Source organism: Macaca mulatta, chromosome 6, assembly GCF_049350105.2.
Source record: "Macaca mulatta isolate MMU2019108-1 chromosome 6, T2T-MMU8v2.0, whole genome shotgun sequence".
NCBI classification, from domain to species: Eukaryota; Metazoa; Chordata; class Mammalia; order Primates; family Cercopithecidae; genus Macaca; species Macaca mulatta.
In genome coordinates, this window is record NC_133411.1 from 7,959,733 (window position 1) to 8,020,680 (window position 60,948).

General features: G+C 42.7%; 1 long non-coding RNA gene across 1 annotated transcript; it reads left to right on the forward strand.

Annotated features, from left to right (window-relative positions):
• Positions 1-21,863: 21,863 nt before the first annotated feature.
• On the forward strand, positions 21,864-53,758 carry LOC144341216 (uncharacterized). The gene is made up of 3 exons (XR_013418092.1): positions 21,864-21,950; positions 25,430-25,544; positions 52,083-53,758. It is a non-coding gene; the product is annotated as an uncharacterized LOC144341216 (long non-coding RNA).
• Positions 53,759-60,948: the final 7,190 nt, after the last annotated feature.

A 60,948-nucleotide genomic window follows, 5' to 3' on the forward strand; every position in this document is an offset into this window, starting at 1 on the left:
GTCTAATGTGTGTTTCAAAGTACAATGAGACATAGATCCAGTAATGCAGACATGAACATATTTGTCTTGCTTAAGAATGTGTCTCAGGACATGGGGATCTTCTCTTTGAGGAGCTGTTCTGCTGATTCTGGGCCCCCTCATACTGGCTGGGAGGGAAGGAAGGGCCCTGTGCCCACTGATGAACTGCACTTCTGTCTTCTTCTCTTGCCAAGACTTGCTCAGCAAAAGCATGCAGTGGGGGAAGAGCAGGAGTCCAGGCGCGCAGGCACAGCCAAGGGTCTCCCGGATCAAGGGCGGGCTGGGTTCCTACAGTGTGATCTGTGCAGTCACTTAGGGCTCCTCCTCAGAGCGCCCAAGCCACAGTTAGTCTCTGCTAGCTTGAAATTCTTCATACTTTTTGAATAAGAGGCTCCACATTTTCATCTTGCATGGAGACCGGAAAGTTATGTGGCTGGTCCTGGCTTCGAGAATAATGAGGAGAAAAGCCAAGTGGAGGGAGAATAAGGGGCAAACAGGAGTGGAGTTGAAAAAACGGAATGTTTAAGACAGAAGATCATATTTTTAGGGTACTTTGCAGACAACAAGAGAGAGGAGGAGAGTGAGAGAGAAATGACGATGGTTCTTCATCATAAAGAAAAAATAAAAGACTAAGCATGTCATGTGGCCTCCAAGATACTTGGAATAAAAGATGGGTTAGTTCCAGGTAAATCTTAGCTCCAGGTGCTGCAAGGACAGCTTCAGTGTTTGCATTGTCTGGAGTTTAAATAAACATGAGTTTGCCTGCATGGTCATCTCCATTTTCAACAAAAGTCAATTAGGAAATGATTTTCTTCAAACCATATTGGCATTTTTTTTTTTCCAGAAAGATTTGGTTCCTAAATGACAGGGTGACTAAAGGTCAAATCATTTTCCATTACATTTAATGTAATGAGCTTTCCATTTTTTAGGCCTCCCTGCAGAAGAGTTTCAATTGCATTTCCCTTTGTTCTCCAAAGGGAGTTTTACAGTTCTCTGATTTACGCTAAGGTCAAGAGAAGGTTTGCAAGCTGCCACAGAACATAAATTACAGAACTTCCTGACAAAATGGTGGGTCAGAAAAGTAATGTGGAATACATTAGTGAAGGGTAGATGAACACACCTTTAAGTGCTAATTTATTTCTCAAATGTGCAGCTTGAAGTCTTTCTCTCTTATCATTAGACTCAAGGCTGAGTCTCTTCCATATTGATCAGGAGCCTCTGCAGCAGGCACACGCAGGATGCTGTGCTGTGCATGGTGAGAAGTGTGACTCACTACTGGTGAGAATTATTCAGCAGACAAAATGAACTGGGAGGAAGTGAGTGATCTTTACCTCTTAGGCGAGAGGAGGCGATTATCAAGCAAACCGATGCACAGAACACAAAGCACCAAGCGTGTATTTGGCTCTCCTCGGTGTGTTTTCTGGTGCATGGTGAGGGGTGCACAGACCTCCAGGGTTTGCAGTCCTGCTGGGAAAGGAGAGTAACAGACAGAAGTCATTCAGTGGCAACCCATGGCTGATGGCTTGCAGGAGGAAGCCAAGCCACTGCTTGAGGGAGAAAGGCATTGTGTGTGAGATTTTTCTAGAAGGTGGGTCTTCAGTAGACCTTGAGGGAAGAGGCTCAGGGGGGTATTTGGCAAGGATGGGGGAGGCCTGTGGGGGAGGGGCGCCTAGAGCAAAGGACAGAGGATGGTGTGAGTCACTCTGGGGAGTGACGTAAGTAAGGCGAGTAACCCAGAGAACTGTGTTTCCTAGGAAGGCAGTGGGCACAGGGGTGGGGGGGGGGCAGGGAGTGGTCAGAGCGGGGACAGACTGTGGGTGGGGTCAGCGTCTCCCTCTTTCTACACTGCTCAAAGTGATCCCCTGCCAGGATGGGGGTGGCGAAGCTGAATCTCCACAGCCATTGCTGACCATGATCTCAGGAACAAAGAAGCAATGAATGTGCATCACCCTTAGCAGCTCTCATCTGAGCTTCCTGGGTCCAAGACATGAAGCCCAGGATTAGATATGGAGAGAGGACTCAAACGCCACTGAATTCATGAAACTGATGATCTGGTTAGAAAGAGAATCACACGCAGAGTGTTAAGGCTAAATATCAAAACCCTGCAGAGGAAGGAGGCGTCACTGTGACCTGGAGTTAAGTCAGAACAGATGTGGTGGAAGGGTCAAGGTCCAGAGGAGTCTCAAGCAGGCACACGCCTCGGCTCCTTCATTCATTTACTCAGCAAAAAATGCGGCCACCACGGACCCTCCTGGGTCCTGGGTGGACAGCAATGATGGACAAAGACATGGAGCCAAGACAGACCACAAATATATAAAGAACAAATCATGAAAATAATTTCAGATGCCAATAAAGAAAATAGACCAGTATGGCAGGATAAGATGGATGAGGTGTGGGGAGGAGAGTCTGATTGGATCATCCCGGGAGGTATCTCTGAGGAGCAGCATTTTCAAGGATACCTAGATGATGGAGATGGGGTCAGGGTGGGAAGGGAATTCTCCCAGGGGAGAAGGGTGTGTGGACAGAAACACACGTGGCATGTGTAGGAGGTGAGGAGGTTTGCTGAGCTCCCGGCACTGTTCTAAGAGTTTCACCTGCATCGATTCATAATCACCCTAAGAGAGAGCAGGGATGTGTTTCAGATTAGGAATGCGAGGCTGGGAGAGACTTCACCGCTGCTCCAAGGTCACAGTTGGAAGGGAACAGGGCTGGACCTGGAACAGCAGTCCCTCTGACTCCAGGGTTGACTTGCTGTGTGTTTTCTCAACAGAATCCTCCAAACAACCTCCATAATCAGCCAAGTGGGGCTGGGGAAGTGGAGCTCTGCGCCCAAGCTGAGCTCCAAGTGCCAAGAGCAAATAGAAGAGCTGGGAAAAGAAGCAACTTGTCAGCTGTATTTCTGCGGTAAGCCATTCAGTTGTGGGGCTTTGCGAAGCAGCCTCCTGCACGCATACTGGACGAGGAAGACCAGGAAAGATGATGCACCCTAGGCTGAAAAATGCCAAGCCCTTTAGGGAATAACACAGCAAACACTCTTAGTGTATTTTTTCTAAGTGGTTTAATGGAAATACCAGCTTTAGGAAACTAAAGTGATAAATAAAGAAGATCTGAATTTTACTTATGATGAAAATGCAAGGCAAGAGTATCTTTTAATGAGAATCTTGCTTATTTGGGATTTCCCACTGAAGAACACCAAGACAGGATATTTCTAATTTTTTCAATTATGCAAACTTTAGAAATTAAAATCCAGAAGCCATGAAACAGGTCTCTGGATATTTGTTAAAAAATTTCTGAGCTTTGTTTGAAGTAGTCCTTGAGACCCATGAGATCCATATTTTTAATTCTGGTTCAATGTCGTATGTCCATTTTGGGTCTGTACATAATTGATTCTCCAGGTTGTGCATATCTTTGTACCATCCTTGATGCTACAGCCTTCAGGGAGCACTGCAAAATTTCAGTGTGATTTCTCATACACGGGGGCTTCCTTTCTCCTCTCTGTATTCTTTCCTCTTGCCTCTAGTAAAGACAAGGGTAGAAGAAGGGCAGAGGTCTCTTTAGAAGCTCGGCTGCTATCTATGGCCTGGGGCCTCAGCAGGAAAAGCAGAGAAATCAAGAAGGGACTGTCTATTCTACTCTAAGTGATGTCCATAGTGCATTTAGAATTTTAGGAGCATAATTTCTTATTCCTGCATGCTCTTTCTTAGTAGTGGGGGCCTATTTTAAAGTCAAGAGAGTGAGGAACACAGAGGGCTGCTCCTCATTTGTCGTCATCTGAACTCACACTGAGAACATACAGAGGGGCAGGGAAGTGTTTCTTCTGTTGTTCATTTGCCTTAAATTAAGAGATAGCCCCAAATGAGCAGGCCATACCTTCTGCAGACCTGTGGAAGGCCTCGTGTCCATCCCTCCATGCCCAAGTGTTCTTATCCTGGGTTGTTATTTCTTTTCTTGTGTAGAAGTAAAATATCGATTTGCACAGTGCGTAGGTTTGAGGGGCACAGAGGTGGAAGTGGGTACAGAGTCAGGCCCAGGTAAGTGTAGGTGGAAGTCCTGGGGGCTTTGCTTCTTTGCCAAGGTTGCTCCTCTGCAATCAATTCTCATTGACCCACTCATTAATTCAGCAGATCATTAGTCCAAAGTCAGTGCCATCCAATTATAACCAGCTCCTCAGGTGAGCAAAGTTCTTCTGCTCGCCAAAGCTTGAGAATGGCTGGCTGCTGTTTGTCCCAATCTTAAAATGTCTTCTGTTGGCCACTTTGAGCTGGTTGTGGACACAGGTGTGCAGAAGGTGCTGGGGATGCTCCGGCTAACTGCTCCCCAGCCCTCTTTTAGTGCGAAGTGGGAATGCTAAACCTATGTTTCCCTAAACACCTTGCATTTAGGGTCTGGATATAACTTAGGTTTCGCCCTGGGAATCCTTGAGCTTAGACTCAGTCCTGATGGGGAGGGGTGGGCATCCTCTCTGTTTTCTCATTGCAGAGGTGGTGTGGGGCTGGCAACTGCCATGGAAGCTTCTGGAGTCAGTGGGTGGCTGCCGCACCCTGCAGCTCCCTCACCATTGCAGGATGGAGCTCTCTTGGTGACCTGGTTTCCCTATGGCTTTGAGAGTTTTTCTTGTTTGTTCATCCTGGAATTTGTTTTTTACTGACATGGTTTGGCTGTGTCCCCACCAAAATCTCATCTTGAATTTCCATGTGTTGTGGGAGGGACCCAGTGGGAGGTAACTGAATCATGTGGGCAGGTCTTTCTCATGCTGTTCTTGTGGTAGTGAATAAGTTTCACAAGATCTGATGGTTTTATTTTATTATTTTTTTTTCGAGATGGAGTCTCACTCTGTCGCCCAGGCTGGAGTACAGTGGTGTGATCTCGGCTCACTGAGATTCTCCTGCCTCAGCTGGGACTATAGGTGTGCACCATCATGCTTAGCTAATTTTTGTATTTTTAATAGAGATGGGGTTTCACCATGTTGGCCAGGATGGTCTTCATCTCTTGACCTCGTGATTTGGCATCCTCAGCCTCCCAAGGTGCTGGGATTAAAGTGTGAGCCACTGTGCCCGGCCGATCTGATGGTTTTATAAGGGACAGTTTCCCTGCACAGTTCTTTCTGCCTGCTGCCATCCATGTAATATGTGACTTGCTTCTTCCTGCCTTCCGCCATGATTGTGAGGCCTCCCCAGCCACATGGAACTGTAAGTCCGTTAAACCTCTTTCTTTTATAAATTGTCCAATCTCGGGTATGTCTTTCTCAGCAGCATGAAACCAGACAAATACATTTATCCTTCCCAAGTAATTCGGTGAACACTGGATAATTTATAAAAATTTCCTTTTGCTTAACAAGGTTATAGTGGGTTGAATGCTACTCTCCCTCCCCATCCCCGCCACCAAAAAAAGATGTGTCCACGTGGAACCTGTGAATGTGACTTTGTTTAGAAAAGGAATCTTTGAAGTTGTAATTAAGAACCTAGAGAAGAGGGGATCAGCCTGGATTATCTGGGTGGGCCCTAAATTCAGTGACAATGCCCTTATAAGAAGAGGAGAAGGCTGGGTGCAGTGGCTCACGCTTGTAATCCCAGCACTTTGGGAGGCCGAGGCGGGTGGATCACAAGGTCAGGAGATGGAGACCATCCTGGCCAACATGATGAAACCTCGTCTCTACTAAAAATACAAAAATTAGCCTGGCATGGTGGTGGGCGCCTGTAATCCCAGTTACTTGGAAGACTGAGGCAGGAGAATTGCTTGAACCCAGGAGGTGGAGGTTGTAGCGAGCTGAGATCATGCCACTGCACTCCAGCCTGGTGACAGAGCTAGACTCCATCACAAAAAAAAAAAAAAAAAAAAAAAAAAGAGAAGACCACATGAATGAAGGCAGAGATTAGAGTGATGTGGCCACAAGCCAAGGAGCTTGTGAAGGCCAGGAGCCACTAGAAGCTGGGAGAGCCAGGAAGCATCCTCCCCTAGAGCCTTTGGAGGGAGGGTGGCCCTGTGAATACCTTGCCTTTAGACTTCTGGGCTATAGAGCTGTGAGATAACAGTTTCTGTTGTTTTAGACACACAGTGTGTGGTTATTTGTAGAGCAGCCTCAGGAAGCAAACGTATCTAGCTAGAGAGGATTCTGTTCTCTGCAATGGAGACTTGACTTACTCAAGTTTTCTCTCACAGTTGCAACTAGCACAAGGCTGGAGCATTCATAAACTCAACTGAAGGCTTGGAGAGGGCATAAAACTATAACACTGTGAAATCTTAGCTCTGGCTTCTCAATATCAGTGGCCCTGGGAGCCACTGGCCAAACCCATTGCAGGGTCATCACCAATAATCCATCTCTTCATCTGCTTCCACCATCGGCTATTGTGGAAACCAACTAACTTCAGATGGAAGTGCCAGGAGACAGCACCCTTCCTCTTACAGAGAGCATGCTTTCTTCCTCTCCTAGCCAAAGGTAGTAGACAGAACTCAAATATTTAACATCAAACAATGTCCACAGAAATGTCCTATTCCATTTTTATATAGGGTGATTATTGACTATGCCTCTTCCTTCCAGAGCAAGCTCTGGGATTGGCCACTACGATGTTATTCCGTTCTGGCTGCTATAACAGAATTCCATAAACTGGGTGGCTTAAGAACAAATCCACAATTATTTCCCATAATTCTGAAGGCTAGGAACACCAAAATCAAGGCATGGGAGACCTAATGTTTAATGGAGGCCCCATTCCTTGTTTGCACGTGAGCATCTCATTGCGTCTTCACATGGCAGAGAGCAAGGAGGGAGAAAGCAAGCTCTCTCATGTCTTTTTATAAGGGCACTAATCCCATTAATGAGGGCTCCAACACTCATGGTGTAATCACCTTCCAAATGCTGGACCTCCTACCATCCCCTTGGGGACTGGGCTTCAACATATACATTTTTTTTGGTGGGAGGTGAGTGGGACACAAACATTTAGCTCATAGAAATGACTTAAGCAAAAAGACCCACTGAGGTTTTCCTGGACAAAGAAATAAACAACCTCCCCCACCCCCACCCTACACCCAAACAGCTCAGTATTTCCTCCCAAGATAAATACTGTTGCTTCCCTGGAAGGATAGGCAGTTAAAAAGAATGTTTTCCACACTCCAAGTGCATCATTTTTGCTTGGGTTCTTCAGGGTTGCAGGAAGATAAGACCCTGGCCAGGCACGGTGGCTCATGCCTATAATCCCAGCACTTCGGGAGGCTGAGGCGGGCGGATCACCTAAGGTCAGGAGCTTGAGACCAGCCTGACCAACATGGTGAAACCCCATCTCTACTAAAAACACAAAAAAGATTTAGCTGGGCAGGTGGTGGCAGGTGCCTGTAATCCCAGCCACTTGAGAGACTGGGGTAGGAGAATTGCTTGAACCCGGAAGGTGGAGGTTGGAGTGAGCCGAGATTGCACCACTGCACAGCAGCCTGGGCGACAAGAGTGAGACTCTGTCTCAAAAAAAAAAAAAAAAGAAAGAAAAAAAAAAAGAAAAAGAAAAGAAAAAAAAAGGTAAGACCCAATGATGTTTCTTCTTCTGTTCCCCGACCCAGTCTCTAGCCCACACCCCAGTTTGAGCTCTCGGCAGATCCTCCCAGACTCTCTGCTTCCATTTCTTTGTCCATGTTCTTCAAGTCTTTTGTCTGAAGTCCCCTTGTGCAGCAAGAGAATAAATGGTCCTAATATTGCTAATCTTTGAACAAAGAAATTTCCAGAAAAATCCTCATATGATGCATTGCTCAGACCTGTGGGAGTATAGGCCATCAAGCCCTTAGTCTTTTCTCAACAATTCATCCTTCACAGCAGATATGTGGTCTTACGTGGTTCCTCTTTTTTTTGAGCCGAGTATATGTACAGCTCAAACAGGCTACATCAGCTTAAATGTAATGGAGGAAGTTCCAGCTCTTCCCACTGATACGATCTGTTTTATCAGTTCGTCAATATGCCAGCTGGTGGAATTGCTGCCAATGGCAGCATAAAACGTCTCGAGGCAGGCACCAGCTGTTGGCAGGACAGCAGCAATGGCTGAGAGGATACCAGGCTCCTGCCGGGCTCCAGTGCTCTGTCTTGCTTGACTTACATTTTGTTTGCATCAGTAACTGATATAAACCCCAAATGATCAAGGCTCCAAGGGCCTCAGGGAGTGTAGTTGTGTATGGAGGCAGAACTGCTTAGCAGAGGTGAGCCGATCACTTTATTGGCAGTGGGAACCCTAGAAAGCAACGGGAATTCCAATTGGCATTTCAGGCATGGAGATGCTGGGGGCTGAGTGGAGGAATGATTAATGAAGCGGGGGGTGTCCTCACTCTCTTTAGACTTTATCCTTCTGCTGTGGTCAAGCCCATTCTGGTCACCAAATTAAGATTCTCAAATTAAAAAAAAAATAATTAAAAGATACACAGAAATTCCGGGAATGGCAGAATTTAAGTTCTCATTGTGGTGAACTATGGCTATGAGACCAAATGAACTGCATCTGCATATAGTGATAATGTGGTGTGAGAGGAAGGAAGGATCCCAATGCCTGCAGGTGTCAGGACGTGGATGTGCACAGCCCATCCTCAGAGCCTACCTAGATGGAGCCTCCTACCCAAATAGTATCAGTGCAGCAGATGTTTATTGTAAGAGCCAAACTGTGTACTAAACATTCTGGGCATTTTATGTTTTAACCCATTTGGTGCTGGGTCATTATGAGCAGTCTCTACACTTAGCACTGCATTTTGTAGGTGCCACACCTGAGATGTGCAGAGGTTGCTTACTTGTCCGGTGGTGCAGGGCAAGGGGCAGAGCTGACATTCAATCAGTCAGTCTGACTGCAGAGTCCACATCTCGACTGTGAAGATCGTGGCTCAGAATTGCTGTGGACAGTTCCAAGTCGTGTTGGAAACATTTGTTCAAGTTCAGCCCGAGGCATGTTTCAGAAGCTGAACTCACCTGTCATGCTTCCAAACTCACGGCTTGTTTAATTGATCTTAAAGTTTTCAAAGTCTGAGACAAAACAAATTCTCTGGCCCCTGGTTAATGGCAAGAGGAGAGAAACATGATCAGAATGCCTGTATCTCGGGTGGAAATGTGGGCCCACCCTGTGGCATGCACTTCTTTCCCCCACGGAAAGCCAAGATGATACAAATGTTCTATCAGCAAAAAGTTCAACAAACAAAGAGACAGCATAGCAGGGTGGGGCGACGGGCTTTGCAGCCAGGATGAGACCACACAGGCTGGCTTTTACGATGGTTGTTAAACAAGTTGATATTTGTAACGCCCATAAGAGACAGGCCCATAGTCAGTGCTATAGTAAATCATGATATACATGAAAATGGTTACACAGTCCTATCAGTGGACTCGAGATTGAGTTTTGGCTTTCCTCTCCAGTGATAAAATTTGTTTTTGTTAGAAATTTATCAGTCAGACAATATTAACCATCAAGTTACTCATAGAGCCGGGAAGATTTAAAAATGCACAGGTGAGCGAGACCTGCCAGCATCACATTGCATTTTGGATCTGGGACTACTTAGAAGATGGCTGTCTTCTCAAGTTCGCCTGGCCTCCCAGTGTCCCAGACCCTGGTCGTTGCTCATGGAACAGCCTGATCTTGGCCACCACGACAGCTGCCACTGCTCTTCTGTCGGCCCTGCCCCTTCCTCGGCCTCCACCAGGGTGGGCGTGTGCATTACCCTCTTGTCCTGGGGCAGCGCTGGCTCCAACTGCCACTTCCTGACCCTGAGGAAGTCCTGGACACAGGATCTGATACTTGCAGCGGCTGCCGGGAGGGGACCGGTAGCACAACTTAGCATGTGGGAGTTACGGTCCATGGGACACACTCTACCAGCATGAGACAGGAGAGGGGGAGTGCACTCCACACTTCCTCTCCCCTCCTGGCTCCAGAGAACTGTCCCGAGGCACCGGCTCTGTCCCTCTGTGTGGCAAAGGGCAGCGAGGTCCTGTACCCGGTTCTCTGTGAAACAGTGGCAGCACAGCCCTGCACCGTGTTGGACTGGCTTTCCCTCTCTCCCGGCCTCTCCTCCCTTCTCCTCCTTCTCTCCACCCTGGAATCACAGCTCCTCAGATCCAATAGCCCTTTGGTTTGACCTCAGGTTCTGTTTTCTGGGAAACCTGGCCTGAGACCTGTCTTGAACTGCAATATTCTCCTTTCCTTTTTTGACAGATGCGTTCGATGTGTTCAAACCACTCAGTCCCCTGTGGACAGGTCCTCCCTCTTCCTTCATCATCCAGCTTGGTCCAGACAGTCAGCTTTATTTTTAGGGGCTCTGGTATCCACGCCTGCTGCCACTGCCCAACTCAAGTTTCCTCCCATCTGTCATAGGCATCTGCCTGGACCTCCTGCCTTTACCAGCTTACTCATTGTTGTAATGTCTTCCCACCAGCCCGATGCATTTTTCATCCCTTTACAATTCCTTAATCCAAGCCTTGCAGAATGAGCTCAGGGCATGTCATTGAGATCTGGCACGACCTGGACTTGACCTGTCTCTTTCCAGTTGTTGCCCATTTGCTTCTACACATTGCAGTCATTTGTTCAACATTTCCTGAACATCTTCTAAGTGCAGGCCCTGTGGGAAACACTTACAATATCAAGGTCAGCATAAAAGGCAGTCTCTCAGTTTCCTGTGCTGCTGTAATTAATTAGCATGATCTTGGTGGCTTAAAACAATAGAAACTTGTTCTTTCACAGCTCTGGAGTCTAGAAGTTGGTTCCTTCCAGAAGTTCTGAGTGAGAATCTGTCCCAGGCCCCTCTCTCAACTCCTTGTGGCTGCCGGCCATCCTCCACAGTCCCTGGTTTGTGGCTGCATCCCTCCAATTTCTGCCTCTGTATTCATGTGGGCCTTCCCCAGTGTCTCTGTGTTGAATCTCCTCTTCTTTTTCTTATAAGGACACAGGTCATTTAGGGTGAACCCTAAATCCAGGATGATCTCATCCCAATATCCTTAATTTAAATTACATCTGCAAAGACCCTATATCTAAATAAGGTCATATCGATGGATATGGGGTTTAGGACTTGGAACTATCTTTTTTAGGGGTGCCATTCAACTCGTTATGGGCAGAAGATGATTTTTCATTCTCATGCAACTTCCTGGGGTTGGCATTTAGGAGCATTAGAGATTAACTGTGCTACATTCATTCATCCTGCACGCTCCTCCCTCCCAGAAGAATATTTCCTTCTCCATCTCCTCCTTCTTCCAGGCACAAGTCAAAGGCTGAGTTTCCATGGAGGCTGACTAGGCAGCCTCCTTCCAAGCCGCTTCTACCCCTCAACTTGTGTACTTTGAGTGTGCACTGGAGTCATCTGTCTAGAGTCTCCCTCCCTTTCTGGGTTGTGACCTGCTGGAGGTCCAGGGATGTGTGTGGTACAGCGTCGTTTAGGTGATGTTTACTCAACCAATGTTGAAAGAAATGGAGACTCCCACCTGGAAGATGACTCTTTTTGGAGTTCTTTCATTACGGGTTTATTTTTTTAGCCTCATAATGTGTTTAGACACTGGTTGGAAACAGTTGCATGGATGATACTCATTACATGTCTTAACTCTTGAAGATTTCCGTGAAAGATAAGACATAATAGTCGTTGTTACTAAGTAATGTATCATGCTTCCTTTTTAGAGTTAATATCTTTGCTCTTAAATACTGTTTACTCAATTTTGTAGACCAAAAAGTCTTGAATGTAATGCATTTTAAATGTTTCTTTATTTTATTTAGCTTAACAATGTTGATGAAGAAAGCCCCCAAAGGTAATATAAATGAAAGTAATTTCTGGTTCATGCTTCTCACTGCCCCATTTCTATTTATTAAAAGTAACCATCAGCAGGTGAAATGACCCACAAGTTATGCTGTGAAAACATAAGCAGCAGATTACCCCAATTTTTTTTATATTGAAAGCAGTCTTGTGAGCTACACCTATTGCTACAAGTTTTACTAAAGCATTTATTGCTTATTTCATGGATTGCTGACTCCTTGGCATTGGTTGGGATGGCTATGAGGATTTATGGGTAAGCTTTCATGGGTCTGTCTCTGAGAAAAATATCAAAGGTCTCTCTCCTTCAGTTGAACACAGGACGTTGAGCACTGTGCTTAGTCTGTCACTGAGGCAGGCCGAAGGGAAGCATAGACCCGTGACCACAGTTTCTAGAAGAATATTAAAGAGGAAATATATCTGGCAAATTATCTTTTCTTAAATGGATATTTTCCCTCAGTGGTAACTAAATGCACATAATACAATATTCTAGAAATATAAATTGGTCAATATAGTGAAAAATGTCTTCTTCCCTTCCTGTCTGCCAGCTGCTGAGTTCACATCCCCAGAAGCAATCTGTTATTCGCTTATGTCTGTTACATCCTTCTGGAGACACTCCACCTCTTATAGCTAAATCGGTGACACAGCATACACTTGCTTCCTTCCCTGACAATAAGCTTCCTTCGGAGCTTATTCTATATAAGTTCTATTTCAGTATAGAATCTCAACATTATCTTTTACAGTGGCATACATTTCTTACCAGTAATATTCTGATATTTATTTAACAATTATATTACTGAAGATCATTTGATATTTGAATCTTTTGCTCATACAAACAAGTGCTGCCCTGAATATTCTCATAGATACACTGCTGTACATATGTATGAGTATGTCTGTAGGATATGTTCTTAGAAACTGATTTGCTAGGTCAACGTTTATGTGTACTTAAAATGTTGAATTCCACTGTCCAATCATTCTTTGAATAATTTTCCCCAATTAATATTCTCGCCAGCAAAATATGGCAATGCCTGTCTCCCCACATGCTCACCAGCACAATGCATTACCCACATGTGCAAATTTTGTGATCTGATAGGTAAAAAATTTTATGCCACTGGAGTTTTAATTTGCAGCTCTCTTATGTGTGCAGTTTCTTCATTCATTTGTGTGTTCATTCTGCTGTTATTAGTTGAGCACTGACTGTGCTCTGGGCTCTGTTCCAGGTGCTAGTGATGCAATCCTGAACAGAGCAAACCCCAAATCTCCTATTCTCATCCAGCTGACATTTTAGTCAGAGGAGACAGGGAAAGGAAGAACAAATAGGTGAAATACATACCTATACGATGGTGATAAGTTCTCCTAAGAAAAACAAACCAGGGAAGGGAGTTAAAGAGTGCAGGTGGAGGATTGTATTTTCCATGGGGGAGAAGGAGGCCTCCTGGAGTAGTTGATGTTTGCACAGAGACCTGACCAGGGTGAAGAAGAGACCACAAAGGAATCTAGGGAGGAGATCCAGGAAGACAGGATAGCAAGCACACAGGCAGTGAAGAGTCATATTTTAAGGACTTGCTCAGCATTCGTGCTGCTCATCAACAGTGCATAACAAACAACCTGAAACTGAGAGGTTAAGCAGCAATCATTTTCATATGCTTGTGAATTCTGTGGGCCAGGAATTTGGACAGGCCTTAGTGGGGATGCTCTTCTAGCACCTTGATGTTTGGGGCCTCAGCTGAGAAGACTTGAATCTTGGAATCTGGGAATCTGGGTTACTTGAGGGCAGGCACTGGACTTTTCCAGAGGCTTTGTTGTTCACATGCTGGCACCTGGGCTGGGATGACTCGAAGGCTGGGCTCAGCTGGGACGGTTAAGCAGGACACCTACCTGTGGTCTCTCCATGACACTGGATCACTCCCTGCAGGCTAGCTAGTTCCTGACAAAGAACATTCTGATGGAAAATGTTCCTAAATTGACACAGGAACATGCCCAGGGAGGTGGCATAGACTCCACTTCTTTTATCAGGGTAATGACAAGGTCATATTATTGGGAGATGTATTAGGGTTTACCTGAAAAATGGAACCAATAGGATATATATATACAGACACACACATATATATATGTATACACACACACATATACATACATACACACACACACACACAAACCTGTTAAACTTATATATATGTATATATGAGATAGGAATTTATTTATTTATTTTAAGGAATTGACCAACATGATTGTGGGGGCTGGCAAGTTCAAAACCTGCAAGGCAGGCTGGAGCCCCAGGGAAGAGTTGATGCTGCACTTCCAATCTGAAGAAGTCTGGAGGCAGAATTCCTTCTCCATTAGGTGACCTCAGTCTTTGCTCTCAAGGCTTTTAACTGATGGAATGAGGCTCCCTCACATTACAGAAAGCAATCTGCTAATCCAAAGTTTGTTGATTTCAATGTTCATGTCTAAAAAGCACTTTCATGGCAACATTTAGCCTGGTACTTGACCAAATTTGGGTGCTGTGGCCTAACCAAGTGAACACTTAAAACGAACCATCACAGGGGAATATTGTTGCTGTCATCTTTAGGAAATGCCATCCTCTACATTACGCTTGAAGGAGAACAAAGGGACTGGGATTGTTGGAGCAGGGGAGTGAGGAGGAGCAGGAGGAGGTCAGAGAGGCCACAGGGCACTGATGTACTGGGGCCTTTATGCCACTGGGCTCTGACTTTCACTCTGCAAAAGGAAACCAATGCACTGTTACATTCTTAGAAGGGTCACTCAGGGTGCCCTGTAAAGAACTGTAGAAGGGAACAGCATGGAAGCAGGGAGCTCAGTTAGGAATTGCAGTAATCCAAACAAGAGGTTGATATGGTCCTTTTAGAAGATGAAGCCAAGAAGGTCTTGGACGTGTTAGGGATGAGAGAGAAAGGGAAGAGTCCAGAATGATTCCGTGTTTTGAGTGAGAAATGGAAAGATGGATTTGAGAATATTTTTATATGTTTCATTTGTATTTCTTGTTCTGTAAACTCTCTTATATCTGTTGCCCATTTTTTTCTATTGCATTTTGACCTTTTCCTTAAAGATTTATTAGAGCTCATTATGTGTTGAGAAGATAAGCTCTTGTGAAATAAATTGCGAAGATTTTTTTCTAGCTTTCTACTTGTTCTATAATTTGGATTTTTTTTGTCACTTAGAATTTATATTTTTGCTACCTGCAGTCTAATTCATATATCTCCTGGGATCAAGCTTTCTTATTTTTCGATGGGAATGAACAAAGGGTGAGGCCAACTTCTTTGCATAAAAATATTTCTTCTTCCAGTAGGCTTGGAAAACAATATTTGTGTAAGCCAGGATTTAGGAGTGATAAAGGTTTGCAATTAACAAATTTATAAACACAGTTTAAACCACTATCTTCACTGCTTGTTCTTCCAAAGCCCCATTTACAGGACAGTTCTATCTTAAAGGACGTTAATTGAATTTTGATTCTTTGCTTTCCTCTTTACTACCACTTCTAATAGTGATTTTGGCAGAGAAATGAAGTAGGCAAAAGAGAGGTTGAATAACAGAGAAGATAATCTAGAAATGCTTAGTTAGCTATTGAATAATTGAGTTGAAACAGTTTTTATCTCTTCACATTGTGAATTTTAGTGCTCTAACCCTTCACTTGCATAATAATTGGATTGAACTGTAGTCAATTATACTCAACAGAAACTTCCCAATAATAAGTATTTATTAATTCAGCTTTATAAAGCAAACACATTGTTCTTGGTAGTATACGCTTTCCAGGAACATGTCTTGCACAAAATTCTCTACCTTCACAAAACCAAATATTATTTACGTATTGATTGTCTTTCTCTCTGAGTTTGAATACAATAAAAACAGATCTGTACTTTATCTGTTTGATAAGAAACTCAACTTTTTATTCTTAATATGTTAAGTTTGGAATTCCCTTTAACAACATTTAAGGTACAGGATCACAAATCTTGGAAATTGGGTAATGCTTCTTGCATCTCAGGAAGAGTGTTCTAATGAGATAATCTAGCTTGGGTTTTGATGAATAACAGACACGGCACATATGCATATTATATTCTTTGTACTTGCAGTTCTTAACACTAGACTCACACTCTATCTTGGTCAAATTCCAGGGTAAGTGGACCCTCCCTGTTTTTTCTACGTTAGGACCAGCAGTGCAGCTGCTCAGAATCTGTTCTTATTCCCTTCTAGACTGAACACCTCCCACATAATTCCCAGCTTCTTTCTTTTTGAAATCAACTGTTGTTCATTCAATTAATAAGGGTGTATTAACCAATTACTGGTACTCAGTACCATGAGTCATACGAGTAAATGTAAAGAATTTCTCTGTTTCTGAGATTTGAGGCTATTCAAACAAAGCCACTATGAACAATGCGTGACCAACGGCAACTTCTCTTTTACAGAAGAGATAGTGTATAGAAGAGAGAGATGAATATGGCTTGGAATCTGGGAAAACTTTGGAGGAAAACGGAACTTAGTTGTGGCCTTGCAACTTGTGTAAGATATGGAAGAAGCAGGGAGTTTGGGGAAGGACTGTGCTAAGGCTGATTATCATCAGTTCGTTATTGTAGAACTTTATGGTGCTACCACACTTTGACTACTGTCTGTGAATTTTGCTAAATTTGTAATTATGCATGGATATGAAAGCAACATACAAAGAACACTGAACACAGAAGACAGTGTTGACATCTACTTTTAAGCAGCTTAGGTTTTTGGAAAGAGAAATTGTGTCCTTTTCCATGAAGAATGGAATGAGTTGAGGAAAGCTTCTGTAAACGCAATCCCTCCTTCCCTCCTCAATCCACCCCCATTTATGGTAGTGTCTTAGAAGCACTGGGGGACCTCGTCTTCTTACCTCCAGTTAATGGCTGTGTTTGTGGCATGCCGGTGTCAGCAGATGCAGATGAAGGGTGCTGGTGTAAAGAATCACATCCTGGCTGGGTTAAGCCAGCCCAGGTCCCAGTGCATAGAAATAAAGACCCAGTCCCATCACCGAGCAGGCTTTAGCCCCTAAATTTTGACTGACTTATCTCCAAGACCAGACTGCCAGGAAGGATACTTCAAGGTCCCTTGAACTCTTTTATCTGAGATCACGGTGCTCCTGAGTTGGCTGCCTTCCTTATTTTCTAGGTAACACCCTGACCCCCTAAACTATAAAATCATAGTTGTGCCAAAAATAAGGCATCCACGTCGCCCCAAGTCACACGACCCCAAGTGCTTCTCCAAATAGGACGAGAGGCTAAAGAAGAAAAGCAACAGATGTTTACACTTCTTTACTCCATGCCTATTGCAGATTGAGTTGTGTTCCCCAAAAGTGTATGTTAAAGTCCTAACCCTCAGAACCAGTGAGCATGGCCTATTTGGAAATGGGGTCTTTGCAGATGTAACCAAGTTAAGGTAAGGCCATACTACATAGGAGTGAGCCCTAATGCAATGACTGGTGTCTTACAAGAAGAGGGAAATTTGGACAGAGAGACACAGGGGAGAAGGCTGTGTGAAGATGAAGGCAGAGGCTGGAGTGATGCAGCCACAAGCCCCGGAACACTGGGGATTGCCAGCTATGCCAGGACCAAGGAAGAGGTGAGGAAGGAGCCTCCTAGACCCTTCAGAGGGAGCACTGCCTTACTGACATTGCCATTTTGGACTTCTGGCCTCCTGGATTGCAGGAAAATGAATTTCTGTTTTTAAAAGCACCTAGTTTGTGGAACTCTGAGTTTGTTATGGCAGCCCTGGGAAACGAAGAACGGGTGTGATGGTTAAGTTCAGGTGTAAGTTGGACTGGGTTAAGGGAAACCCAGATAGCAGGTAGGGTGTTATTCCTGGGTGCCTCTGTGGGGTGCTTCTGGAAGTGGCTGGCATTTGAATCAGTGTACTGAGGAAGGAAGATCTGCCCTCACCCTGTGTGGGCGGGCACCATCCAACCGGCTGAGGGCCTGGGTAGACCAAAAAGGTGGAGGACAGGTGAATTCACTATTTCCCTTTCTCTCCTTTCTCTCCTTTCTCTCCTGGGACTGGGACATCCATTTTCTCCTGATCTTGGACATCAGAACTCTCGGTTCTCTGGCCTTCAGACTCCAGGACTTGCAGCAGTCACTCCCTGCCCCTCGCAGGTTCTCAGGGCTTTGGCCTTGGCCTGAGAGTTACCCCGTTGGCTTTCCTGGGACTCGACCTTGCAGGACACACATTGCGGGACTTCTCAACCTCCACAGTCACGTAAGCCAAGTCCCGTAATAAATGCCCTCTCACCTCTCCCTCCCTCCCTCTCTCTCTCTGTGATGAGCTGTGATTCTCTGGAGAACTCTGACTAATACACAATGCTTAATTCTCTCTGTGATATTAGACATTGTCTTTACATCAGGGCAGTTTTACTCTATGGCTACCCACTCCTGGCACACACACAGATCCTCAGGAGAAGCAGGAGGGAAGGCCTGCTGGTGTCTTTGTGGTTCTAGACAAAAGTGAACCCGAAGTAAGCTTCCATCCCAGTCTTTCCCAGTGACTCTGGCAGCTCGCTACCCGGCATCCCCGGCTCCCTTCTCTGCAGGCCCCTACTGGTGCATTGTTCTCCCCATTCTCCTTTTCCTGCTTCTCCCCTGCACTCCTGGCTCTGATTCCATGAGTGTCCCATGTTTTCTCTTCGGGCCTGTGCCTGGATCACCCCTGGGGACTGCTGGCTTCTGAGAAGGCCTTGGTGACCCCTGCTCCTGTGTTCATGCCCTGGTATAAACCCCTTTCTGTGAGGGTCTCAAGGCTGGACCTAGAGACTTGCCTTTGAAATACAGAATAGGCAGTCGTGGTGAGACGTCACCTCCAAGGCCAGGTTACGGGAGGCCAGGGCTTGCATGGTGCTCGGCTCACTCTGGCTCTTCCAGTAGCTCGCTTCCATGAATCCTGCAGCTCACTTCCATGAATCCTGCTGCCACTTGGTAAGCTGCTCTTCGGAGAGGCCCAGGTGGCAACAACCCAAGAATGGCCTCTGACTAACGGCCACAAGGAAATAAATCTTGCCAACCACCATACCAATGAGCTTGGAAGAGTCACCCCCTGGGGGGCCTTGAAATGCCAACAACCCCTGCTGACACCTTGCTTGGAGCCTGTGGAAGACCTTAGCTAAACTGCTTAGCCAAGTTGTGTTCTAGAATCAAGAGTAACCCCTGGGTTCCTGACCATAGAAACTGTGAGATAAAAAATGTTTGTGGCCTTAAATTGCTAAGTTTTGCAGTAGTTTGTTATGCAGCAGTAAATAATGAATACTCTCTTATCACACAGCATCCAACGCATGCTTCCTTCCACCACAGGACTCCTGCCAGTGCAGCCTGGAGCCCAAGCTCGCTGTTCCCTCCTGTGGGACGCGTCACATTCGAGACATGGGTGGTATCTCTCGTGCCACCCTGGTGCCTGGGCTGTACTTATGCAAAGCTGCCTGTTAATTGCCTGCTCTCAGGGGCCAAGGGCTTCAGAAATGGGTTTCTTCCGTGTTGATGCTTGTTCTCCAGTTCCCTGCACCAATCCAAATAGTAGAAAAAAACATATGCCTGTTTCATCAAAAAAATACTGCTCCTGTGTTTTGGCATTTATGGCTGAGTTTTAAGATGTAACGATCCCTCCAGAGCATCCTTCCCAGAAGGATGGCGGGGATGGGGGTGGAGAACAAGGGGACGGGAACTCCTCTGAGCACCTCTCCCCATGTGAGGTTCTCACCAGCGACATGAGGAAGCGTGTGCAGGTGGGACAATCATTTCGACTGTGATTGAGAAACTTTAGGGAGGAATGGGGAGTTCCCTGGAGAAACACCAATGGTTCGCTCTAAGAAGGTGGCCAAGAGTGGCTCTTCCTAACTTTCACTGTGTTTCTTCCCCGGACCCCAGTGGTGCTGGTGTGGTGTTCACTGCCCCCACATCCGGCAACCAGCCCCAGTACCCACCCTGATCTGTGATACACGGTCCTGGCCCACAGCCACAGCTGATTTATTAGAACCAGATAGCAGCACTAATGAGATTCTCTCAAGAAGGCGTTTGTAATTTTGGACAGAGAGGCCTGGGGAATTGACGGCTCTGGAGTTGAGTCAATGCCTGATATTGATGCAGGGCACATCTCCTATGGACGTGCTGGAGCCCAGAGCAATGCTAATAAGTTCTTTCACAAAAAGCAGTTTCTTGGGAATTAAGTATGAGAATATGCTAAAGACACTTGGACAGACAAGGACAGCCAAGGGGCACGCACATGCCCAGGCGTTGTGTGGAACACTGCTCTTGAGCAAGGTGATGCTGGTGTGGAGTTAATCCATTTGCCGTGCACTACCCTGAGACGCCTACAGAGCACCTGCTGTGGGAGGGCTTTAGAACCCCCTGGATCTTGTCTGTCTCCAGCCTGTTTTCCGTTGCAAGCTTCTTCACAGTCTTCCCTCAAGGCTTATACTGTATCTCAGAGGGCAGTTGTTTACTTGGTGGCAGGTTGATTCCACTGGACCCTTTCCATCTTAGTGGGGGAAATTCTCTCTCCTAACTGCATGGACGCTTATTCTGGATGTGGAATTTTATTCTCTGCTCAGCCTGGCTCTGTTAGCATGACCGTGAATGGAATCAATGCCTTCCATAGACTCAAGCTGGCTACAATCTCTCTATCCAGGATGGCTTTGCCTACATGAGGCTGACGGCTGAGTACAACAGCTTCACCATGGAAATGGTGGTTTTCTTCATGTAGCAAGAAGCCTGGAGGGAGGAAGCATAGGGCTGATCCCATTATCGACGTCCCCACCTCCTTCTGTCTTTCTGCTCCTCTGTCCTTGGCAGTAACCTTCATTCCAGTCTGAAGCAACACTACAGCCATATTCCAGGCAGGTAGAAGAGGGGAAGTCAAAAGGCAAAGCCGCTTGACAGCTGAAACTGTTTATTATTATTATTAGGAAGACAGTTGGTTTCCTGAATGCCATACCTTCATTCTATGGTGTCTGTCTGTCTCCTCCACTGGAAGGTGAGTTACCAGAGGGCAGGGACTGTGTTGATGATGCCACTTTGAATGATCAGTGCCTGTCACAGAGACTGGCACACAGAAGGCACTCAATAAATGCATTAAATGGGTAAGAAGTCTCCAGCCTCCTTATTCATCATGTTTCTAAGGTCTGTTAGAAAGCCCTGGATGGAAGTCCAGAAACCTGAGTTTTTATCCTGATTTTGCTGCATAAACTCTCCAGCTTTATCTTCTCCTTGGCTAAGAGGAACTGCCTCCTGGAATCCGGATTAGGTGTCCTCAAGTGTCTAATTCTGAGTCACAAGGGAGTTGCTTAGAAGGAACTGAGCTCCTCATCTGGAGATTGAGATTGTGTGGTATAGAGGGAGGGGTTGGTCCATGGCCTGGCACTTAGGAAGGACTGGAGTGTGTGTGTGTCTGTGTGCATGTGTGTCAGTATGTAAGCACATGTATCTATGGGTGCTTGTGTCAGTAGTATGTGAATTTGTGTAAGCATGTATGTGGGCATGTGTATGAGTGTGAGTGCATATGCATGAGTGAGTGTCTGTGTGTGAGTATGTGCATGTGTGAGTGATGGGTGTGTGCACATGTATGAATGTGTGTGTGTGTGGCTGCTCCCTGGCTCTGCTTGGATTGAAAAGTGCTGATAAGTTTGTCATCCTTTCAGTGCTCCAGTAGCTTAAACAGAACCTAGCACAAAGGTCTATGTTTTTTTTTAAAGCTTAATTTTGTTGTACAGAAAAATTGGAAACCAAATTGTGGATGCACTGCAGGCAGCAGTGGTGTTGGGAGAACATCTTGGCTCCAGAAGGCTGCATGCTGGAAACATACCTCTCTACCCCCATGCTTGATCTCTGCTGCTGCCTGGGGCCAGCAGCTAATCCCACCTGGCCAGCAGCCGCCCCTTCTGCCCAGCCCCTCTGACCTTGATTGGACAGCCGAGGTGGCCACCTGGGGGCCTGCTCCACTTTGAGGCTCTGTTCTTTGTCTGGCAGTGAGGCTGGCACAGCGTTTTTGCATGAGCTGGGCTGACCCAGTTCTGCTGATGGATCACCAGCCAGTCCTGGGCTGTTTATTTCCCCTCCTGCATCAACCAGGCAGCCCGCTGTCCTCTTATTTTTGTCTGGCAATGCAAGAGAGGCTGCCATGGGTGTGCTAAGTTTCTGATTTCTGTGGTCATAGCAAGATTGTCCTAAATCAGACACAAGGTGTGTGTGCCCACACATTTTGTTGTGATTGTTGCTGTATTTAGGTTTTAGATTAGGAGCCTGCTAGTTGCCTGCTCGTAGCCTGCTCGTAGCCAGTGGGTGCAGGGGTCAGATGGCTGCCTTTATTTCCACAGGGTTATTCCTATCAAGCGCTGGTCCTGGTTGTAGTGCCACAGCTTTGCAAGCGTTGATGAAGGAGCTCTGCCCTGGGGCTGGCTGAAGGGTGACCCCTGAGACTGAACCAGCACTGAGCCTCTTGTGTTTCAGTGGAGGCTACCAGGAGAGCCGACCCAGGGTCCAGAGGGGCTCCTGGTAGTCTCAGCTGTGGGAGGGGATGGGGATCCCTGGCTTTTCAGAGTCGCCCATCTGACAGAGACTTTCTCATTTTCCAGGGCTGGGAGAAACCTTTAGCCTATCAGTGTTTCAGTTCCTTCCAGTGAGTTTATGTTGCATCTTATTTATAGCATGTTTTTACATTTTTTTTTTTAAATTAACCGTTTTAAGGAAAAACCGAAGGAAGTTCGAGAGCTCCATTTTGCCTTAAGTATTTTGGACATTTGTGGTCTACAACAGACTCGAGTGGAGAAGTTTTGCTTTCCCCACCACGACCATTAACTTCATACCGAATGCAGAATGTTTGCTGTATTTTACCTTAAGTTATGCCACAGAATATCATTTTTTAAAGAGCTAAACAGTATGTGTACCTCAACTGGAATAATCAACAGGATTGTACAGGACAGTCTGGATCGAAGCTGCAAATACCTGATTTGGGGAAACAGACCAGCTCTTCTTGTCCCATGACTTTGGCGATGAGAGCTGCCTGACGTGGCAGGAGCCGAAATTCCTGGGCCTCCAGTTAAACCTCATGAACTGGCTTTCGTGCTTCCAATGCCCCTTTTGGTGGGCCCTCGATGTACTAGTAGACTCACCTGGGAAGGGCCTTTGACGGAGACATGGCCCCAGAAGAGGTGGTAAGTCCTGACTGCAGGAGGCAGGCACGGCACCTGTGATGAGAGAGACAGGGCTTCCTGTGCGGAAACCACTGTCTACAAAGAACTGCGTGCACAAAAGTCAGAGCAGACACGTGCAGGAGTCACGTTGTTCAGAGATAACTGGAGCACGTGGCAGTCTCTCACTGTGTTCTAAGGCAGTTTCTTATGCTAAAAATGTGGAGTTTTTATGGGGTCCTAGCTTTTCTTCCCCCACACCTAGCTTGCCATGAACATATTCTCTTTCAGAATCCTCTGGAATTGTCTTTATGCAAAAGGGCTTATCCTTCCCTGTCCCCCTTTCTTTCTTCCTCCCTGTTGTTAAAATCATGGCACTCCTCTTGTAGGAAATCTTACTCCTTTCTAAACTGCGCCTTAATTAAACTAAACTTTTCAGCCACGCTCTTTAAGGCTGTTTATTAATCGCACACTGCGTACACAGTTCAAGGGTTTTGCTGACTTATCCCCTGCCATGGGTTCTCTGCCCTGCCCTGGAGCTTCTCAGAACAAATGGGGTGAACCCACTGTTTCTTAGAGAACTCACAGTCTCTATTGACCTGGGCACTGTTTTACTTCCCTTGACTCTAGCTAAGTGACTCAAATAAGAAGAAAATAACTTAAAATGGAAGACTGGACTCTTGTGCTCATGAAGGATTGAACTGTTCATTGTCAAGAAGAGGTTTGTACTTGAGCCTTCAACTCACTGTGGGCGGCCCCCAGGTCCAGGCTCAGCATCACATGGGAGGGCACAGTGCACTGATGCCCTCATCACAGTGGGGGTGTCCTGGGGCACTTTGTCCCCCAGGCTGCCAGCCTTCATCACTGGACTGTCGCTAGGTGACCACGGCGGACAAATGGGTTAGACCTTCAGTTGATACGGAAGAAACTAAAGCTTCTGAGAGACAGAAATTCCGATGGTATGTAAGGCAGAAATGAAATTTACTTTTAAGATATACAAATTGCACAAAAGTTTCAAAACAAGGAGGAAAAATGTTTACAAAGACCCTACTGAGCTTTTCTTTGTTCTTTTCTCAATCAGTGAGTGTGTGAATATAAGTGACTGTACATATGTGTGAACGTGTGTGTGAGTGTATGAGTGCATGTGAGTGCATGAAAGTGCATGTGTGTGCATGTGTGCATGTGTGTACATGTTTATTCATGTGTGACTGTGTGTGAGTGCATGTGAGTGTGTGAAAGAGCATGGGTGTGAGAGTGTGTGCATGTGTGTACGTGCTTATTAGTATGTGACTGTGTGTGGGTGAGCGTAGGAAAGTGTATGTGTGTGCATGCATGAGTGCGTGTACATGTTTATTCATGTGTGACCATGTGAGTGGAAGAGCATGTGTGTGAGACAGCATGCGTGTGAGAGTGTGTGCATGTGTGTATACATGCTTATTAGTATGTGATTGTGTGTGAATGTGAGTGCATGAGAGAGTGCGTGAGTGTATGGGTGTGAGAGTGTGCATGTGTGAGTATCCAAGTGTGGGTAGCTGTGTATATGAGAGAGGTGTGAGGGTGAGTGTGTGTGCATATGTGTGTGAGTGTGCATGAGTATGTGAATGTGGCTAAGTGTGTATGTGAGAGTTGTGTGAGTGTGCAAGAGGGCGTATGTGCATGTGTGCTTATGTGTAACCATGTGTGTATGAGTCCATGTAAGGGTGCGTGTGTGGGTGGGTGTGTGAGTATGAAAGTGTGTATGAGTGCACAAATCCAGGAACGTTAAATTTGAGTTTTATGTTTTATATCGGTGGTCCCATCCCCAACCCTTTTGGTACCAGGGACTGGTTTTGTGGAAGACAATTTTTCCACAGACCGGGTGGGCTGGGGGATGGTTTTTGGATTATTCAAGTGTATTCCATTTATTATGGACTTTATTGCTATCATAATTGCATTGTGATATATAATGAAATAATTATGCCACTCAACATCATGAAGAAACAGTGGGAGCTTTGAGCTTGTTTTCCTGCAACTAGACGGTCCCATCTGTGGGTGATGGAGACAGTGACCCTGAAGTGTGTTGCTTTATGTCAGGTCTACTCTAATCTCATTTTGGTTGCTGTCACTGCAGACAACCCTGCTTCACAAAGATAGGACCTTGGAAACGGAAGCAGGCTTTTCAGTGCTTTTATGGCAATCTCAGGATATTCTTTAACAATCCAGAATGTATGGAGATTTGAAGTTGTCTCAAACATACTTCTACATCCACCATCATTTGCAATCTCAAATTGCAAAATGACGGTGATCCTCTTCTAGCGCGGACGAAGTCAGTTCACCTGGCTGATTCATAAGTGCGTCGCGGATCCATTCCTTCTCAGTTCAGGGGTATTTTGTGATTGGGAGTTAACGCTCAAGCTCCTCTGAAAGCTGAGGTAGGTGATCATGCACCAGCTGGGGGGAAGAAGGCCCTGGCTCGGTCTTTTTCACAATCTCTGCTAATGTTTGAAACATGTCAGGAATCCCAGTGTTCACTTGTCACCCCCACAATTCCAGTTTGGCTTTGAATGCAGCTGCTTAATCTACCGACTATCTGCTGACTTGAACACAGTTGCCCTTCTCCCTGAAGTGACAGATGAAGTTCATAGAGCAGGTTGAATATGTCACACAAGTAAGCAAGGTTTGCAGCCCATGCTGTGTCACTGACACGTGCTGCCAGTGGTGACTGCTGTTTTAAAAGAAGTCTCTGGAGCGGCTCTTATAGCTCAAAAACTCTGGCCAGTGATCTACCTTTAGAAAGCCACCTCACTTCTGTGTATCAGAGAAGCCATCTCACCCTATCACACGTGTGTCACTCTAAGCACACGTGTATCAGAGAAGCCGTCTCCTATCACACGTGTGTCACTCTAAGCACACGCGTATCAGAGAAGCCATCTCTTATCACACGTGTGTCACTCAAAGCACACGTGTATCAGAGAAGCCGTCTCCTATCACACGTGTGTCACTCTAAGCACATGCGTATCAGAGAAGCCATCTCACCCTATCACACGTGTGTCACTCTAAGCACACGTGTATCAGAGAAGCCGTCTCCTATCACACGTGTGTCACTCTAAGCACATGCGTATCAGAGAAGCCATCTCCTATCACACGTGTGTCACTCAAAGCACACGCGTATCAGAGAAGCCGTCTCCTATCACACGTGTGTCACTCTAAGCACATGCGTATCAGAGAAGCCATCTCACCCTATCACACGTGTGTCACTCTAAGCACACGTGTATCAGAGAAGCCGTCTCCTATCACACGTGTGTCACTCTAAGCACATGCGTATCAGAGAAGCCATCTCCTATCACACGTGTGTCACTCAAAGCACACGCGTATCAGAGAAGCCGTCTCCTATCACACGTGTGTCACTCTAAGCACATGTGTATCAGAGAAGCCATCTCACCCTATCACACGTGTGTCACTCTAAGCACACGTGTATCAGAGAAGCCGTCTCCTATCACACGTGTGTCACTCTAAGCACATGCGTATCAGAGAAGCCATCTCCTATCACACGTGTGTCACTCAAAGCACACGCGTATCAGAGAAGCCGTCTCCTATCACACGTGTGTCACTCTAAGCACATGCATATCAGAGAAGCCATCTCACCCTATCACACGTGTGTCACTCTAAGCACACGTGTATCAGAGAAGCCGTCTCCTATCACACGTGTGTCACTCTAAGCACATGCGTATCAGAGAAGCCATCTCCTATCACACGTGTGTCACTCAAAGCACACGCGTATCAGAGAAGCCGTCTCCTATCACACGTGTGTCACTCTAAGCACATGCGTATCAGAGACGCCATCTCCTATCACACGTGTGTACTAAGCACATGCATATCAGAGACGCCATCTCCTATCACACGTGTATCACTCTAAGCACACGCGTATCAGAGAAGCCATCTCCTATCACACGTGTGTCACTCTAAGCACACGTGTATCAGAGAAGCCATCTCCTATCACACGTGTGTCACTCTAAGCACATGTGTATCAGAGAAGACATGTGTGCTCTATATCCGTCTCCTCACAGAGCTGCGCGAACAGATGTGAGCTAAGGGCATGTACTTTAATGTGGTTGATAACTTTGATCACATGCTGCAAAACTTTGTTAAGTTCAGGTGACACTTTTTGCCTACAGAGCATTTCTCTATGGATGACACAGTGCAGAGACTCACATTCAGAAGTGACCTCCTTGATCCCAAGTAGTGAAACCAGAAACCCGTTCAGTCATGGCAACCACTCTGTCATGCACTGAAACAAAATGGCCAGTTCAGTTTTCCTGATATGTAATCATTAAAAAATTTAAGTCGTTCTGCAGCAATAGTGTTTGCTGACAACCAAAGTACACCTAACATATCTTCATGCACATCCTCCTGAAAATATATCCTACAAAGACAAGCATTGTTGCCTTGCCAACATTGGTAGACTTGTTAACCTGAATTGTGTACCACAGTGTCTCATTAATCCCCTCTGACAATTGTCCCTCAATATCCCCTGATATTTTATCTATTACTCTAGTTATGGTGCTAGCCCAAAGAGGAACACGTGCCACCTTTCAAACCACAGCCTCTTCTAAAAGTTCACGACCAATGTCCTTAGCAGCAGGCAGGATTAACTCTTCACCAACAGTAAAGGGCTTCTTAGCTTTAGTAATGTGGTTAGCCACTAAGAATGATGCTCTCAGTGCAGACACATTTGATGAAGGGGTGGCCTTCACTCATTGCTTCTGTTCTTCATATTCACATTTTTTTCTTTGAAAAACCCCGAAGGCATGTCTTTTAATGCAGGGTGCTTAGTCTCCATGTGGTGAAACAGTTTTAAAGCTTTCATGGCTTCCACTGGAGAGTCACCACATGGAATACAAAGCGGACTTGGAAAATGTGATCACCTGTTGCAATGAACCTGTCATTTAAATAGGACTCTTGGTTTTTTCTTCTAAATGCAGCTTGCTTTATGTTGTCAGTCTTAGGGTCTTCTGCTGTCTCATGATTGGGTCTTTCCCCCTTTTCAAATAAGCTCTCCAGTGACTTGTTTTTTTTGTTTTTTTGTTTTTGTGTGTTTTTTTTTTTTTACTGATTTTGGCTAGGGTTAGCTTGGGAGCTTACCAAAGCTGTTGCTGATACAACTGTACAGTGCAGGAAAGAGGAGTGGACAGAAGTGGTAAATAAAATAATGGTAGACCATGCGAGGACTAAAATAAGTGTCAGATTCTGACTTAAAGCCTACCATCAGATGCAGCTGTACAATTGAAGTACATCAACTCACTGGCCACCAGAAAGCTTCCAGCAGATGAAGCTTAATTGTCACTTGCCACTCTCTGATAGGGTTTTGATACGTGTTTGCAAGCAACTGATTTATTAGGGTCTCTGTGCAGTCAAACCTCTCACTACTGTTAATCTGTATTTTCAGCCACTCCCCAGCACTAGCATTACTGCATCGGCTCCACCTCAGAAGATCATCGGGCATAAGATTCTCATGAGGAGCATGCAATCTAGATCCCTTACATGACCAGTTCACAAGAGGGTTTGCACTTCTACGAGAATCTAATGCCACCACTGATTTGACAGGAGGCAGAGCTCAGGTGGTCGTGCAAGCAATGGGGAGAGGCTGTAAATACAGGTGAAGCTTCACTGGCTCACCTACCACTCGCCTCCTGCTGTTGGCCAAGTTCCTAACAGGCTGTGAATCAGTACCGGTTCGTGGCTTTGGGGTTGACGACCCCTGTTTCATACAACATTATTCATTTAAGTTTTTAATTAGCTATTATTTTTACCATGCAAACAATGGAAACATGAAACCCAAAGAGGTAATTTAGTAGTCTTCTGGATTCAAAATCGCAAGTGTTTACATTACTAGGCAATTGATTTTATGTGTGTGTTTGTATTTGTATGCATGTCTATTAGTAAAATTGTTTTCTGCTGCACTTTAGAAAAGTGGTTGAAAGTTAGTGATTACAGGGGGCGGAGCAAGATGGCCGAATAGGAACAGCTCCAGTCTCCAACTCCCAGCGCGAGCGACACAGAAGACCAGTGATTTCTGCATTTTCAACTGAGGTACTGGGTTCATCTCACTGGGGAGTGCCGGACGATCGGTGCTGGTCAGCTGCTGCAGCCCGACCAGCGAGAGCTGAAGCAGGGGGAGGCATTGCCTCACCTGGGAAGTGCAAGGGGGAAGGGAATCCTTTTCCCTAGCCAGGGGAACTGAGACACACAACACCTGGAAAATCGGGTAACTCCCACCCCAATACTGCGCTTTAAGCAAACAGGCACACCAGGAGATCATATCCCACACCTGGCCGGGAGGGTCCCACACCCACGGAGCCTCCCTCATTGCTAGCACAGCAGTCTGTGATCTACCGGCAAGGCAGCAGTGAGGTTGGGGGAGGGGCGCCTGCCATTGCTGAGGCTTAAGTAGGTAAACAAAGCTGCTGGGAAGCTCGAGCTGGGTGGAGCTCACAGCAGCTCAAGGAAACCTGCCTGTCTCTGTAGACTCCACCTCTGGGGACAGGGCAATAACAAACACAGCCGAAACCTCTGCAGACGCAAACGACTCTGTCTGACAGCTTTGAAGAGAGCAGTGGATCTCCCAACACGGAGGTTGAGATCTGAGAAGGGACAGACTCCCTGCTCAAGTGGGTCCCTGACCCCTGAGTAGCCTAACTGGGAGACATCCCCCACTAGGGGCAGTCTGACACCCCACACCTCATAGGGTGGAGTACACCCCTGAGAGGAAGCTTCCAAAGCAAGAATCAGACAGGTACACTCGCTGTTCAGAAATATTCTATCTTCTGCAGCCTCTGCTGCTGACACCCAGGCAAACAGGGTCTGGAGTGGACCTCAAGCAATCTCCAACAGACCTACAGCTGAGGGTCCTGACTGTTAGAAGGAAAACTATCAAACAGGAAGGACACCTACACTAAAACCCCATCAGTACATCACCATCATCAAAGACCAGAGGCAGATAAAACCACAAAGATGGGGAAAAAGCAGGGCAGAAAAGCTGGAAATTCAAAAAATTAGAGCGCATCTCCCCCGGCAAAGGAGCGCAGCTCATCGCCAGCAACGGATCAAAGCTGGACGGAGAATAACTTTGACGAGATGAGAGAAGAAGGCTTCAGTCCATCAAATTTCTCAGAGCTAAAGGAGGAATTAGGTACCCAGAGCAAAGAAACTAAAAATCTTGAAAAAAAAGTGGAAGAATTGATGGCTAGAGTAATTAATGCAGAGAAGGTCCTAAACGAAATGAAAGAGATGAAAACCATGACACGAGAAATACGTGACAAATGCACAAGCTTCAGTAACCGACTCGATCAACTGGAAGAAAGAGTATCTGCGATTCAGGATCAAATGAATGAAATGAAGCGAGAAGAGAAACCAAAAGAAAAAAGAAGAAAAGGAAATGAACAAAGCCTGCAAGAAGTATGGGATTATGTAAAAAGACCAAATCTACGTCTGATTGGGGTGCCTGAAAGTGAGGGGGAAAATGGAACCAAGTTGGAAAACACTCTTCAGGATATCATCCAGGAGAACTTCCCCAACCTAGTAGGGCAGGCCAACATTCAAATCCAGGAAATACAGAGAATGCCACAAAGATACTCCTCGAGAAGAGCAACTCCAAGACACATAATTGCCAGATTCACCAAAGTTGAAATGAAGGAAAAAATCTTAAGGGCAGCCAGAGAGAAAGGTCGGGTTACCCACAAAGGGAAGCCCATCAGACTAACAGCAGATCTCTCGGCAGAAACTCTCCAAGCCAGAAGAGAGTGGGGGCCAATATTCAACATTCTTAAAGAAAAGAATTTTAAACCCAGAATTTCATATCCAGCCAAACTAAGTTTCATAAGTGAAGGAGAAATAAAATCCTTTACAGATAAGCAAATGCTTAGAGATTTTGTCACCACTAGACCTGCCTTACAAGAGACCCTGAAGGAAGCACTAAACATGGAAAGGAACAACTGGTACCAGCCATTGCAAAAACATGCCAAAATGTAAAGACCATTGAGGCTAGGAAGAAACTGCATCAACTAACGAGCAAAATAACCAGTTAATATCATAATGGCAGGATCAAGTTCACACATAACAATATTAACCTTAAATGTAAATGGACTAAATGCTCCAATTAAAAGACACAGACTGGCAAACTGGATAAAGAGTCAAGACCCATCAGTCTGCTCTATTCAGGAGACCCATCTCACACGCAGAGACATACATAGGCTCAAAATAAAGGGATGGAGGAAGATTTACCAAGCAAATGGAGAATAAAAAACAGCGGGGGTTGCAATACTAGTCTCTGATAAAACAGACTTTAAACCATCAAAGATCAAAAGAGACAAAGAAGGCCATTACATAATGGTTAAGGGATCAATTCAACAGGAAGAGCTAACTATCCTAAATATATATGCACCCAATACAGGAGCACCCAGATTCATAAAGCAAGTCCTTAGAGACTTACAAAGAGACTTACAAAGAGACTTAGACTCCCATACAATAATAATGGGAGACTTCAACACTCCACTGTCAACATTAGACAGATCAACAAGACAGAAAGTTAACAAGGATATCCAGGAATTGAACTCATCTCTGCAGCAAGCAGACCTAATAGACATCTATAGAACTCTCCACCCCAAATCAACAGAATATACATTCTTCTCAGCACCACATCGTACTAACTCCAAAATCGACCACGTAATTGGAACTAAAGCACTCCTCAGCAAATGTACAAGAACAGAAATTATAACAAACTGTCTCTCAGACCACAGTGCAATCAAACTAGAACTCAGGACTAAGAAACTCAATCAAAACCACTCAACTACATGGAAACTGAACAACCTGCTCCTGAATGACTACTGGGTACATAACGAAATGAAGGCAGAAATAAAGATGTTCTTTGAAACCAATGAGAACAAAGATACAACATACCAGAATCTCTGGGACACATTTAAAGCAGTGTGTAGAGGGAAATTTATAGCACTAAATGCCCACAAGAGAAAGCAGGAAAGATCTAAAATTGACACTCTAACATCGCAATTAAAAGAACTAGAGAAGCAAGAGCAAACACATTCGAAAGCTAGCAGAAGGCTAGAAATAACTAAGATCAGAGCAGAACTGAAGGAGATAGAGACACAAAAAACTCTCCAAAAAATCAATGAATCCAGGAGTTGGTTTTTTGAAAAGATCAACAAAATTGACAGACCACTAGCAAGACTAATAAAGAAGAAAAGAGAGAAGAATCAAATCGACGCAATTAAAAATGATAAAGGGGATATCACCACCGACCCCACAGAAATACAAACTACCATCAGAGAATACTATAAATACCTCTACGCAAATAAACTGGAAAATCTAGAAGAAATGGATAATTTCCTGGACACTTACACTCTTCCAAGACTAAACCAGGAAGAAGTTGAATCCCTGAATAGACCAATAGCAGGCTCTGAAATTGAGGCAATAATTAATAGCCTACCAACCAAAAAAAGTCCAGGACCAGATGGATTCACAGCTGAATTCTACCAGAGATACAAGGAGGAGTTGGTACCATTCCTTCTGAAACTATTCCAATCAATAGAAAAAGAGGGAATCCTCCCTAACTCATTTTATGAGGCCAACATCATCCTGATACCAAAGCCTGGCAGAGACACAACAAAAAAAGAGAATTTTAGACCAATATCCCTGATGAACATCGATGCAAAAATCCTCAATAAAGTACTGGCAAACCGGATTCAGCAACACATCAAAAAGCTTATCCACCATGATCAAGTGGGCTTCATCCCTGGGATGCAAGGCTGGTTCAACATTCGCAAATCAATAAACATAATCCAGCATATAAACAGAACCAAAGACAAGAACCACATGATTATCTCAATAGATGCAGAAAAGGCTTTTGACAAAATTCAACAGCCCTTCGTGCAAAAAACGCTCAATAAATTCGGTATTGATGGAACGTACCTCAAAATAATAAGAGCTATTTATGACAAACCCACAGCCAATATCATACTGAATGGGCAAAAACTGGAAAAATTCCCTTTGAAAACTGGCACAAGACAGGGATGCCCTCTCTCACCACTCCTATTCAACATAGTGTTGGAAGTTCTGGCTAGGGCAATTAGGCAAGAGAAAGAAATCAAGGGTATTCAGTTAGGAAAAGAAGAAGTCAAACTGTCCCTGTTTGCAGATGACATGATTGTATATTTAGAAAACCCCATTGTCTCAGCCCAAAATCTCCTTAAGCTGATAAGCAACTTCAGCAAAGTCTCAGGATACAAAATTAATGTGCAAAAATCACAAGCATTCTTATACACCAGTAACAGACAAACAGAGAGCCAAATCAGGAATGAACTTCCATTCACAATTGCTTCAAAGAGAATAAAATACCTAGGAATCCAACTTACAAGGGATGTAAAGGACCTCTTCAACTACAAACCACTGCTCAGTGAAATAAAAGAGGACACAAACAAATGGAAGAACATACCATGCTCATGGATACGAAGAATCAATATCATGAAAATGGCCATACTGACCAAGGTAATTTATAGATTCAAGGCCATCCCCATCAAGCTACCAATGAGTTTCTTCACAGAATTGGAAAAAACTGCTTTAAAGTTCATATGGAACCAAAAAAGAGCCCGCATCTCCAAGACAATCCTAAGTCAAAAGAACAAAGCTAGAGGCATCACGCTACCTGACTTCAAACTATACTACAAGGCTACAGTAACCAAAACAGCATGGTACTGGTACCAAAACAGAGATATAGACCAATGGAACAGAACAGAGTCCTCAGAAATAATACCACACATCTACAGCCATCTGATCTTTGACAAACCTGAGAGAAACAAGAAATGGGGAAAGGATTCCCTATTTAATAAATGGTGCTGGGAAAATTGGCTAGCCATAAGTAGAAAGCTGAAACTGGATCCTTTCCTTACTCCTTATACGAAAATTAATTCAAGATGGATTAGAGACTTAAATGTTAGACCTAATACCATAAAAATCCTAGAGGATAGCCTAGGTAGTACCATTCAGGACATAGGCATGGGCAAAGACTTCATGTCTAAAACACCAAAAGCAATGGCAGCAAAAGCCAAAATTGACAAATGGGATCTCATTAAACTAAAGAGCTTCTGCACAGCAAAAGAAACTACCATCAGAGTGAACAGGCAACCTACAGAATGGGAGAAAATTTTTGCAATCTACTCATCTGACAAAGGGCTAATATCCAGAACCTACAAAGAACTCAAACAAATTTACAAGAAAAAAACAAACAACCCCATCAAAAAGTGGGCAAAGGATATGAACAGACATTTCTCAAAAGAAGACATTCATACAGCCAACAGACACAGGAAAAAATGCTCATCATCACTGGCCATCAGAGAAATGCAAATCAAAACCACAATGAGATACCATCTCACACCAGTTAGAATGGCGATCATTAAAAAGTCAGGAAACAACAGGTGCTGGAGAGGATGTGGAGAAATAGGAACACTTTTACACTGTTGGTGGGATTGTAAACTAGTTCAACCATTACGGAAAACAGTATGGCGATTCCTCAAGGATCTAGAACTAGATGTACCATATGACCCAGCCATCCCATTACTGGGTATATGCCCAAAGGATTATAAATTATGCTGCTATAAAGACACATGCACACGTATGTTTATTGCAGCACTATTCACAATAGCAAAGACTTGGAATCAACCCAAATGTCCATCAGTGACAGATTGGATTAAGAAAATGTGGCACATATACACCATGGAATACTATGCAGCCATCAAAAAGGATGAGTTTGTGTCCTTTGTAGGGACATGGATGCAGCTGGAAACCATCATTCTTAGCAAACTACCACAAGAACAGAAAACCAAACACCGCATGTTCTCACTCATAGGTGGGAACTGAACAATGAGATCACTTGGACTCAGGAAGGGGAACATCACACACAGGGGCCTATCATGGGGAGGGGGGAGGGGGGAGGGATTGCATTGGGAGTCATACCTGATGTAAATGATGAGTTGATGGGTGCAGCACACCAACATGGCACAAGTATACATATGTAACAAACCTGCACGTTATGCACATGTACCCTACAAGTTAAAGTATAGTAATAATAAATAAATTAAAAAAAAAAAAAAAGAAAATTAGTGATTACAAGGAAGACCCACAGGCTTGACATCATGTTTGTAGTCTAGCTTTCTTTTTCTTTTCCATAGTGAGTATATCATAGGTTTAGTAACTATTTTTCAATTTGTTGAATTTGGCATTAAACAAGTACTACCTTCATTGAAGTATAATGCTGTTTATTATGTGTTAGGTACAGCTTTGGCTGGTAGTTTTCTCTCCTTTCTTTGCAAGTCAGATTGTAGAAAAATAAATTGATTTCTTAGAATCACTGGTTGTGGTGCATGCTAGCGGGGGGACTACTGCTAATGGAATATTGAGCACATTAGATAAAAGGTCATGTCCTTTCAGGAACACGGGCAGAGCTAGAGGCAATTATAGAGGCAAAATAATGTGAGGACAAAACACAAGTGCCCCTTGTCCTCACTTCTAAGTGGGAGCCAAATGATGAGAACACATGGACACAAGAGAGGAACGACAGACACTGGGGCCAACCAGAGAGTGGAGGGTGGGAGGAGGGAGAGAAGCAGAAAAAAATAACTATTGGGTACTAGGTACCTGGATGATGAAATAATCTGCACATTGAACCCACGTGACACAAGTTTACCTGCATAACAAACCTGCATGTGTAGCCCTGAACCTAAAATAAAAGTTAAATAAGCAAACAGCTAAAGCACATGTGATCACAGAGGTTTCAGATAATTTCAGAAAGTTCACAGCCAAATCCAATAAGCTCGTTGCTCACCACCTTTTATAATATTCCTGCAATGTAGGGCATTTGTAATTCTCTCTTGGCTTGGCTTCTTTCAGAAGGCTGGACCGGGGAGCCTGGTCCTTTCTTTAACTTCTCTATTATTTGAGTATTTCTTTCTTTTTTATTTATTTATTTATTTTATTTTTTTTTATTTTTAAGCTTTTTATTATGGAAATATTCAAACAAACACAATAGTAAGGAAAATAGTATCATATACTCCCAGGTACCCATCCCCTATCAATTATCAACATTCTCACATTTTTGTTTTACCTTTCTCCTTCCTACTTTTTTTTGCTGAAATTTTTTTTTTTTTTTTTTTATTAAACTTTGAGTTCTAGGGTACATGTGCATAACGTGCAGGTTTGTTACCTATGTATACTTGTGCCATGTTGGTGTGCTGCAGCCATCAACTCGTCAGCACCCATCAACTCGTCATTTACATCAGGTATAACTCCCAATGCAATCCCTCCCCCCACCCCCTCCCCATGATAGGCCCCTGTGTGTGATGTTCCCCTTCCCGAGTCCAAGTGATCTCATTGTTCAGTTCCCACCTATGAGTGAGAACTTGCGGTGTTTGGTTTTCTGTTCTTGTGATAGTTTGCTAAGAATGATGGTTTCCAGCTGCATCCATGTCCCTACAAAGGACACAAACTCATCCTTTTTTATGGCTGCATAGTATCTATTTCTCCACATCCCCTCCAGCACCTGTTGTTTCCTGACTTTTTAATGATCGCCATTCTAACTGGTGTGAGATGGTATCTCATTGTGGTTTTGATTTGCATTTAGCCTTGACTATCTTTGACCCTTGGCCATTGTGGTAGTGTCTAGTCTCCCTCATTTCTTTTTTAGATAAGCATTTTGTATTTTTAGCTGATGTTGGAAAGGGACTTTTTACTAGTGTATTTTCTAACAAGCTGTTGGTAATACAAACTTGTAGCATTTTATATTCACATTGAATTTGATGAACTTACTGTGCTTCAAGATTAGTTCCAATGGTTTTTAAAAATAGGATAGTTTTTTTCCCCTCTAGAAGTCCCCCTGTACTTCTAGGGGGAAAAACAAGATACTTTCACCTATTTTCCGACGAGTTCCTCTTCTTTCTGATTTGTACCTTATAATATCTTATGTTTAACTTCCAGAAATAAGGTAAACATTAGAAAACTTATCAATCAGTCATAATGCTCTGATTCTTGATTTCAGTGGGAAGGTTGCTTGAGTTTTAGATAAGATTTTTCTTATCGACTTAAGATAGCTGTCCTTTATCATTTGAGTATTAAAAAAATCTGTTTTGCTAAGAATTTTAATCTGTAATGGTTGTTGAATTATACCAAAGGCCTTTTAAGTATCCATTAAAATACTTGTTTTCTGATTTGATCTTTTGAGGTGACAGGTTAATATTGTAGTAATAGATATCTTAATATTAAATTGCATATTATATTTTGTTGAAATGTTCTTTTAATGCATTAATTCAATTTGTCGATATTTTAGGATTTTTATATCTCTATTTACATGTATGCAACCTCTGTCAAATGATGGCATCAGATTGTGTTAGCTACTTAAAATGAATCAAAAAACTTTTTATATTCTCCCATACATTCTATTAGTGTCATTAATGATCATTTCCTTGACCCTGTAAAAGAATTACCGGAAGACTTATAAACATATTTATGGCTTTAAAATATATATAATTTATATATTTATATACAATATATATTTTACACATAAATAAATATTTTCTCTATATTATATACATTTATGACATATTTGAATACATATCATAAATATGCATTTATAACATATTTATATATTTATGATATACATGAATATATTATAGTAATATATTCATATATAATATATAAATAAATATAAATAATAAATATATAAACATAAAATTATGTAAAATATATAACAGAATATCATATATAATATATAATTATATATTCTATATAAGTATACAAAATAAATAATACATATTCTTTTGGAGTAGTTCTAGATTCACAAATCACAAAGATAACAGAGTGTGTTTACATACCCACACCCAGTTCCCCCTGTTGTGAACATCTTATGTTAGAATGGTACGTTTGTTACAATTAATAACCAATGCTGGTACATTTCTATAGCCAAACTCCATTCTTGATTCAGAGTTCCTCAGTGTTTTCCCAATGTGGTTTTCTGTCCCAGGGTCTGGTCAGGAAAGCTACATTGTATTTGGGCATTGGGTCTCATTAGAGTCCTCTTGGCTGTGGCAGTTACTCAGATTTCCCTTGTTTTTGTGACGCTGGCAGTTTTGAGGGACACTGGGCAGGTGTTTCATTGAATGCCCCTCTACTGGGATTTGCCTGGAGTTTTTCTCATGCTTAGACTAGAGTCCTGTGTTTTGGGGAGGAGGACCACAGAGGTGAGGTGCAATTTTCATCACATAATGTCAAGGCCACGTGAGTACCAGCATCATGATTCATCGCTGCTGATGCTGGCCTCGTTCACCTGGCTGAGGTCGTGTTTGTCAGGTTTCTGCCACACCTGCCCTTCCATTCTGTCCTCTTTACGAGGAAGTCGCTATGTGCAGCCCACGCTTAAGGCGCGGGAAGTTATGCTCCATCTCTTTGAGGACAGAGTATGCATAATTTATTTGGAATTCTTCTGCATGGGATATTTGTCTCTTCTTCCCCATTTATTTATTCAATTATTTATTTATTGCAGAATGTCTTCATGGATATCAATCTTATACTTTTGGTTATTATTCAAGGCTGATTTGTTTGTTTTGTTGCCAAATTTGTTCCAGTTCTAGCCACTGGGAGTGTCTTTGGTTGGCTCTTGTGTCCTTTTGACATTGTGAGATTAGCTTTTTTTCTTCTTCTTAGCGTTTCCTTACTTTCTGGCATTATAAGATGCTCCAGGCTCAACACAGAATTAGCCATTTCTCTAAGGAGCCCTGGTTTCTTTTATTGCAGAATGGTATTAGCTGCTATTTGGTATTTTTAGCTGCTCCACAAGGAGCTGCTAAAAAATAAAAATAAAAAAATAAGTGAAAGAAAATAAGATCTCGATGCTAGGTTTGTGGTCTTTTATGGAGGTTTTTTTTTTTTTTTTTTGAGACAGGGTCTCACTCTGTCACCCAGGCTGGAGTGCAGTGGTGCCATCTTGGCTCACTGCAGCCTGCACCTCCCAGGTTCAAGCTATTCTCATATCTCATTCTGGAGCCTGATACTCAGCCTCCAGAGTATCTGGGACTACAGGTGCACACCACCAGGCCCAGTTAATTTTTGTATTTTTTGGTAGAGATGGGGTTCTCTATGTTGGCCAGGCTGATCTTGGACTCCTGACCTCAAGTGATCTGCCCGTCTCAGCCTCCCAAAGTTCTGGGATTACAGGTGTGAGCCACCGCGCCCAGTCTATGGAGGTAATTTTTGATGACGAGTATTTTGAAGCTTTTCTCAAGTTTGGCAATTGAGATTTTTCTGGGAAATCAACTTTTCTGAGATTTCAAGTTTAATTGGCATGCACTTGTACAAAGTATGTTTTATTATTTAAAAAATGTTATTTCTATATGATTTCAAGCAATTTTTGGATTAGTTTAGCAATTCTATTTGATATCTTCTTTTAATTTATTAACTTTCATTTTGATCTTTACTCTTACTTTCCCGGGGACCACATTTTTTCCACTTTTTATGTTCATAATTTTTTTTTTTGTGTGTGTGTGTGTGTAGATGCTTAGTTTTTATCCATGGTTTCTCTTTTAATAGTGAAATCATTTAAAGAAATGAAATTTGCTTTTAAATAGAACTTTGGCCCCATACCCTGGAATTTGACAGGCTTCAGCTGTAACTAAAATGGCAAACTCTTTAGTTACTTGTGAGGATGTTTTGAAGATCTGGAAGAAAGTGTTTTCATTGAAGCTGTTACTAATGCCTATTTTTTTCTGCTACCTTATAATAAATAATATATTTATTACTTATAAATAAAGTCATTTTTGAGCAATACTGTATCTCTTTGTGGTGTCTACAGGAGGAGAGTACATTCATAAATACATATTTATGTGCTTTACACTGTCCATAGCCTTGGTGTCAGTAATCTGTAATAGTGAGAGTTCTAAGTCCTGCTCCATTTTCGTTTTTAATCAAATGTTCTTTTTATTTCAATCTCCTTTTCTGCACAGATTTTGAGGAGACACTACTTGGCTCTTGAAAATTTCATGATTATTTTCCTTGTCTTATAAATTATCCCTTACTTGATGTAAATGAGCTTCATTGTCACATTTAATTCATTTTGTCTTGAATTCTAGTTGGTCTGCTGTTAACTGTTCTCTGATTTCTTTTTTATTATCTTCCTTCATCTTTTTGTTTTTAACTTGTGTACATTGTTATTTTAGTCTGTCTTCTGTAAGCAGCCCATTGATTGATATTGCTTTTTAGTCCAGCTTGAGTGTCTCTGTCCTTTCTGTTAGGTAGAGGTTTGCCTGATTAAATATATTACTCCTGGGCTGGGCGCGGTAGCTCACACCTGTAATCCCAGCACTTTGGGAGGCTGAGCGGGGGTGGATCATGTGAGGTCAGGAGTTCGAGACCAGCCTGGCCAACACAGTGAAACCCCGTCTCTACTAAAAATACAAAAAATTATCTGGGCATGGTGGCAGGAGCCTGTAATCCCAGCTACTCGGGAGGCTGAGACAGGAAAATCACTTGAACCCCAGAGGCGGAGGTTGCAGTGAGCCAAGATCTTGAGCCATTGTACTCCAGCCTGGAGAACAAGAGCAAAACTCCGTTTCAAATATATATAATATATATATTATATATAATATATACGTAATATATATTTTATATATTATATATAATATATACGTAATATATTTTATATATTATATACAATATATACGTAATATATATTTTATATATTATATACAATATATACGTAATATATATTTTATATATTATATATAATATATACGTAATATATATTTTATATATTATATATAATATATACGTAATATATATTTTATATATTATATATAATATATACGTAATATATATTTTATATATATTATATATAATATATACGTAATATATATTTTATATATTATATATAATATATACGTAATATATATTTTGTATATATTATATATTATATACGTAATATATATTTTGTATATATTATATATTATATACGTAATATATATTTTATATATATTATATATAACATATACGTAATATATATTTTATATATATTATATATAACATATACGTAATATATATTTTATATATATTATATATAACATATACGTAATATATATTTTATATATATTATATATAACATATACGTAATATATATTTTATATATATTATATATAACATATATGTAATATATATTTTATATTATATAATATATACGTAATATATATTATATATTATATATAATATATACGTTATATATTATATACGTTACATATATACGTTACATATAATATACATCATATATATTATATATAATATATGTAATATACATCATATATTATATATAATATATGTAATATACATCATATATTATATATAATATATGTAATATACATCATATATATTATATATAATATATATGTAATATACATCATATATATTATATATAATATATATGTAATATACATCATATATATTATATATAATATATATGTAATATACATCATATATATTATATATAATATATATGTAATATACATCATATATATTATATATAATATATGTAATATATATTATGTATATTATATAATATATGTAATATATATTATGTATATTATATATAATATATGTAATATATAATGTATATTATATATAATATATGTAATATATAATGTATATTATATATTATATATGTAATATATAATGTATATTATATATTATATATGTAATATATATTATGTATATTATACATTATATATGTAATATATATTATGTATATTATACATAATATATATGTGATATATATTATGTATATTATATATAATATATATGTGATATATATTATGTATATTATATATAATATATATGTGATATATAATATATATATTTTATATATATATAGCTGCTGAGGGCATGTTTAAACTGTCTTCAGATCTTCTTCCTCCTCCTTTTCTTCCCCCTCTTCCTTCTTCTATGGGTAGGTCCTCCCTTAAGGCAACATCATGGATAGTGGCCATATTTTCAGTTCGAGCTCTCCACGGTGAAGCCAAAAAATCACATTCCCAGCCACCCTCAGCCTGAGATGCAGGCACGCAGCTGGCTCTGCCTATCATATGCACCCATGCGCCTTGGATCCTGAAGAGCACAGGGTGAGTGCCTGGCGGGCAGAGGGGACCTTATGAAGTCCACTCTCTGGGGTGAGGAGCAGCCCAGCTCTCTTGTTAGGCAGCAGGGGTGATGGAGGGTCTGGGTCCGAGGTGCAGGTACTCACCATCATGGAGCCCGTGTGTGATGGCACAGCACAGAGATCTTCACAGGGCACGACCCCTCGTGCAGCCTGCAATGTCCTTCCTGGCTGCCCAGCGCCCACACTGGACTCTTTTGCTGGATACCTGTTATCTTTAGCAATTCCTTCCAACTTAAACTGGCCACTGTGGGCTCTCTTCTTACCCCAGCTGGGCAGCATGGCGTGTCTTCTTCGGGCATGGGGTCTTTTGAACAAAACCCTGAATGATACCAGGAACAAGGAGCTAACCTCTCAAAACCTGTGATGCCATAACATGTAGACTGTGCAGGGAAGGACATGGTCTTCCTGCTGGTGGCCCCCGTGCCAGGGATCTCTGCAGATGTAACAGCACCAGCAGCACCAGGAACAATTGTGTGCATGCCACAGGGTGCCCTAGAGGTGGAGTCTAAGGGCCTTACTTTCCTGGGTTTCCTGGGTTGCATCCCTGACTGCCTTTCTCAGTTTGTTCATAGAGGCTGTCTACTGATCACCCACCAGTCCCTGAACAACATTATACAAAAAGCCATGCAGTGGACTGAATGTCCATGTCCCATCAAATGCCTAAGTTGAAATCCTCACCAGCAAGGGGATGGTATTGGGCAGGAGGGCTTTTGAAACGTGGTTAGGTCATGAGGGTAGCATCCTCATGAATGGAATTAGTGCCCTTATAGGAAGATACATGAGCGCTCTGGAACTCTCTCCACCCTGTGAAGCTACAAGAAGTAGGTAGACTGCAACCTGAAGAGGCCCCTCCGCAGAACCTACTGTGATCTCAGACTTCCAGCCTCCAGAACTGTGAACAATGAATTCCTAATGTTTATAAAACATTGAGGCTATGGCCCTTTGTTATAACGGTCTGCAGTAAGACAGCTGGTGACACATTTACATCTCAAATTGAATATTCAAACCGGATTATGCTGCTCATTTAGGGTCTTCAGGCTTCAATGAGTTTATGATTTAGCCTGGTGAGCAAAGGGTCTCTCTACAAAGCGTCACAGTAGGCAGACTCCAGAGAGCATTTTTCTGGGACCATCACTGGGTATGGTAGAGTAGGAGAGGCAGCTGTCTATTTCTGGTAGGTGCAAATGCCCTCATTTTCTGAACAAAATGCTTGATCGTCTCTTTGGAACTGTCCATCTTGTTCTGGTACAGAGAGTGGAACATGTGGTATGTTTTTTGAGAATATGATTTAAAATCTGTTTCCATATTTGCTATAGGTAGAGGGAATTTTTCCCAGATGGAAAAATGTGGTTTGTGATGCTTTTTCATGTTTTGCTTTCTTTGTTTTTCTCATGCCCAGCATCTTACAAAGTCCCAGGCACCACTGTGTGAGGTTCCTATGGTGGCCGCAACAAATGGCCAACACTTAGTGGTTTAAACTCACACAAATGTGTTATCTTACAGATCTGTAGGTCAGCTGTCTGATATGGATCTCACTGGACTAAAATCCAGGTGTTGTCAAGGCTGTGTTCTTTTCTGGAAAAACCATTTCCTTGCATTTTCCATCCACAGTTTTCCACCCACATTGCTCCACCTTCGAGGCCAGTAATGCTGGACTGAGTCCTTTTGAGCTGCCATCTTCTGGGTCTCTCTCCAATTTTCTCATCCACTTTGACTCTTGTGATTACACTGAGCCCTCCTAGATAATCCAGGATGATATCCCCATCTCAGCATCAACTGATTAGTAATCTTAATTTCATCTGCCATTGTCAAGTAATCTAATGTGTTCACAAGTTCACACGTGGACATCTTTGAGGGTCAGGATTCTACCCAACGCATACTTAGTGGTTTATGCAGTTTTGGAACATGACAGCTGTACTGAATTTGGGAGGAGGTGTGTCAGTCATGGCTAGCGTATTAGTTTGTTTTCATGCTGCTGATAAAGACATACCCGAGATTGGTCAATTTACAAAAGAAAGAGGTTTAATGGACTTATAGTTCCACATGGCCGGAGAGGGGCCTCATCATCATGGTAGAAGGCAAGGAGGAGCAAGTCATGTCTTACATGGATGGCAGCAGGCAAAGAGAGAGAGCTTGTGCAGTGAAATTCATGATTACATGGTCCCACAATAGGCTGTCTGCAAGCTGAGGAGCAAGGACAGCCAGTCCACGTCTCAAAACTGAAGAGCTTGGAGTCTGATGTTTGAGGGCAGGAAGCATCCAGCACAGGAGAAAAATGTAGACTGGGAGGCTAGGCCCATCTCTCCTTTTCATGTTTTTCTGCCGGCTTTATATTTGCTGGAAGCTGATTGGATTGTGTCCACCAGGTTAAGGGTGGGTCTCCCTCTTTTGGCAACACCCACACAGACACACCCAGGATTAATACTTTGTATCCCTCAATCCAGTCAGGTTGACACTCAGTATTAACCATCACAGCTAGCATGTCACCATACAAACGTAGAATTTCCTAATTCAACTTTCAACTGGGACAAACAATTATTTGATACTACGGAGTGCCAGTAACAGCAGTGCACTAAGATGCTGCACAGAGGCTCCTAGCTATGGTGATTTTTGCTTGGGATTAGAATATGTGTAAGAAGCTTCATCATGGACCTGAATGAGATGGTTTCAGTATGGAAAGGTCAGAGGCTCCTGCACTTCTCTAGGATATGTAGACTTCACAGCTATCTCTTAAAATTTTTAAAATAATGTTAAACTTACAGAAGAGTTGCAAACTAATACAGAGAGTTCCTTTCTACCCCTCACCTAACTTTCCCTGTTGTGTAACCATAAACAAGTATCAAAACTAAGAAATTAATATTGGTACATTACTGTCAGCTAAGCTGCTGGCTCTAGTTGGAGACCATTGGTTTTCTACAAATGTCCTATCCTGTTCCAGGATTGCATCTGGGATCCAGTTGGTATGCAGCTGCAATGTCTCCTTTCTCAGTCTGTGATAGACCCTTAGGTTTCCTTGCTTTTTATGTTCTTGACACTTTTGAAGTGTACTAGTTAGGCATTTTGCAAAATGTCCTTCAATTTGGGGTCATCTGATACTTTCCTATGATTAGATTGAGGTTATGCATTTTGGGAAATAATACCACATCCAATTTGTAATCTGGATTTTGTGAATAGGTAGACATTTAGTTCACTTTCGTCATGACCTCCCACAGGTAACATGCCCCCTTGTATTATCTCCCAGTCCTTTGCCCCTCTCACGAACTAAGTGTTAGAAATCTTCCCACCTCTGATGACCCTTTTCTCCAATGCATTTCGTCATCACCTACACAATCTTCCCACCTCTGATGACCCTTTTCTCCAATGCATTTCGTCAACACCTACACATGGGTTGGCCGTCACTTGAAACTGCTTCATGTATAAGACCATAGTCTCTAGATCTACTTTTCTTCAATAAATCCTCTTACTCTTATACTTCTGTGCTTTCTGAACTTGATGCAGTTTCCTCATTCTGACCTCTAGTTTTATGCCTTTCCATTTTCTTCCTCTTGCATCTTTCCAAAGGTTGTGCTGAAGATGACATGAAATGATGAAGGGACAGCATGGCCTGGAGTCCAGATGTGAGGCAGCACTGGAATACCAGCCTCTTTCTAGCTTTGCTCATCTCTTCTTCAGTCAGTCCTTTAGTCATCTTTCATCCATGCTGTCATTGGCAAGGAATTGACCTTTTGTTGCCATTCTCATTTTCCCTTGGTGAATTCAGTCATCCTTGTGCTCTCTGTTGATATTATGCAAATATAAAAATAAAAATAATCCTGATAATGTGTCCTGCTGAAAGACGAAAAAGACTATCTGATCTCATTGGGATCCAATGCAGTATGACTCTCCTTTATTCATTTTTAAACAACTTCTAATTCTGAACACTTTTCCCTTGCTAAAGTCCCTAAACAGATCTCTTTGCTACACATCCCACCAGAATGTCAAATAGCATCTGTCCAGCTTGTTTACAAAGTCCTCCTCTCCAGCTCCCAGTTTACCTGGGTCTGTGCATAGTCTTCTTTCTCCTCACTGTCTTAGAGGCAAGGTCTGTTCTTTTCTCTGAGGCTAACACCTCTGTCACCTTTCTCTGGGCCTCCCTGTGGCAGCAATCAGTCTTTCTCTGTCCTTTGCAAGTCCTTTCTCTTAACAACAAGATACTAGTATCTTCTTTATTACAAAGAAATTCTGTAGTCTGCTAACTTACCTCCCTTCTCACTCAAGTTCTCCAAAGGTTGAAATCATGCTCTGCCTCCAGGTCCTCATTTCTTATACTAAAATCTGACTTTGTTTCCTCCACACTATTGGAATTCTTCAACTTAATTGTTAGGTTTAATGAATCTAACTCTGCTTGGGCTGCCCGTGACATCTGCCATAACTAACACATATCAAAGCCCACTCCTCCAGGCTTCCATGACAATCAGAGTAATGTCCCAGTTCTCACTGTCATCCCTCCATCTCCTTTGGGAGTGCAGGTTGCATGGTGTATTAGTCTGTTCTATTACACTGCTATAAAGAGATGCCTGAGAATGGATAATATGTAAAGACAAGAGGTTTAATAGGCTAATGATTCTGCAGGCTGTATGGGAAGCATGATGCTGGCATCTGCTTGGCTTCTGGGGAGGCCTCAGGAAACTTACAATTATGGTGGAAGCCAAAGTGGCAGCCAGCGTGTCACATGGCTGGAGCAGGAGGAAGAAAGTGAAGGGGGAGGTGCCACATATTTTTAAACAAACAGATTCCATGAGAACTCACTCATTGGCATGAGAACAACACCAAATGGGATGGTGCTAAACCATTCATGAGAAGCCCCCCACCTCCCACCGGGCCCCACCTCCAACACTAAGGATTACAATTTGACATGAGATTTGGGTGGGGACACAGATCTAAACCATATCATATGGCTACCACTTAACTGTTGTCTGTGCTTCTCCCTTCATCAACTCTCTCTTCTTTTTCCATCTCTCCCTGAGTCCTTTCACAACTTTTCATGGCTTTGACCATTGCTTCAATACAGAGGACTCAAACTCTGTGTTTCTAGTCCTGTCTTTAGTCCTGAGCTTCCTAACTCTCAGCCCCACACTCCTGTATCCCAGAAGCAGGATACAAGATGCATCATCTCCCAGTTCTCCTTACTGTTCTTACTTCCTGCTTTTCCTGCCAGAAGAAGCTGAGCATAGGACAGTGTTCCTGGTTTTACGAGATGTTCTTTCTGCCATCAGTCCAAAGTTTATCAATGGGAACTTTGAAGTTCTCTTCTTTTCCAGCATTTTTGCAGCATTAAGTTCTGCTTTTCTCCTTTACAGCCTTTACTTTCTCACAGTTTGGTTTCCATTTGTCATATGGAAGCTCCTAGTTTTCATTCGTGGTTCCATCGATTCTCACAGTTGCATGTCATCCACGTTCCTTTGGTTGATATCAATACTACCCAAATGCTAGCAGAGTTTCCCCAAATGTTGGCTTTAGTGCAGTCTTCTCTGCTCTGCTCCAGGCTAGAGGAGCAGTCATTCCATTTGCATGGACCACAGTCATCTTGGACTCAACATGTCTAAGTGGAATTAATTTTGTTCTCTTCTGAAACTCTCTTTCTTCAGATTCCCTCTGGTGATGAATGTAAAGAAGCCAGAAAATAGAAGTTATCCAAAGCTCTTTCCTCTCACTTATTCCCAGGGAAGTGCTGGAGGTTGCCTTCCCACTATCTCTGTGTTTGCCCCTTCCTCTCCACCTATGGGGTTTTTGCCTTAGTTCAGGTTCTCATCTAGCAGTCTCCTAACTGGTTTCTCTGCTTCAATTCTTCTTCACTTCTAGCTCAACCACTCCACAAAGAACAGAGTAGAAAATTTGAAATGTGAATCCAGTCTGGACCTTGCTCTGACTAAAATCTTTCAGTGGTGCTTTCCATCACCTTCAGAATGAAATCTGTTTCTTAACTTGTGTGTATCAGTCAGCTCTTGCCACAATAATGCTGCAAAACAGAACATCCCCAAATGTAGTGATTTACAATGACAACCCTTTGTTCTAATGCTTATGTGCCTCCAGGTTGACTGGTTCAGTTGTCCCAGTTGGGGCTTGCATGGGCCTCCCTGTATCAAGTTACAGGTCAGCTGGGCTTGGCTCTGCACTGTGGGTGGAGTTCAGGCCTACTTACTACACATGGGTTGAAGGTGCAATTGTCACTTGGGACATATCCTTCATGTGGAAGATAACTAGGATAAAAGAAGGTGAGTGGAAACAGATGCTTCTTGAGGCTATGGTCTGGAACTGACACTTACTCACTTCTAACCACCTTCTACTTGCTAAAGAAAGTCTACATTGTGAAGTCTAACATAAAGGGGGCGGGAGCATGTACTCTGCCCATGCTGGGAGACATACAAAGACACAAGGAATGGGAAAGGATGTTAAACTCAAGCACATGGAGTGCACGAAGGACTGCAAATGACAACTCCACTAGCACAGGGGACATAGCATAAATCTTTGTCCTACCTGTCTTCCTGTCCAGATCCATCCTCTCTGTTCTCAAGTTTCTTTTTCCATGCTAGATCCTACCAAACTACTGTCTGCATCCTGGACACTTGTGCTTTTCTCTCTGCACTTAAACATACACTTTCCTGTGCCTAGAAAGACTTTCCCTCCACTCTGGACTTGGAAAGCTCTACCGGTTTCTCTAGATCCAGCACTGATGTCTCTGCTTCCAATATATCCTCGCTTTCCAGGGTGGATTAGGCTCATAACTCCTATTCCCACTACACCACTCTCACCACTCTCTGCACCGTTTTTGGAAATTTTTTATTTATTATTCCTATTCAGTCTTTTCCACAAGATTACAAGCTACTTGACTTCAGGGTCTTCATTCTTCCTCCTTGCATAGAATCAAGTCAATTCTGTAGGCTCGATAAATATTTGTTGAATAAATGAATGGATGTGTGTATGGGTGACTGTTTCTGAGCAGTCATTTCATTATCTAGCTCATGTACTAAAATGTTCGAACATTACATAATTATGTTAAAAACAGATTTAAAAATTTCACAGACACACATTCAAAACCATTTACTGAACAACAATTTTTCTCTGTCCAACTTTTGTGATCATCTTTGCTTCTTTTAATAGCTAAGCTAATTTAGGCTTGAATATTGTTTTCCCTCATATTTTGGATCGATTAGATTTCTTTTCTTTTAACAACATGTATTTTTGGTGACAATTACATAGAAGCTTTTTAATTTTTTTAATTTTTTATTTTGCCTTAGGCATAAAGCAACTATATTTTTCCTATAAAAGGTGAGCTCAGAATAAGCCCATTATTACCATCCCCAAATTAATTCAAATGCCACCCAACTTTTACTTATTGTACTTCAGAACCTGTGCATGGATTATTCTAATATTCTGAAAAATGAAGTGAATAAACTTCTTAATATAAGCTCAGCTAGCAATAATTGAGTCACATAAAATGCAACCTATCAAACTCTGAAATTTGTTTATGTCCAAATGAAGGACTTTGGGAACATAAAATTCAAATATAGACCAAATACTTGGACTTTGAATTTGTCCAGAAGTCTGAGCAAAACTAGAAATCTGTTAATTCATGTTAAACTAGAAACTGAAATTTTTATTTGTCAAATAAAAAAGAACTACATTACTACATTCTAGTTGTTGTTTGGCCTTAAATTTTATTTATTCAATACACATTTTTGTAGCATCAACTTCTTGTAAGGCACAAAGACCAAATCCCATGATACCCTTTCTTGAATCCTCTTACCGAAGGGACCCTTGGTTTCCCATACTGTGCATTCCCTCTCACTGCATTGAGTAATAAGCACAACTTGTTCAGCTACAGGTGTGTTCCTGGTGGCCCTTGGCTGGAGGATATTGACAGCACTTAACAGAATATCACAAATAATATTGACTTAAACCATAAGGGTATATTCTCTCACTGAAAAGTTGGGTGGTGGGCAGTCCAGACTGGTGTGACAGCACCTAGATGTCCTCAGAGACCAGTCTTCTGCTTGGCTACTCTCAGCACATGGCTTCCATCACCAAGTGCAACTCATGGTCCAAGAGGCTGCTAGAGCTCCAGCCATCACACCTGCATCTTATGCAGCAGAAATGGGAATATAGAGAAGGTGAGAAAAAGGATGTCCCTTCCACTTGTATCAAACCCTTTTAAGAAGACTTCTCAGAAATTTCTCACAAATTTCAATTATGTTTTATTGAGCACAACTTAGTCACATGGCCACACCTTGTCAGAGGATGGATGGGAAATGCAATCTTTTGGCTGGGCACATTGCTGCCCCAAAGAGAGTCAGGATTCTGTTACCAAGAGACAAAGATAAAAGTGACAAGAGGTAGACAACATCATCTCTACTATAAAGTGCTTCTGCTTCTTTACAGGTCAAATAAAAATCATCTTTGATTAAAACTATACCTTGCTCCCATGGATTGAATGTCCACAGTTCCTAAAAGGTTCTGGGAGCTACGTGGTTTGCATCTGCACTCTGCACCTCTGGCCCTGGGTCAAAGTACTCCTGTTAGGCTGGTCTTTCTTGCCTCGGGACTTGGACACTCGGTTACCTGTGATGGAGGAAATCCCACTACACTTTTTCATCTCCATATATTCTATTCATCCTTCAGGGACCCGTCAAATCCTCTGGCTGTAAAATCCAACTGTTCGTTAAGCAAATGAGCCTCTTTGGGGCTGGCACTGTTCGGGGCACTGGGAACAAAACATCCTTCTGACCATGGCACTTCTATTCTGGGAGGAAAGAGACATCCGATACATACATGAACAAATTTTTCTGTAATGGGCCAAGTAGGATGAGTCCTGGAGGAAAAGTGAGATTAGAGCTGCCAAGAATCTTTGGGATCTGAATGGAGAAAAACGTATTCAGGACCCCTGGTGGGAGCAGATGGGCCTTGTGATTGGGGTTGAATTGCAATATAGTCAGATCCGGATCCCTCTGCAGCTCTGGACCCTACATCCTCCTCTCCCCCATCCTTTCTTATTTTTCCTGAATAGGAAAAGGGGTTAGAAGGCAATGGGATGGAGGTGAAATTTTAGATGGAACATCCATGGAAAGTCTACAGAGAAAGTAACATTTGAGTGGGAGCCTCAAGGCAGGGAGAGAATGAGCCTTGCAGGTGACTGGAAGAGCATTTGGGTGAATAGCTGTGCAAAGGCCCTGAGGTGGGCACTTGATTGACTTATTCAAGAAATAGGAAGGAGGCCACTGTGGCTGAAACAGAGTTTGAGAGGCAGGAGGTAGGAGATTAGTTCTGGGAGGTGATGAGGATCAAATCACACAGGGCTTTCGGGGCTGGTATGAGGCCTTCAAGCGAGATGTCCTTTGGGGAAGGTGTGTGTGACATTATCTGATCAGATCGTATCTTTTGCTTTGTCTTTCTGTTTAGCGTAGTTCTTGCCAGATGGAAATATTTGATACAGTCTGAAAGAAACTTTGAGATTGATTTGCATTTTCGCAATTAGTGATGAAGAATTGATTTGATTATTCTAGAATAGAATATTTAAATCTTTTTTAATTTAAATTTTTTATTTCAATAACTTCAGGGATGCAAGTGGTTTTGGCTTCATGGATGAACTGTAAAACAGTGAAGTCTGGGAGTTTAATGCACATGTCACCCAAGTAGTGTATATTGTACTCAATAGGCAGTTTTTTATCCCCCACCCCCCACCCCCTGAGTCTCCATTTTCTATTACACAACTCCGTATGCCCTTGTGTACTCACAGCTTAACTCCCTCTTATAAGTGAGAACATGCAGTATTTGGTTTTCCATTCTTGAGTTACTCTACTTAAAATACTGGCTTCTAGTTCCATTCAAGTTGCTGGAAAAGACATGATTTTGTTCTTTTTTATGGCTGAGTAGTTAGAATACTTCTTAAGTAAAAATATTTACTTTTTCTTTACTCAGACTTTGAATGTTTGAAACTACCTTGGCCACCAGAGTGTGTTACCTGGAAGTTTGGTCCCAAGCAAGAAGCCACAGGGAGAGACAGCGAGGCAACTGTATGCACACGCAATGAACACTGAGACTGATATCACTGAGACTTTCAGAGGACAATGGACTCATGGATCTCATGTCTTTCCTAGACTCTGTTCTTTGCCCTTGGGTCTTCTCTACTCAGACTACCTGCCCCCAAATGCTCCATCCTCACCAAAATATAAAGATTGAGAAGAAAGTGGGACAAAGGGTGTGGAATAAAAATGTAAGATTGGCTATCACCCCAAGGTGATCAAATCCAATGTTGGTTTTGCTCCAGTGGATCTGAGACCAATTTCGCATCAGTCCCAGAGCACAGCAAGCCTGTTCAGGCTCTTGTAAGTGAGGACCTGTGGTTGAAGAGTAAGTTTTTTGTAGCTTTAATCCTTCTGTTCTCTGGGCTGGACGGTCATGATGGTACTGTGGGAATACCTTGGGCCTGGCTGCCAGGTCGACCTGCACAAAGATGCCTGTCCCTGCGGGAGGGGTGCAGACATTGTGCAGCTTGCACACAAGAGCAGAACTGGGGTTTCTAGCAGCAGAAATGAGTCATACAGAGAGCCATTTAGAGATTGCTCAATACAGTTCTTGGTTGAGTAATGGCAATTAGTGTGGAGGCAAATTAGAACAACAGTGACAGTGTTGATTACAAAGCAAATGAAAAAGCGCAAAAGGAAAGCATTTTCTTGGAGTGCCTCAAAGAATTCTGCATTTAATTATGTGCCCTCTCAGTGTTAGAGAGAGTGAGATTTCATCGGAAAACACTGGAGGGTCATTTGTGGCGGAACAGAAGCCTCTGGTACAGACAGGAAGCAAATGAATGGCAGGGGATGTGAGTTTGGGTGGAAGGGCTGTCATGGGGACTCAGATTGGATTCCAGAGTCAGGTGCATTGTGGTCCTTGCCTGATGCAGGACGTTTGGACTCAGATTTTTCTGAAGACAGCATAAGCAGAGAAACAAGGTGTGAAGACAAGTTGGTGTGAGGATGTTGACACCATGACAAAGTTATTTACTCTACCCCACCCCAGTGCCCAAATGAACAATATGAACACGATAGGGATGCAGTTCACATGCATTCCATTTTAGAGTTTGCTTTAAAATTTTATATCCACGTCGTAACCTCCTGATTAGGATTTGAGAGAACTGGTTGTCAAAATGAACTATATTTTTAGGAAAGTGTTATTTTGTGTTATTCTGATGCTATAAAAGCCAAGGTTGTTACACTGAAGGACTCTGTAACATGAGAAGTGTATCATATTCTAAATATCCCCAGGGTGTCTCCTTTGACCTCAGCACTAACAGCTGATAATGGCGGGGATTGCTATTATTTCACATGTGACCCTCCATGGTGAGACATACCCACCCAGGGCGAGGGGGAAGAGGGGAAGTTGCCACATATTTCCAGCTGGCATAGTAATTGTAGTATTGAGAAGGTAAAAGATTCATATCTAATCAAAGAACCCCAGATAAGTGTGTCCTGGGCTGTTGTCCCTGTGGCTTTAACAAGTCACTTGGTGATGCACAAACTGAATACAGCTGAACTCTGCCCAGGGTTGTGATGACTGCTTTTCATAGCTTTAAATTCTATTAAAAACCAGAATGAAAATGCTTCTTGTAAAATGCTTGTCTCTTAAAAACATAAACAAGATGATATAATTTATCCAGAGTTGGGGAAATACATCCAGTTTAAATTTTATATACATTTAAAGGCAGCCTACTTATAACAGAAATGAGCTATCTAGCTCTCTCTCTCTCTCTCTCTCTCTCTCTCTCTCTATCTATCTATCTATCTGTCTTCATCATCATTGTCATCACCTATTGTATTTGCTTTCTTTGCTCTGTAGTAAGTTACCACACACTTAGTGGTTTAAATCATTACCTAATTATTCTCTCACAGTTCCCTGACTCAGAAGTCTGTGGAGGTTCAGCTGGGCTCTCTACTCAGTGTCTCACAAGGCTGAAATCAAGAAGTCGGCCCAATGAGGCTCTTCCCTGGAGGCTTGGAGGATGAATCACTTTCAAGTTTCTTCAGGTGGTTGACCAAATCCAATTTCTCACAATTGTAAGACTAAAGCACCTGTGTCCTTGTTGGATGTTGGCCAGGGGTTGCTCTCAGCTGCTGGGGTTTCTCTTGGCTCCTAAAAGCCTCTGTCTTATCTCTGAATGTGGCTCTGTTCTAAAATATAGTGTATTAATAGAAAATTTGAGACTCAGTAAAGCCAACAGATTGGGAGATAATTGCCATTAAAAATACCGTTTGTTGGCCACAGTTCCCAGAAGAGCAGGTTACACCACATCACAGGTGGCCACCAGGTGGATCAGGAGGAAGAGGGAGCAGGAGAAATGTGAGCAAGAGCCTTCACTGTGGTTGCCATCAGGAGGGAACAGGTGAAGCAGGGGAGCACGCTCCAGATTGGTGAGTTTGAATAATTTCAGTGGGCTCTGAAGCTTAGGGGCTGTCTCCAGTTGTGGGACCAGTGCAATTTTCCTATAGAACTGAAGCTTTAGAAACTTATTTGTTTAATCTGAGTTCCTTTCTCAGGAAACTAATAGGCCATCCAGATAGTATAGTATCAGGAAACTGAAATTTCCCAGATTACTGTATCTGGACAATAAGATGCACCTGCTGCCTGTTAAAAAACTCCTCTTTCTTGTGCCTCCTTAATTCCTTGCTATGTAAACCCTTTAATCAGTTAGAGATGAATTTGAGATTGATCTTCTGTTTCTGGCTGACGTCACCAGCATAAAATCTTTCTTTCCTGGTAACACTTGTTGTCTCAGTGATTGACTTTCTGTGTGGTGAGCAACTGAACCTAAGCTGAAACTCTAGTTTTTGGCAGCAGTTGTCTGATATCTGGCCCTGGGATGATTCGGGCAGGGCTGCATAGTGGTCTTGTGTGAAAAAAGGGGGATATCGAGGGTATGTGCCCTAGATTGGTTGATTTGCATTTAAAAGGCATATTTCAGGTGAGCTGTTTGCTATGTTTAGAACTGGTTAGTCCTGGGAAGGGCAGTCTCTCCAGAGGCAGCCAGGCCCCAGATGTTAAAGCATTAGAATACAGAAAATAAAAGACATGATTAATACAGTCACCTCCATTTTCAAAGCCAGCAACCGTGCACGGAATTCTTCTTATGCCTTGATTCTCTCTGACTTCTCATTCTGCCCCCATCCAGAGAAAACTCTGTTTTCAGGGCTCATGTGTTTAGACTAGACCCACCTGGATAACCTGCCTTCCAAGTAACTCAAAGTCAACCATTAAATAACCTTAATTATAGCTGCAAATTTTCTTTTGCTGTGTGCATGATGTCGTCATGGGATGATATCCTATTGCATTCACAGTCCCGGAGATTAGGGTAGATTAAATTAGGGCATTGGCAGGCCACATTGGGATTCCATATATATATATATATATATATATATATATATGATATGAAAGAATTATTGTATATATAGGAAGATATGGAAAAATTATATATATATAGAGAGAGAGGTGTTTGATCATTGAAGAACATTTGAGGCTAGGCATGGCTCAGTGCTTTGAGAGGCCAAGGTGGGCAGATAAGATCATTTGAGGCCAGGAGTTCGAGACCTGCCTGGCTAACATGGCAAAATCCCATCTCTACCAAAAATATAAAAATTGGCCAACGTGATGGCATGCACCTGTAATCCCAGCTACTCAGGTGGCTGAGGTACGAGAATTGCTTGAACCGAGGAGGGGGATGGAGGTTACAGTGAGCTGAGATTGCACCACTGCACTCCAGCCTGGGTAACAGAGCAAGACCCTGCCCTGTCTCCAAAAAAAAAAAAAAAAAAAAAAATTGAAAAAATATGAAAAACTACACAGAGGAAAATAAAAACCACTTAACATTTTGTCACTATGAATATGTTTCCTTTGAGTTTTTATCATCCATATTATTTTCACACCTAGAATAAAAATGTATTCATAATATGTGTCCTTTTGAATTTCAAAAATTTTTCCATGTCATTGTACACTCCTTGTAATGGTAATTGTTAGCATCTGTAGAGTAAACATTTATAAATGAATAACTTAATATTGGGTATTTAAGTGATCTCAAAGCTTTAATAATATTTACGATTATTCTGAAGGAAGGTTCCTAGAAATAGGATTACTAGCTAGGAAGCTATAAACATTTATGTCTCTTGATTTATGCTCTCAAAACAGCAGAATCTGGTGTCTTTCTCTTTGCCTTCTTGTTTCCTTCCTGTATCCCTCTCTCCTCCTTTTTTAGTATTTAAGTTTTCAAAAATACAATACAAAGATAGAAAAGATATCCCAACCTCATCACTTTTTATTCCTATGAACAAAGGAAAACTATTTCTTCATAATCTACTTCATCATCTACACAAAGCCACTTGAGTATGAAAAGAAACCCATTCTACACCAGCTTGACTATTAATAAGCAACTGCCTTTTAGTAGAATAATCAGAGATGGAACTCACTTAAATGATATGATTTCTGAAATCCCCACTAGTGGTCCAAGGAAAGATTGAAGCTGCTTTTCTTTCTAACATGCTTTTGCCTGGTTCCCAGGATCCTGTGCCAACCCGGTACTTACAGGGAGGTTCCTTATGGAATCCCACAGGAGTCCAATCCTTGAGCACTTTCCTCGCTTTGGTTTCCGTGAACCTCTACCTGTCCATGGTATATTCTCTCATCTGTCTGCTTGTAATTTTCCCAGGGGACCACTGGGTGAATTAAGTAGCTATTATCCAAATAGGTTAGTGGATTTGTTTTCATTGCAACACAATGAAAAGGACAAAATGATCTTTCTGACAGCCTTCTGGAGAGGATGAGTGAACCAGCCAGTTATTGTGCGTTTTCCAGAAGGCAGATTTGGAAGCTTTTGTTTATTGTTTTGTTTGTCACATTCTACAGCATTAACTTGTCATGTAATCTTGTCCTACGGGCAGAGGCTTACCCAACATGAAAGGTTTTAATTTTTGCCATTTAAGCTCTACTGTGGACTGGATTTCAGTAGATGGGTTCCTTAAATCAGAGGATGCTAATTAGTCCTCAGACTCCTAGGGTCAGAGAAGGTGGTGAAGGGGTCTCCTGAAAAATTTGCTGGATATTTCCAATGAGTAACAGCCAAGCATAAAGAGGTGCCCAGAGAACCTCTGACTGGCCTGCGTACAGGGACGAGTGTGCACTGGGGTTGAGTCTCGGGAAGTTCAGGCTGTTTGTCGGGCAGAGGAGAAGCCTGGCGTCTCCTGATCCTGGGTAGTAACCTGGGAATCAATCTGCGAGGCAGGAAGCCCACTGGCAGGACTTTTGCTTTGCTGAGAGTCCTTGTTTCCTCCTTTTATTCTTTTTCGCCCAATAAACTCTGCCCTTCTCACCCTTCAAAGTATCTGAGTCAGATCTTTCATGGTCGTGTGACAAGAACCCAGCTTTTAGCTGAACTAAGGAGAAAGTCCTAAAACATTACCACTTCAATTGTTAACTGCACCCCTGTGCCTGTTTCAGAAGCTTCCATGGTTCATTGCTATTAGTCATCTCGACAAAAGGGAATGTCTGAACGGCAGACGTACTTGGTAAATTCAAGTACTGAATTCCTTTTCTCCCTAGCAGGAATTCAGCCTTGTTAATATTTAAGATTTATCAACAGTTCTCTTTAAGCTCCAAACCATTACTTATGCTAAAATTGATCATTGTGCGAACATGAAAGGATTAATCAGCTGCAAATTTAATTGGTCTAATGTGATTTTCTATAGCTAGCCTGTTTCACAGTGTTCACAGCCTAACATGGAAGCCGACTTTACCAAGGGTCTTTGAGGTGGGTGCTGCACACTGGTTCAAGCACAGGAGCGTAGAAGGGCACTCTCATCCCTTGATGGATCTCAAAGTTTCAACTCAGTAATTGCTTCTCACCATACAAAATTTTTATACTACTCTAAATTGTGCTACAGTAAATTATATTAGTTTGAAGTCTTAAGGGACAAGAAATTAATACTTTGACAAGTGTCAGGTAGTTGGGGATGAAACTTGATTACTGCTAGCCTTTTTAGTTTTATTTTTTTGTAAAATGTAATTAGGCCTATAAGCAGGTAGGCTTGCTTCCACACCCCTAAATTCTACTTATCTGCTCACCTGGTCACTGAGTTAGTCCTCCCCTAGAAGAAAGCCCCTCACAACATGATCGAGAACAGAGTAGCTTGCATGCTCCGTGCAGGCAGGTAGAATGTGCCAGGGAGAAGAGGGGACGGCTCAGGCATGCCCAGTTTCTTCTCCCAAACTCACCAATGGGAGAAGCCATTTCAACTGCCCTGGGTGGGATGAGTAAGGGGTGGGACAAAGGGCTGGGAGTGACATTCCTATGTAGCTCTTTCTGTGTGCAACACAATGAAAAGGATAAAAATGACCTTTCTGACAGCCTTCTGGAGAGGATGAGTGAACCAGCCAGTTATTGTGCGTTTTCCAGAAGGCAGATTTGGAAGCTTTTGTCTATAAACACAGCTTTCACTAAATGCTTAGTCTAGTCTGCGGATTTCCTAAGATCTCTGCATTTTCTCTTTCTCTCTCTGTTTCTCCTTTAGGTCTCATGGATGTATTTTGTTCTGTACTAGGTCCACTAACACACAGTAGAGTGTGTGAGTCTGGCTTTTCTGTGATCATGCTGTGTATCAAACAAGTCCAAATATCAGTGGCTTAAAAGAGCAGATCATTTTTTCTAGCTTGAAGTTCTGCACCTTGGCAGGGCTTGGCTGCATCAGGTTCCAGACTGTGTTGGGTGCAGGTTTCCTCCATGTGTCTTCCCATTGTGGACCATGGGTACAGGGGACCTTTCTTGTGTCTGAAGACAGAATCACAAGAGCTGAGTAAAGTCATTAGGTGGCATCTGAAGCTTCTGCTTGCATCATGCCTGCTCATTTACAACCAGCCATTGCAACACATGTGTTCAGGCCCAACATTATGGGGAGGGGAGGGTGATATTTGCTGAACAGCAATGCAATCTACCTGACAAAAGATAAAGTGGGGCAGGAAAACATGGGAGTGGCCATGACTTCATGCAGTAACCCATTTCTTTGGTTTGGTATCTTCTTTCTTGCTCTGGAGTCGAATAGAACTGGGTTTGAATCCTGACCACAGACCCATGAGTCAGACAAGGTGATTTTTGAACTGTAACTGAGAGAGGCAGGTTGAATAGCCAGATGAAGTCATGAGGCAAGAGAATTCCACTGGAAGAGAATGGTAGAGACCAAGACAGAGCAGTGTATTTTGGAAAGTGGTGGCCCAGCAGTTTAAGGAAGGAGTGACGTCTGAAGGAGTTGACAGGGAGGAGGGCTTGTGTATTTAGGTAGATAAGAGAAAATAGAGTTTGTTTATTGGCTCATGTGAAAGAGTCCAGAAGAGAAGGAGAGGCTGAAGCTCAGAAGAGAGAAAGACCACAGGCAGATCTGAGGTACCGGCAGAGATGCCATCATGAGCATAGATGGGCTTGTCTCCAAATCCCTTGGATAACCAGGGTGAAGTTATCAGTTGGTGGGGAAACAAAAGAAATTGGAGAACTTTTTTGGATGAACAGGAAGGGAAATTATCCAAGCATGGGGTCGTAGGGGCTGCATGTGTGTTCTGAAGAGAGGAAAAGACTGATGTGTCACAGCAGGTCATGAGGAGGGAGCAGCTTAGCGGTGGAAGGAGAGTAGTGCTGTTGAGATAAGAAAGCTGACTTTGATGTGACCTCAGTTCCCATATGTCTGCATTTTCCCCATCAGCATTGAACTTCTATGGGCTAGAAGCTGAGGAAATGGGCAAAAGGCCCAGCAGGTGCCTGAGCAGAGGGTTAATGTGCTGGTTTAGACCAGTCCTGGCAATTAAGCCTCTGATCCAGGGTGGGGGAAGGGATTGAACCCAGATAAAGTTAATTCTAGTGTCCAGGAGTACTGCAGCAGATGCAGTGGAAAGGAAACTTTCAGAAGCAAACCCTGACGCTATTACTCACCCCTAGTGTGGAACAGCGTGGAAAAGCATCCACGACCCACCACTCCCCAGCTTTTAGCTTCTCTTCACTCATTCTTCATCAGGATGGGCTACATAATTTTCAAGGCCTGGTGCAATATTAAAAGACAGGGAGCCTTGCTCACAAATGATGAGTTTTAAGATGGTGACAGCAGAGCATTAAGCCAAGTGTGGGGCCTTCTAAGTGCAGGGCGGCCCTGTGGGACTACAGGAGTCATATCCCAGGAGGCCAGTTCTTAACCCTTGGCTCTCAGTCCACATGCCTTCTGCGCTTTTTCTCCCCTCTTCATTTTGAATACACCACTTCCTGTCTCCTCATTGTTCCTGCTCAGCTTCTATTGTAGAATCAAAATCCATTTCCATGTCAGCTCCTCAGGCTTTCCCAGGACTCTTTCAATGTCCATCAGCACACTTATCTTTCCATGCTTAGCATATATTCTACATAAGGTGGTTGAGTGAAGGAGTGAACAAACAAATAAATAAATAAATGGTGAACTTTGAAGAGTCATGTCCAATGGAATAAACCAGAAGGAACTCTGTCCCCAGTACCCCTGTATGGGAATGAGAGCCTCCAGGTTCCTTTCACACTGAAGAAAGTGTTATAAGAGTTCAGATGTACTGCAGTCACTTAACTCATGAACTTGTTAAGGCTCTGCTCCATAACAAAAGAGATTGGAAAATGCGTGGTGTGAAAATTACAATTTACTCCTAAACCTTAAAAATGTACGTGACTTAATATTTGCTTTAAAATTGGTCTTTTGCTTTTTTCTCCAAAACTATTTGAGGCTGTTGGTAAGAAAAGAAACATGAGCTG